We start from the raw sequence: 72,089 nt of genomic DNA on the forward strand, positions 1-72,089 counted from the left end.
AATACTCGATTCTTATTGGCTGGAAGTGTGCAGTAAAACAGTTTAATCCACAGATAGTTCCAGCCAGTTTAATCATCGTTCTATATTAATGTGCTACTTTCATTAAAACAGAGATAGATTTTATCTCTATCACATCAAATTTAATTACTAAAAGTCTATTTCAATAATTAAAATAAATGCTATAATTAATGTAAAAAAGTGTAAACCTCCATGTTGTACATTAAAATAGTTTTATGCAAAGCTTGATTATTTCTTATGTAATGTAACATGCATATTTATTGAATGAAAAGTTTCTTTGTTACCTGTGTATGCTCTGTAGAGTGTAGATTTGCATACACTTCTGGAAGACGTCCTTGGCTTTCTAACCACCAACTGAGCTGTAGTCTCTGCAGAAACCCCCTGAAACATTTATAAGTATATTTTTAATTAACTGTCAGTAATTTGCTAAACTAATGTATAGCTAGTTGTATTGTTACCTGTGTTCTTGGTCTATGCCATGTTTGCAGAGTATCTGTGCATGCCGTAGTTGGTGGTACTGTCTGCATCTGCATCATGCTGAAGTGCGCAGTTTGAAAAAGCATAGCAACCTGATGATTGCATAAAGCTTTGCCTGCAGTACATGTGCATGACGAGCTAGTGAACTCAACAGGCACTGTGTCAACATTCAATGTGATCTAAAGTAAAAGACAAAATCCAATATCAGTATATTTTAATATAGCAAGTTTAATACTAGACTATAGAACATTCATGAAAACATAATGAAAAAATTATTTTAGGACAAACCCCCTCAAAATAGAAAACTGCAACCGCAGTAAGAACATAAAAACTTCCCCTTTCACTGTAAGCTTTATAGCTTCAATACAGTACTGCATCACTTTTGAAAAGTGCAAGTACGGGTGATGTCATGTAAGGTGTAGAAATTCTGAACTTCTAGTGTAAGGGTTTAGTTTTTATCATAACAGGTTTCACAGACAAGACATTATAAAATGCACAGCCTCAGACTAAAATGCATGTTTGAGCTGTTTTAACTGAAAGCATATCTTAAAATAGGCCAGTATCATTGTTTTGTCTCAACATGCGCACCAGTTTTTCTTTCTAAGGCATATTTATTAAAGAAGAAAAGCTACTTAAACGTTCTAATTGAACTAAAGCCTAATCCTGGCTAAACACTGTCTGTGAAACCAAGCCTTCATTTCTTATCAAACCTGCAGAGAATGTGGCTCCTCACGCTTCCTCATCGACCTATAACACCTACACCTCACGATAATCTCCGTTTCTCACACTCGACACTTAATATTGCATGACAAAAAATGAACAATCACATTAAATGTTATTAAGACACATTTTCTGACTATTTTTTATCTGTTTAAAAATTGGCTTTATATCAGTTCTTGAATAAAGTTATTTTCCAGCTTAATTTGTAGTAGCCTAAAGTAGGCTACTACAAATTAAGCTGGAAAATAACTTTATTCAAGAACTGCTATAAAGCCAAAACAATCTGTTATTTTAAACTATCCTTGTATCTCTGTAAAGCCGCTTTGAAACAATCTGCATTGTTAAAAGCGCTAACGTTATATAAATATAGATGACCTGACAATGGTATAAAGGTAAGTTATGTGTAGAAATATCACGTTAGCAAAAGCATGCTAATGTATGTTTCGTTCCTTACCTTCGTAATTGAAGATGTAGTTTTCGTGGAAGAACTTGTACCCTTTGTTGAGTTTTGAGTGCGGAACGATTGAATTAAGTTCGACTAGCCGAAAAACATCCGCGGATGTCATTGACGGAATATTCTTCAGGGAAGTTGTGAAGAGCGCGCCTGTCTCCATTTCGACCGGAAGTCACTTAACACAACAAACGCTGAACCGGATGTGCGTTCTAACTTCCGTGAAAAAGGCCTATTACTCACACACGTGCTAATGGATTCCATCAATCAAATAAACCCAAAGAACTGGGGAGATCTTCCAAAGAACTTCAGCGATGTGATCAGACAAACATTTTTTTTTTACCTAGTGGAGGATGAAATAAAATAAAAAATAAAAACTCAGATATTGAGATATAGTTTCAAGACATCAGAATGTGCCATTGATTTCCCAAAAGAACTGATTTAAATGTTTTGAATCAACTGAACAAAATAAAATAGAATAAAATAAAAATACGAGACACTGAGATATTAAGACACTAGGACATCAGATGTGCCACTGATTTACTGAATGATCAGACTTTAATATTTTTAACCAAGTGAACGAAATCAATGTTGGCCTGCACCAGAACGCCCTCGTCCTCAAAGCCTCTCCACTCGCACGTGTCAGTGATTATGAATAGATTAAATGAAACAGGACAAATTTAATCTTGACAAACTATGTATCATTATAAAGATCTAAGCCTCAAGCATCGACGACAGATCGCTGTTTTTCAGTGGAAAGCTTATAAAGACTGTATTTGCTACATTTGTGTAAGCAGTACACATAAAAAAATAAGCAATGAAAACGCTGTACATACCAGATCCGTGGTAATAACGAGCCATAAACACATCCACAGCTGTAAATCCCGGTTTAGTTAGAAAGGTAAGGGTCCACTGAACGACATCTCATGGAGCACGTTTAGTCCAACGAAGCAATAACGTTGTAATATGGATCATAATTCCTTTGTTTACATTTCATTTCTTCAGTGACAGAACTGTTTGTGTCCGTTATGGAATAACTCACCGTCGAAAACTGCGTCTTGGTAGTAAAAACACGGCACGGTTTTGCAGCGTACAGTGTCACAAACAGAATGAGGCGATCCACCGGAAAAAAAGAATGAATGAAAAATAGGCGGAAGATAGTTTATTTGAATTTGGCGCTCTCTCCTGAGAGCTGGTGACGCGCTCTGACGCACCTGTCAGCTGATGGAGGCGGAACTTACAGCGATCGCAAAATCCTGTCTTTATTTTTATTTTAGAGAGTTTTTATATATGTGAGAGTGTGTTTTATATTGAATGTGAATGTATTTGCATGATTACCATCTGTTTGAGTGCAAATCAGCCCAAATCAGATCGCTATTACTGAATGGTCACGGCTATCAAAGTGAACGCGTCTATATGAATAGAGAGAGTGGATTATTTACTTCGGCACATTTGTGTTATTACCATCTGTATAAGTGGCCATCAGCACATATTTGCATCGTAATTCATTGTAAAATATGCATCTCTAGCAATCTCAGGATGTTCTATAATTGGCAAATAAAGTTAAATCTTTTTTTATTTTTCTTATAATTCTTATTTTTCTTACTCAAATTATTCTTATTGTATTTTTCTAGTGCATTCATTTATATGATGTCTAAGTTTCTGTCTAGTGTTTTATAATTGAAAAAACCTATGCAGTGGTATGTTTACTGACTAAATAGTTTGTAGAAGCCTTCAATACTATTGGGAAATATATTTTCTTATATTTGGGGGGTGGGGGGTGTAGACATAGTCTCATAAAAATATTTGCAGGAGTATAATTTTTCTTGATATTTTATTCAGATTTGAAATAGAAACTCATGAGACATGTGGCTTTCAACCCATTACTTTTCTAGATTGCTCCAGGACTTATTTCATGTATTTTTATATCAAATATAAAATATTTAAGAGTGGTAAAAAAATTTCAAGGCACTTCAGTGTCTATAACTTTTAATATTTTTGAGCATTATCAAATCTGGTTGATAAAAAGTGAAGCCCAATGGGTCTTCTTTCTAAAGACACCACAATTATGTTTGTAACACACTGAAGTAGGAAACTATTACAATTATAAGTTAGGTAGAGCACTTTCAGCTGTGAGTCCCATAATGGGGGGTGCTGGCTAACAGGTTAAATCATTCTAGACTTTGAGATATTAAAAGACCAGAATATCAGATGTGCCACTGATTTACTAAGTGATCAGACTTACTGTAAATATTTTGAATAAAACTGATCAAATACAATAAATAAATAAGTAGAATAAAATAAAATACCAGACTTCAAGACCTTAAGAGATCAGAATATCAGAGCCACTGAGTCACTAAGTGATCAGAATAGGATAAAACTGTCAAAACAATAATAATAATAAAAATTATAAAATATAAAATAAATTAAAATAACTTTATATCAAGAGACCAGAATACATATATATATTCTTTATTCTATATATATAAAGAGAAGGGTGGGGGGACTATTTTGCGTTAAACCAGAAACAAACCACATGCTGGCAACCACACAATCATTACATCTAGGGTGCATTTACAATGTCAAGGTGCATTGTGGGACATTGATAAGGAAACTGATACCCATTAAAGCTCCTTCTACATGTGCTTGAAGAGGAAAATGATGTCGTTTGTCACCTGACATCCTGCTCAAAGGAAACACTGTGATGTGTCATGACACTGTGATCACTGTGGTTCATAGAAAGTGAAAATGATTTCAAAGGTTGTGAGTGAGTTTGAATGTGATAAAGGACTCTGGACAGCATCACAATGAGCCGCTGCATGTGTGATGATGATACAGCAGTCTGGTGAAGAACAACAGGAGCTTCCTTACACCTTCAGATTCATGATGCAACTGATCAGAAACAGTGGCTTGACACTGAAGCCTTTATGAGTTCTGACAGACGTTTCTGGAAAGGCTTTGCAGTTGCTGGATGCACTGAATTATAGTTTATAACTCCACCGACAGTCATGCAACTGATTGTATTTGCTGCCCACAAACAAAAACAACATGGAAAATGTTATTTTCTGAAACATAAATTAAAGACGTAATCAAGCAGATGATGAACACTTTTAACAGCAATCATTATATGATGCAGTCACACTTGTAGCAATATTTGTTAGTTCTGTTGTTGATTCAGGGTTAGCATCATCTGAGGTCCTCTGAGGGTCAGCATCATCTCTTCTCAGGTGTTCTGGATCCAGACTGGAGCTTGTATAAATCCTAGCAGAGCAAAATACAGAAACAAATAGAGACATCATTAGCATAGCTGCTGTTCCAACAAAGTAAAATTAATTAGTTTAACCCAAGCTAAAGAATAATAATGTGCACTTGATCAGATATAACTGCTGTACAAGATTATGAGATGCATTATTCGAAAGCCTGGAGATGTGTTTTTAATCTAGATTTAAACAAAGAGTGTATGTCTGAACCCCGAACATTATCAGGAAGGCTATTCCAAAGTTTGGGAGCCAAATGTGAAAAAGCTCTACCTCCTTTAGTGGACTTTGCTATCCTAGGTAGTGGTACTACCAATATATATATATATATATAATATAAATGTATGCATTTAGCAGACACGTTTATCCGAAGCGATTTACAGTGCATTCAGGCTAACATTTTTTACCTAATGTGTTCCCCAGGAACCAAACCCAGAATCTTGCACTGTTAATGCAATGCTCTACCACTTGAGCCACAGGAACACTATGTGTGTGTGTTTGTGTGTGTGTGTGTGTGTGTGAGTGAAAGTATGTGAGTATGTATTTATTTATTTCACGTTTCTTGCAAGTAACTTTTTTTTATATTAATAACCATAGTTTACAGAAACACACTGATGGTAGCTCCATCTCTCTTGTTTTCTTCCTATTGTTCTTTCTCTTCTTAGTCCTTCAGGCTGATCTGATGGAGTCTGATTGTGAGTTCATAGGTGAATGAAGAACTGCCCACTGCTCCAAGACACACACACACACACACACACACACACACTTGCACGCACATATACTTATACATACACACAACGCAAACATCGAGCTCTGGGCAACTTCCACCATGCTTATATCCCTCCTCCCCGTTGTTTACTCCGCGCTCAAGTAAAACACCTCCACACAAAACTATCACTATTTTAAAATATAATTGATTTCTGTGATGTACAGCTGAATTTTCAGCATCATTCCTCCAGTCTTCAGTGTCACATGATCTTCAGAAATCATTCTGATATGCTGATTTGCTGCTCAAGAAACATTTCCTATTAGCAATTTTGGACAGCTTCATATTTTTGCAGACACAGCAATAAATTATATATATATATATTTCATAATTCTCTGATGAATAGAAATAATGGGCATTTACTTGAAAGATAAATCTTTTGTTACATTATAAATGACTTTATTGTCTCTATTGATTAATTTAATGCATCCTTGCTTAATGTCTGGAATGAAACCACACCCGGTGGAAGGCTTTGGTTGCCTCATGCGTCACAGGACGTGGGACCTTCTCGGTCATTGCTTAATGATAGTTTCTGCCAAAATAACAACATGATAGTCTGCAGCAACATGACAGACACAATGCATTCTGGGATTTTGTTGTAATGCTGCCACAGAATTTGGCCAATGGATAGTCAGGGCCATGTCTACAATGCCTTACAATGCTGTATAAATAGTAATCTCACTAGAGTTCGAGACAGAGCTTGTGTGTTTTTCCATGGGCTAAATCGTGTTTCACATTAACAGTGTGGCAGTCGTGATGAATGCGTTTCCTTGAGAGCTTTATTCTCATGGTGTAGGAATAAGGCCTTCAGCGAGGTTGAACAATTTAGGGTAACTGGGTCACTGTTGGGGTCTACACTGGGCTTTCTCACCTTCATAAGCACAGAAACAGCGGAAATACAAGAGTGACAATGCTCTTGAAAACACAAAACTCTGTTAAATACACACTGACGGAATTATACGGCTCATTTGAGGAAATATGGAAAAGCTGAATACAGGATTTATTAAATCATAACCAGAATCTGAGATCATGGCATTTCAGAACAACAACAATTACACATCCACTCTAAAAAGTATTAATGCAAATACTGTACAATACTGTCTTAAACATATCCTATAAGTTCAGAAATAATCTAAAATAAGAAAAATGCTAAATATTTCCAGCCAAAATGCAGACATTCAGTTTTAGAGGTCAACTCAAAAAAAAAGTCAACTCAAATTCAAAATGACTAAAAGTTTACACCAGCATGCAAACGTGAACCTATCAAACAGTAAGAGTTTTGTGCAGGTTTTTGCACTCCACTGCACTGCTTTCCCATGTTTTTTTCTATGTACACTTGATGGATGTGTTCGACAATAGTGCTCATGTCTTTTGCAGCATTGCACATATGAAATGGCGTTTTAAAAACAACAATAACCTCACATTTTTCCCATTTCATGCCCATATCTTGTGGGACTAGCAATATGTTCTAAATTATTATTGCAGTAAAAATATTACATGGATGTTAATGGTTCTTTATGGAACCGCCAATAAAAAAACTTTATTTTTACAGTTTTTCTCAGTCGCTTGGGTACATTTCTCGAATCAAACTCAAACAATTTGCAAAACAGTAAGTGCATTTCTCAAAATAACTCGTACAAATAGCAAAACACCATGGATTACCTGCAAAAGCCAGTCTCTTGCTCAAAATCCTTAGTTCATTGCTCAAAAATAAATATCTGTGTCAATGAACATGTCAGTGCCATCGAATGACAAGTCCTTGTGTCATAGTTTACGGATAAGACAGTCAAATCGCTTAGTCATGTTGTCAATATAACAGTGTACTCTAGATGGATGTTATGATGTAAACTATGGCAACATTTTGGATGACAGTTACTGTATTGAACAGTATGCAATATGCTTATGTATGCCATATAATCATTTCAAAAGTACAAATTTACACATTACTGTATGCGGGATATTGATTGAAAGAAACTGGATAGAATTCCCATCTACACCTTTACTATACTGTCTATACAGTATAAGCTTTCTAACTGAAGATTCATGAGATGAACCTCAGAGAAATGGTTTATCATTGGTTTATCATCTACGTTCTCTTCATTAGTCAAGATTCACTTGCACAATTCATGCCAGATTGACAAAAAGTCTAATAATAATGTGTAAAAAAAAAAAAAAAAAAAAGTGTGCTTGGCAGTTTATGACAACCAGATAAACCATTTTGCATTTAATGACTTATACGATGAACTAAAGACCCGATGTTTTGAGGGGTAAGACTATTCCACAGAATACTATATAATAAATTTTGAGCAACATGACATTAGCAACTGATAATGTAGGAAACAACAGAGAATTGTACATAATCATTTGCATGGATGTACCAAAGCATTTGCAATTTGTTCAAAGAAATGAGAAACTGCTTTTTTGATGTGCACAAGTGACACAATGATGTGAGAACTGAACAGGTAGTTTTGAGAATTTCAAATCTGATCTGAGAAATGTACGTGACTGAGAAAAACTGGAAGAGTGTGGAAACTTTTCATTGCAAAAAAGGCTGTATATTTTGGAAAAAAAGCTTTATTACAGTTTTTCTCAGTCACTTTGGTGCATTTCTCAAATCAGAAATGAAATTCTCAAAACTATACTTACAACCTCCACAACCTCCACATCATCTAGTCATTTATACACATCATAAAACCAGTTTCTTATCCTTTTGAACAAGTTGCTATGTGTTGCGCTTTCAATCAATCAAGTTTCTCTTTCGATCAATATCCCACATACAGTAATGTGTAAATGTACATTTGAAATGGATATATGGCTTACATTAAGCATATGGCATACTGTTCAAAACAGTAACTGTAATCCAAAATGTTGCCATAGTTTACATCAGAACATCCCTCCAGAGTACACTGTTATATTGACAACATGACTAAGCGATTTGACTGTCTTATCCGTAAACTATGACACAAGGACTTGTCATTCTGATGGCACTGACATGTTCATTGACACAGATATCTATTTTTGAGAGATGAACTAAGGATTTTGAGCGAGAGACTGACTTTTGCAGGTAATCCATGGTGTTTTGCTGTTTGTTCGAGTTGTTTTAAGAAATGTACTTACTGTTTTGCAAATGTCAAGGATGATTCGAGAAATGTACCCAAGCGACTGAGAAAAACAGTAACAATCAGAAAAGCATGGTGCTTCAGAATGGCATCACTGCAAAAAACCCTTTTTGGAAACTCTTTAAGAGTTTAAGAAATAGTTCTTCGGGGAACCAAATATGGTTTCAAATCTTCTACATGCTTTTTTTTCTTTTTACTAAATAAAGGACTAACAGGAAAAGGAAAATGAGGCACAGGTGTGAAAAGAAAATGAGAGCGGGAATCAAGCAGGTTAAGCAAGACAATAAAAGTGTCATGAACAAAATATATGAACACAGACAATAACAAATAATGAGTCGTGACGTTCTTCTAATGACCTTTATGACTAATGCATGTGAAACTGGTCCCTTGCTTCCATTCTAGGCATGGGCATAGATAGAAACAACAGCATTTAAGTAAGGGATATTTGCAGCGCAAGCATTGCAGCTACATGTAGTATACAATAATATTAAAGCCTGGGTTGCCTTCAGAGCTATTTTCTCCAAGGATTTGAAGCCTTCAAACAAACCAATCAGCTCTTAGATCAATCCTGCAAATAAAGAACCTTTATTTTTAAGAGTGCAGCTGTCAATCAACACCCACGGCTGCAGGGCGATACTGTGTAAAAATCAATTTAAAGCATCTCTTGTCCGCCTCCAGTGAAGTCCGGGCAGGTAAACATGATCAAAGAGGCACATAATCATCTCAAAGGTGGCTGAGCAGAGGGCGGGACATGCTGGGATTTTCTCGAATGCTCTGTTCGGACCTCAGAGGTGTCGCAGGCACGTCGCCTTGGCAACAGAATAACAGTGAGATTAAAAGGTCAGTGTTTGGAGGGGGTGTAGATCTATCATCAGAGTTGAGTTCAAGAAGTCCAGAAATCAATGCAACAGACAAAGAGCTTACGGCGTATGTCTTACTAAAAACACGAGCTCGCATGCACGTCCATGTGCAGATTTTAATAAAATTAATGTTGTTTGCCAAGTCAAGCATCTCTACAGCTATAAACAAAACTGATTACTGTGATGTTTCACAAGAAAATACTATTTCAGTCTTTCTAAATTTATGTTCAGTTCAACTAATGAATTAATAAAAGTTTTAATTAATGAAACTTCAAAATTATATAAGCTAACAAAGTGTGTTAAATATGTAAAAGATTGGATGACCAATAATTTTCTCCTATTAAATTCGGATAAGACAGATATTATTTACTGCAACCAGACAGATGTACTGTTACTTCCTCTACAGTCAGAAATCTGGGTGTTATATTAGACAGCAACTTGTCTTTTGAAAACCATATTTCCCATGTTATAAAAACAGTATTCTTCCCTCTAAGAAACATTGCCAAGCTACGAAACATGTTATCTGTTTCTGATGCAGCTAGAGTCCTTACCAGGTCAAGAAAATATGATCATATTACCCCAATTTTACAGTCTCTGCACTGGCTACCTATTAAGTTCCGTATCAGTTACAAATGATCATTACTTACCTATAAGGCCCTAAATGGTTTAGCTCCTGCGTACCTAACTAGTCTTCTACCACGCTACAACCCATCACGCTCCCTAAGATCACAAAACGCTGGACTTTTGGTAGTTCCTAGGATAGCAAAGTCCACTAAAGGAGGTAGAGCTTTCTCACATTTGGCTCCCAAACTCTGGAATAGCCTTCCTGATAATGTTCGGGGTTCAGACACACGCTCTCTGTTTAAATCCAGATTAAAAACACATCTCTTTCGCCAAGCATTCGAATAATGTATCTTAAATTGTGAGTGTAGTTGCATCTGATAAAATGCGCATTCTTATTCTTTAGCTTGGGTTAAACTAATTAATTTTACTTTGTTGGAACAGCAGCTATGCTAATGATGTCTCTATTTGTTTCTATGTTTTGCCACGATTTACACAAACTCCAGTCTGGATCCAGAACACCTGAGAAGAGATGATGCTGACCCCAGATGATCCTAACCCTGAATCAACAACAGAACTAACAAATATTGCTACAAGTGTGATTGCATCATAATAATTGCTGTTAATGGTGTTCATCGTCTGTTTGATACGTCTTTAATTGATTTTTCTGAAAATTCCTGTTATATGCACATAAACTGATCTCCACTGAAAAGCTACAACTAAATATTGTGGAAACTTAATTTTCTGTAAAGTTGCTTTGCAATGATTTGTATCGTAAAAAGCGCTATACAAATAAACTTGAATTGAAAATGCTTTTACAGCATCAACAAGCATTTATCATAATATTAATTCAAGTGACAGTCCTGCAAACTACAAAACTGTCTTTAAACTGTTAACCTTCTCACTATATGGCTGAAATACATTCCTCATGAAATGGTGACTTTTCCTCATCAAAATGAGCTTGTTTTTATGACTACACTTACAGTAAATGCCTCAAGCTTGCAGGATTCCGAAGGCAGATTTGGAGTCTGGGAAAGAAATGACTGACTAATAAAGCACATGCTCGTATAAGAGCCCAAAAACACCTTGGGGGAAGATGTGTGGAGCTGCATATTGTGCAGAAAGCAATCGCACACGGCTGTTACCTGCGAGACGTGGCATTTTCTCACAGCCAGCAGTATTTTTCCTGAAACAACTCTGTTTGGCTTTTAGAGGCATTCCTCAACAAAGCAGTGGGAGTGATTGTGCCGCTCTCGACGGATGAAACGATACAAGGAAAGGGATGATAACAGACAACAGACACGAGGGAGGATGTTGAGAATCACTCCTGCATCTCTTGCACAAGACTCAACCTGCTGTTATACCTGAATTATTATACAAAAATATGTTGAAACAAGCAAAACATTTAAATGCTAACAACATAAACTTAAAAATCTGCCAAAAGCATTTGCAAAAATGACCTGAAAAAATAAATCTAGCATAAATATCTTGCTGCTAAAATATTAAAGAATTTAAACTAGACATACATTTTAGCCAGAATTTGCAGAATCCAAACAAAAACCATTTAGTCTTACATCTAGACTTTTACCTTAAATCTTACATTTAATTCTCATACTTTACATGCAAACATTTCTGTAGCTCAAGTGACAGCAGACAATCATTTATAATTGAATTCTCAATACAATGGGTTTGACACTGGTTCTGTTTCCTTAATTCTTTTAGTACTTTTAGGAACGGAAACTAAGAGGTCAAGGGTTCGATTTCCATTAAATACTGTATGTTTACTGTAAATACGGCAAACTTTTACTTTCTTTTAAATACATTTTAAAACCACTATTAATCTTTATTTCTTTTGCTTATCTGTGATCACTTGTCTTGTTCAAGTCAAATGAATGAATGTAAAAGCAAGCTAATTGGCCTTAGAAGAAAGAAACATATTTACAAAATAGCTAGATTCTTTTGTTTACGTCTTACTTTTAAGAATTGCATATCAAAGTTATATTTCATTCTTTAAGATGCAAATACAATCTTGAATCTTAATTGGCAACTACAGACAAATGAATAAATGTTAATATTCACAAAAATTTCTTATAAAATATAATATAAAATTGCTTACAAAACTTACAAAATGTTTTGCCTAGTTTTAAGATGTATTAGTATTTTTGTGGCTACAGTACATATTTGTGCTAACCTAGTGATAAAATATTACAAAAGGTTTCAAATTACATCTAACTTTGTTCATCAAATGATCCTGAAAAAGGTTCACTTTTTCCACAGAAACATAAAGTAGCACAATTGTTTTCAACATTGAACAGAAATGTTTCTGGAGCAGCAAATCATCACATTAGAATGATTTCTGGAAGATCATGAGACACTGAAGATTGGAGTAATGATGCTGAAAATTCATTCATAATACTAATTCGTTAAAAATACTAAATGCAGTTTTGGTGAACATAAAATCATTTTACCGACCCCAAACTTTTAAGTGTTTCAAAATGTTGTAAAAATGTTTGCAGCTCCTAAAGCAAAGACTTACAGGTCACATACTTTCAAAGCTACATGCACCAGCCGATCAACTACTACCGAGATGACCAAGAACACAAACAGATAACACTTTCAGGTATAACGCTGCCCTGTCAGCTCTACATCAGCCTAACATCTGATCCCAGGCCTGCTTTTCCATCCCTCACTGAATTCTGCCAAGCAAACAAAACTGACCTGAGCGCTCAGTCATTCCTCAGAGCGCGTCCACTAAATCACCGACTGATCCTGAGTCAGCCCTCGGGAGGATATGGAAACAGATGATCTCGGGCCACCACGATGGAAGCTATCCTTTATTTTTCCCACAAGCCAATAGTTTGCCCCTCCCTTTCCATCTTGCTCCCCAGGCTGCAATTTATCCTCCAAAATTCATGGTGCACACAGGCGTTTATCTTGCCAGCGCATGTACATGACAAATAAACTGATCCCATAAACCCGCAGATGCATATGAAGAAGCAGCACACAGAAAGCCATTAAATTAGAGTCCGACACTAAAACGCTGCAAATAGGGGAAGAGAATAAATGAGCTGAAATGGAACGGATTTTACACCGTGAGATTAGGGATTGGTCTGGAAAGAAGTCAATGGGAATGGGACATGCAAAAAGAAAACCTCACTTATTAATTACGCATTAAAAGTCAGTTTGGACTCACTGTATTTTCATCTATTTCGTTAATCACAGAGACGTGATAATTTACATGCACCGTCCACTGACATTTAAAATATTTGAGGTGCCAGTATGTTCAATTTATTTCTTTTATTGCAGCGGAATGACTGCCAAGATATAGTGAGCTTTGCTGATTCAAGGCGAAAGTCAAGGCTGGAAGCGTCCGCGTGCACCTGAGCGTGCCAGAGACGCTTTTAACACATTGTAACAAACACTCTTACATCCTTAACACACACTCACACAGAAAGACGCAGGCCCGGACTAAGAATTCAGAGGGCCCTCCACACCCCACACAATCAAGTTCTTGAACTATATTTGTTGGAAACACTTTATACAGGATTTACACTGACAGGTTACAGCCTATCAACACCTGTAGATATTCTCCATCATACAGGATTTACACCACATGATTGCCACAATGCTTTCCTAGACCAGGAAGAAACAATATCAAGACATTTGCCTGCGTTGTGTAACTCACTGAGCATATTCTTCCTCACCTCTACCAAACCATTTCCATGACTCGGATTCTTCCATAATTCACACACAAACACACACCTGGTGCCCAAGTGCATATGGGCCCCTAGAAAGAAACAAACTAACAACACAACTTAGCATTCACAACACCCTAAGATCATGACAGCACATTATGCACAGGTAAGATTCCCTAACATTTTACTTTCTGCAATTCAGTGTGGTGCCATCAGTGGTCACTAGTTAAACCAGCAAAAAAACGCATAAACCAGCTCGTCTCTGTTCAGCAGGGCAGCACATGGAGAAGATCAGATCAGATCAGATCCAAATATTCAGGTGCATCTTTGAAATGGTAAAGAGGCTGTTTATAGATCAACATGTCTGAAAGATGCTGGCAGGAGAAAAGAGGAACACACGGGAGAAGAGAGACAGAACACGGATAAGGGAAGAACAGAAAAAGCACAAAAATATCACTTTAATATCTTTCTCCTATAAAGAATAAATAATTTTTATTTATATAGCGCCTTTCCAACACCCAAGATTGCTTTACAGAGACAAATTAGGAACATGATTGAATTGAGAAGTTTGGCTGAATACTGTGCTCAGGTTTGCCAAGACCATGTCAGAAATCTCAATATGAACATATGAGCTTCGATTCACACCTGCTTAAAGGAGTCATAACCTCGTATTACCTTGGATACCTACTGCTGTATTATAGTCTTTCAGGCCCTTCTAAAAAAGAAAAGTGGAAAAAAAATAAACACAGAGCTCCTCAGACCCTTATCTCTGTAGGCATTATTGTCTCGCGAGATCTGATGCGATATTTTGGCTGTCGTGGACGGTCATTATAATAATGCAAATGAGGGGCACGTTGATTGGTTGCAGGAAGGAGGGGGGTGACACCGCAGGTAATGCTTTAGCATATCATTACAAACTGACATCATGGCGCAAGTTGTGAATGAACGCGACCGGCTTCCCGGCCAGTGTATAAGTATGAGGCGTCGTTTAGGGCTTAAATCAAACTTCATTCACACACACATATGAAACACGCTTGCATATATACTAAGTACTAGTCACACATACATGTATATGAACTATCTACGCACATAAAGTTACTCATATGAGACATGAGCACAGCACACACACACAAATATAAGACGTGAGCACACACACACACAAACTAGACGGGGCCTCATGTAAGCGTTAGGCAATAAATAAACAATAACCGAATTCATGATGATCTTAGTCATTTGTTTTTTGCAAAGTACGTTAGCAGCCATTCCCCATACCTCGAAGCTAATACTCCCGCCAGTGTTGTGCCTGAACGCGTTCATTGAACGATAATTCATGAACTCGTTCATGTTTTGGACTGAACTGAACGTACCGCATTACTGCCTGATGAACGTTACTGTGAAGTCGTTCATTCTGGTGTCTGTGAACGCCACGCTCTCTCAGTTTAACTTCGTTCAGTAGGATGCCAGATTTCTATAAAGCCTTCCAGGCGAAACCCCACCTAAAACCGGCCTTAATATGTAGCGGAAAAAACACCCAATCTGGCAACGCCAGACTCTCTTGTTCAAAGTCGTTCATCAAAATGAACAAATCTTTTTTTGAGTCATTTCGTTCATTTAAGGGGCTTTAAATGTTACTATTAACTGGCAAATTCCCCGAACACATCAACCTACGCAATCTTGATCATATTCTGAATTAAGAAATCATTATAATGCAGTCAAAAGTCCGTTTTTGCAGTCCGTTTACAGGGAAAATAAATAATTACTTCACCTCCAGTCTTTCGTTTATTTGTCTAGTGACAGACGCAATAGCATACAATAGCCGCATTAGCAGTTATGCTGTTTGTTACACACAGTAGAGCAATAAAAACACAGTCTTACCGTTTCAATTGCAGGCAATTTTGTTGGAATGGCGCTTTTCCCGAGCTTCGATGCCAACTTCGCCTGATATTGCCCCAAATTTGTGAAGGATTTCGGCGTACAATGTTTAGCACAAACACGTAACGATAAACCAGTGGAAGGGTTGAAGGAACCGCGTCATTAAAAATGAATTTAATCCACTGGTCTCTGATAGCTAGGTCCGTTCTTGGTAGAGAAAACACATTTACATGTTGATTCTGGCAGTCAACCACAGAGCAACTCACGTGTGAACTACTCCAGCGTCTTTCGCGACTGAATATGAGGGGGAGAGGGGAAGGGCGAGCTTCCTGCTGCGGTGTCCATATATGGTATATCCTGCCTCGTCTTGACGTCAAGACGGGGAAGAAATCAAAATCTCGTATTTGAGTGCGCGTGGGCTATTTTACAAACCCTGAGGTAAACAAACGCTTCACTTTTAAATATCGGCTTCCCGGCCAGTGTATAATCGTTAGGCAATCATAACATACATTGATTCTCGTGGAAAAGTGAAAATTGTGGGTCATGACTCCTTTAAACTCTTACTATGTTGGCCATTGATTCATTCGTATCTGTTTGGGAATCAAGAAGTAGTTCTCATTCAGAATTAGGTGCCACAAAACAATACCAAGGACCATTTGCTTCTACTTTATTCAATTTTATTATATAACAAAATTGTTCTATTGCCATTTATTTTGCTGGTTATGAGCAACAACCAACATTCAGGACAATCAGTGTAGTCCGATTCATGAAACAACTACTCATAAGAGCCAGTTCTTTTACCGAATTGTTAAAAAAAAATTCACAAATTAATCTCAAACTTATAAATTAATGATTTTGAGTTGTTTAAACTTACAAATCTGCCTAAAAAAATCTACAAGTATCTGAATAAAAGTTTAATTTGAATTAAACACTTAAAGAAAAAAAAATTATAAAAATGACAAAAGCACACAACAAAATTACTAAAAAAAAATATACATTTTCAAATGGAAAAAGCTAATTTAAAGTATTAATAGAAATTATAATAGTAAATAAATTATATGAAATTACTATATTACATTAATCAAAATATTTAAATACTGTATACTAACAGCTCCTTTTTTTAAAGAACCAAAAAATTCCACAGTTTTTATTTCTGCTAAGCAAATTTGAGTTTAAACTTCTATAAAAACCTGCACTAAGTCTCCTGAGCCACAAGAGAGCAATATCTGAGCCATCAGATATTTCTCTGCATGGGGAAAACAAGCAAAAAGAGGATTGTGTTTCGACAGAGAGAGAGAGAGAGAGAGTGACGGAAGAGAGAGACAAGGGCATAAAACACAGGAAAGATGGATGAAGAAATACAGTCAAAAGGACAGAAAATACATAGATTATAACACCAGAAAGTCTTATTTCTTTCACCAGAGGAGATGAAGACAACTGAAAACACACTTCACACCGCAAATCTGTCTTGCTGTCATAATGCTAAAATAATATGAATAAATCATTCAAACATTTGCTGTGCCTCCTTCTCTGGTTACTTTCATTCTGGATGTTTTGGGTTTGTCCTGAAACTGAAGACACACGAAGAACATTAGCACAGCATGAACTGAAGCCACATCAGCAAACTGCATCTCACGCAGAGCCAACATTCTGGCACATGCACTAGAGAATATGTGCATACACTGCATTGACCATTGCACAAATATTAAGAGTAGCATGATGGTATGCCATTATAAAGAAAAAATCTGAAAGGTCTAGTGAACTTCATTATGCATATGTACATAAACACATACTTATGCACATCAACTTAACCCAAATCACACCTCTATAAAAGCTTTGTTACATAATCCAATCGAAGGAAACCCCAGTGACATTGTTTATTCATCCTAAATAGAAGTCCTGGACAGACCAGCCAAATATAAGCATGAAGTCAGTATCAGTTATTATTATAGATTTTATAGATTTAAAATATAAATATATAATAATAATAAAAAGCAATATCATATAATCATATATATCAGCTACCAATATTCCAGTAAATAATTATTTTTTTACTTAGTTTGGGTAACCTTGTAAATTAATTTATTAGTTTATATAAACAAGTAACAAGTGTTTTTAGACATAACATATACAAAAATGAATTTATACGATGACTGCAACTGCAATATGATAAAAGACACCAACATTTAATGCATTAACACAATTAATAACTAATGAGTGTAGAAACTGTCTACTATTTACTTTACTGTTGACATTTCTAAAATATTAAGCTGCATAACCATAGCTTAAAACCTAAAGGTTTACCTTTTTATAAAAATATTACATTTAAAGAATAATAATAAAAATAAAAACATTTATGTTAGTATATTAAACAATGTATATAATAATGCATAAATTAAAAAATGACATTTATTTGATAATCCAACTTGACTTTATTTGTACTATTGTTATTTTATTTACTTATTTTGCGGTGCGTTGCCAGTATAAATGCAGTTTTAGTCATGGCAATAAAAGCACACTATATTGAATTGAAATGGAGAGAGTGTGAAAAGGGGCAGAAAAAAGAAAAGTGTGTGTGTGTGTGTGTGTTGGTGTTTGTGTGTGTGTGTGAGAGAGAGAGAGAGAGAGAGAGAGAGAGAGAGAGAGAGAGAGAGAGCGCGCATTCAAGAAGGAGGTGAATTGCATCGTGATTTCTTCCAAGCGCAGCTGAGAGACAGGCTGGAATCCAAAGGGGCTTTTTCTATTTGCAAACGCTTGTTTCTGAGGCTTTCCCATCGCTATCATTCTCGTGCAGCGCTTCAGTGTTTTCTGTCTCACATGAGTTGGATTTGAATACAGTGAAGCCTGATGGAATCGGACGCCGGACGGGTTTGGTCTCCTGCTGGATTAAAAGCCTCGTTCAGTCAGATGAGCGGCACGGACAGAGACTGAGAGCTGAGGTGAGATGACCAAAGACACCACTCATCTGTGCATTCAACCTCTCAGCCTTCATTAATCACACCACGGGTCTATAACTAGTAGTTTGTGGTTGCCGTATCACTGAACTACAGTAACTAAAGTGGCTTTAAGCCGGTCTTGTTTCAGGACTCAGATTTTAGATTTACCAAAAAATGTTTGGTAATTTAAAATGTAACATTTTGCATTTTTGAATGAATATTCATGAACATGCATGCAAAAAAAGCATATTTTTGCATGCATTTTCTTAAAGAATAAAAATAATTAAACGTTTTTTTTAAAGTATTGAAAATGCATAATATATATATTTTTAAATAAACCTTAAAATGCATGTAAAAGTATTAAAATAGCATATAGAAAACAGATGAAAAGGGCATTAATTAAAAATGTTGTGCATGCACAAGTATAATTTACGAACAGAACCACAATACACAGACTGAGCCAGAAATGGTATTAGTGTTCACCATATTAATATTAAGTTTCAGATACATTTGCACCAAAATGTCAGATATAAATTGCTTTTGGAAAAACAAGAAATGCATTTTTTAAATGTCCTAACTATGCTTCATTTATATGGTAATGGTTTATATGGCCCATCAAATCAAACCTCAGACCAGCGACCCACCAGTTGCGATCCAGCGCTCTGAGACCTTTCCTGTGCTTTTCTTTGTGTTTTGTGGTGTGTGTGGTCATTGCTGTCTGTAGCCGCTGCGGTTGTTCATCGCTGCTGGCTTCTTAAGTTTATTACACACATACGCAGCAGCAGGGGCCCTGGAAGCCTCTCTGAGTACTTTATGATATTACACAGCCCAGCGTTTGATTTATGGATCCTCAGTGCTGTGGAAACCACTGAGCCGCTGCTTCTCTTGGGAATGACCCTGTTCACCAACCTGTCTTGTAAGTGGTACAAAGTTGCTTCAAATAGGATCTGTGATGGGTTTGCTTCTTCTGAGAAGTATGAGTCTGGGAAAACAAAGGGGAAAGACCTTCGCTAGTTTATTTCAGTGTGAGCATGTTGACAGGAGAGGTGTTTTCTTGTTTTCTCTTGGCAGGATCTCATCTACACACTATACAGCCAAAAGCATGTGGACTTCCGCTCTTTAATTAATGGGTTGGGCTACTGCAGTAATTCGAATATAATCGTACACCATTGCTACAACATACAGTGAAATTCTTGAGAGTTATTTGCGTCCAGCTTCATTGCAGTAGTTCTTTTTTATTTGGGATTCTGACTCTGATGGGGATGAGCTTGACTGGCATACACAAACCCAGACCTGAAGACTCACTGAATCGCACTGAAAAGCGAGCGAGCGCTCCCCAGATCTCACTGATGCTCTTGAGTTTTGTTGAACATTTAATATCAAAAGCATGAATCCCTCTCATTGCTGCTACAGTACAACAGCTTCATCTTTTCATGGATGCAGGAATTTGCTCCCATTCAGACATAAAAGCATCAGTATAATTTTTTTCTACTTGAGCAAAGGCCAGAAGAGCAAAAGCTCTTTTTATCTGATGGTATCAGACAGAAACCATCCCTATGCTGTTTTACAGCCTTGGACCAAAAATGGGTCACAACCCAACAGTCAAGGTGTGTGACCCATTTTTAGGCCGGACAGCAGGGAGAAAACTGTGCTAAATGAAAACTCAAACATAGTTAGAAATAAGTTAAATAAATAAACAAGCTTTAAAGGGGGAAATCGCTTCTCATATTTGTTGATGTTGATGATAGCAAAGGCTGTGAGTCCAATCAAACTTCAAATTACACAGATGTCAACAGGTGCTGATGTGTCTTCATAAAAAAAAAAGAGTCTAAAATACATTAAAAACTACTTTTTACAGCGTGGGAAATTATTTTATAAAGGGTTCCTATTTAGCATGTTTTATTAAATAAAATTAAGCAATTTTTAAATATAAAACTTAGGGCTGGACGATTAATCGAAAAGTAATCGAAACCGAGATTTAGAACCTCTAACCGACGTAATTTTCCCATGTCGGTTATTTCGGTTATTTCCTGTTAATACTTCCCCCTTAAAAGCAAAAGCGTGTGTAGCCACATGATTCTGCCAGTCAGTGGCATAAAAGCAAATCACGGAGGTGAACGCCGGTTCAACACATAGTGATGGCGCACGAGCGGTGAGCCTTGAGTCGTGACTAAACTTTGTCAGTTGTATTAATTGTTTTATGGTTTGGACATTCAAGCGATTAGACGATCGGATGTGTATTATTATTTCGAGCTCCCATGTTCGCGCAGCTGTATTGTGGCACGAACATTTATAAACAGCTGTGAAGATCGCGCGCACAGAGGAACGCAGTTGTTAGCGCTGTCCTGTGATTTATCACTAAAGTATCTTAGAATCTCAAAACTTATTAAAGCATATTTTTCTACTTTTGAAGGAACTAGGCTATTTACAACCCCCAGCTTCACAATAATATAGAGACGGTATGACTAATTCACCCACGCAATCACTCGTACTGGTACTGTTTACCTTTAATCGTTATTTATCTCTTACAACGAGCAATAATATGTAAGAAATGTTACGAACATAGATAAAATAACTGCTGATAGTGAGCTATGATCGCTCTTTCAATATGAAAAAATATCTCACCTTTAATAGTCGATCAAAAAGACGCTCAAGACAGTTGACAGAACGGTGCTGTGTGTCGATACGAAAGCGTATCATTTTCACATGTTATTAAGCATTGCCACTTGCAAATGTAACCATTCAAAAGACTTTAAAGCATTCAAACACAAGACGTGGAAAAGCTGAACTGAGTATCTGGTTACTCGTGCTTTGCTCGGTTCGCACGCGGTCGCGGAGAGAGAGAGCCGCGTCTCAGACAGAAACACTGAACCGAGCTCTCGTTTGCAAAGTTCTCCTTTAAGTTCCTCCTGCACCTCAACGAACAAAAACATTTGTCTGTATTTGCTCTTGTACCGACAAATACATAAAAAAATATGTGGAAAATACCCGTCTTGGATAGTATGTTCGAAAAAAACTGTCAGTTATGTCTTAAGTTAAAGTAAACAGTTGAGAAAAAAATCGTATGTGTATTCATTGTCTCTTAAAGTATCCGCGCCTAATAGGGCTTGGGCACCGCGTTGCATTCTGGGACGTGGCGGGCATGTTGATGAACAAATAAACAGAACGAACATACAAATTAAACACTTTCAAACAGGGCCCACTGGTACAACCTGAGCCGGGCCCCGCAAAACCCCAACTATGGCCCTGTTTACAGTACAAACCTTGTAAGTGAACTATGAGGGCAAAAAAACAAAACAGAAACAAAATAATCGTTCATTAATCGTAATCGAGGTAAAATGTTCAATTAATCGAGGTTTTGATTTTAGGCCATAATCGTCCAGCCCTAATAAAACTAATATATATATATATATATATATATATATATATATATATATATATATATATATAATGTATGTATGTATGTATGTATATATAAACTACAATGGAAATGCACTTTTTTTCACATTATGAGAGATTCTGATTCAAATCTAAGTTGGTTTAGCTGGTCTATCATATTGTTAATCCTCATGGACTGGAATGCCTTTTCTTACTGCCAAAAAAACACAATAAAATCAGCTGTAGAAAGATTAGACTGGTCCTTTCCTCATCTCTGGCTGGTACTGAAATAAAAAAATTCTAATGGAAGTGGAATAAACTGCAAGATCTTACAGAGGTCGCTTTGTTTCGGAAATATTAAAAATCATAATTTTATTTGGGATAATGTGATAATGAGACTGTTTTTGCACATAAAACAAAGCAATTTTCCCCCAAGGATGAATTGTGCCTTTTGTAGCTCCTCCAAATCGGAAATAAACTGGACAAATTGCTACATGAACGAAGCGCTTCCGAAACAGAATAGAGGATTTTCTTACTGCTCTGTTTAAATAGGTTTTGGCTGATTTTTCTGCGTAAGTGTTTCCACTATTTATAGAGTCTGACATGTGTGACAAATACTTTCTGAATCTCTTTTATCAACGTTATTGACACTGGCGAGTCCCACTGGTGGTTTATCTCGAGGCTGATAATTGAATGGCTCTATTATGTGTTTGTTTATGGGCTGCTCGCAGAGGAAAAGGCTTTTGTGTGTTTAGATATGACACCTGTGATAATACTGCTTGAATGGTAATGAATTCATCTCTAACATAAAAGGCTAAGAAATCCAAAACTGTTGTGGCACAATTATTAACAAATATTTAATGCAGATAAACACAGTTTAGACACTACAGTGCATGTATAGTGATGTTTTAATGGTTAAGTAAAACTCGAGTAATTAGAAGGCATGTCTAATTAATTGAAATCATGAAAAAAGCTGCTTAACTCTTACATTTTAATCATCTAATGTCAAATTAATTAAATGTATAAACAGCAACTTTATTTATGTATTTATTTTCCCCCAGAAATTCTGTGTTGTGTATTTTACTTTTCCTGGTAATCAAGTAAAGGTTTAAAATATTAATTTAATTGATATTTGAATCAAATTAAAATTAAACAAATCTTTTAAATTTTTTAGTAAACGAAGTGCTGCGCGACACAGGCTTGCTGTTAAAATTAAAACATTAAAGAAACATTGATTATTATAAAAACTTTATTTTCAAGGAATCATTTATTATTATTGTTATTTATTATTATAGAGACCTACTTTTGATTCTTTCATGCATGGATCCTGTGATCATGCTCATGTGTTCAGCATTGTGTAAATCATTTGCATGTGTCATGCTGCTAATGCAACAAACTCAAAAAGTCATATATTTTTTTCTGCTTGAGCAATAGCCCAAAGATACACGGAGACACAGAGGAGCTCATTTTATCTGATGGTATCAGACAGAAACCATCCCTATAGTACTGTTTTACATCAAAAATGAGTCACAACCCAGCAGTCACAGGGGGTTTGTGACCCATTTTAGTGGCAGACAGCAGGGAGAAAACTGTGCTAAATGAAAACGCATCCATAGTTAGAAATTAGTAAAACAAATAAATAAGTGTATCAAGTTTTAAAGGGAAGGAAAATGACTTCTCATATCTGTTGTGGTTGATGTCAAAGGCTGTGAGTCCAATCAAATTACAACAATGTCAACAGGTGCTGACGTGTATTCGTCATAAACAAAACCCAAAGAAAAAAAAGAACCAGACTTCATTTAACAATGATTTAACATGTCTGAGTCGACAAAAATGTTCCAAACCTGTTGTGTTTTTCAAAAGAAAGTAATGGGATGTGCACAAACCTTACCGAAACACACCAAAAAAAGCAAATGATAAATAATAAATAAATAAAATATAAAAAAATAGATAAAAATAAATACATAAAAATATATTTTTTAAATTAAAATAAAAAATGAATGAAAAATAAATAAAAATACAAAAAACTAAAATATTAAAAATAATAAAATGAAAAATACAAATATACAGTAAAATTAAAAATAATAAAATTAATGAAAAATAAAAGCTAATGAATGAAAACAAACAAACTAATCATACACACACACACACACACACAACATCACAATTTATGCATTTAGAAAGCTGGAGTTTGAATAATGTTAATTCACTGTAATAATTAAAATGTTATGTTTGATTTGGAGGTATTTTTTCCCTTTGAATGGTAAATACTCCCAAGTAGTACTATGTTGGGTTGTCACATGATGTGCAATGTAAAATGTGAGTCCTGAATCAAAAGCAGTGACTGCAGTGGAATCAGCTGCTGGCTAATGTGGAGACGTGCAGAATTGCTCATAATGGATTCCAATCTGGCATCATCCTCGTGTCTGTCACTGCCTGCGGCGAGTCCAGTGTGAGGCCGCTAATGCAACAACCTCTTGATGAGCTGCTCAAACAAGCTGGAAACGCTCTTCCTGTAAACCAGCAATGTGGAGAACCAGACTGAACATGAGTCTGTATTGACAGAACAGATCCATATTCTATATAGCGCAATGACTCCTCAAGGTCATGCATGCTTTTGCTTTCTCAAACAATGCAGATGTGTTTTCTCTTAATCGATCTGTCAAACGCACTAGAATATGTAGGGAAACACCAAGCTACATGTTAAAGCTTATCACGACATTCAGAGAAAAATCATCACAACATATCACTGCTCTACTGTAGTGTTCATTTCACTTTTGAAAACTATGATGAAAAATGTTCTTTGACCAGCTTTTTTCCAATGACTAAAATGAGACGATTACGAAACAACAATAACTGTGATTATATCAACAACATGGAATATCATTGACAATAAAAACAATACTAAAATGTATTTTCTTTTAATAAAAAAACTTTACCAAAATCTTTTTATTTTTGTAAAAAAAAAAAAGGAGACAATACTATGTGATCAATAATGTGTGCAGTTGCCAGATATCAAGACTTTAAACCCCTCCTGTTAAAAGGATACATTTTCTGCCAGGTGTTTTGCTTAATTTTTGTGATCTGGAAACCATGTGCACATGCTTTATGCAGAAGCGCCGATGATGATCTGGAAACACAGACAAACAAGTAAGCTAGAGTATAGAGATCTCCATGTGAGATCTCCGATAGCAATCACTAAGTTAAGTGGTATAAATGTATTTATATGTATTTATTTGGTCTGTGGAAGGCGTAGGACCAAAAAAACACCAAGGGTGATCCGTTTACCTGGTGAAAACACTGAGAAGCACAACTGTACAGTTTAGAATCTGTACATACAAATATCTGACCACAGAATGTCACGATTGGCCAATCAGAATCAAGCTTTTCAGAAAGCCATATGATAGGATGCCCTTCAGAAGAATATAAGAGTCTGTGAGTTTCAAGCTAAAGCAACAAGATGCTCTAATTCAGGTGAGAGTAGAGTTAGTGGAGCGTGCAGATCAGCGTTTCTTCCACGTGTGAATCCAGCACATCTGATCTGGAGCTCTTATGGGCAGCGGAGCACTGCATCTCTGCCAGCGTAGCAGGACGTCCTTCAGGGCTGCTGGCTCTTCTGCAGGCACAAATAAAGGAAACATAATGCAGAACCCTATAGTGATGATGACACCTGCTTTCAGAGAGTCCAAACAGAGTTCCAGTCTGTGAGAAGCTTCTTCAGCGAACCAAATCTGCTTCCGTGCGTTAAAAGATTAGAAGCAGCCATGCTGGCAGAGCATCCGTCACAGTGTCTGCCAATCCTGCACCTGCACTGAACCCAGCTCCACAGTTCCACGCATGAGCCATTTCGAGGTCAAGACAGCTGTATCCATTCATAACGACCTGCTCAATTACAGTGATTTTCCTTGTTTAAATACAATAGTAAAGAACTCTACTCCAATCTGGTTTTGTTACACGTCCTTTTGAATCGGTAGAAAGTGGTGTGATGTGGGTCTGAGATGGAAACTGAAAGGCAGTGGGTTCAAATCCCATAAGGAGTGAGCCATAGCTATTGGCTGTTGCATGACACTGCATTGACCCTTAGTTTAATTCAGAAGAACTGCACTTGTAACTTTACATACAAGTATTAACTAAATTACTATACTTATGCAACCACTCACAACACCTAAAATCTAACCACAACACCCTAAAAGCCCCATACAACGCCCTAAAAAACACTTATTCTTATAACCAACAACACTGCCCTAACCTAAAAAAGCTTAAGTGAGTGTGCATTATATTTTGTCTTCGTGATGAGGGGGGCGGGGCCGAGGGATGTGGGAACACGAGTGAGGCCGGTGGAGGGATTGGGTAATCAGCGACACCTGCGACCCACCACCGGTCTTGAGTCCCACAGAGGAGATGGAAGGATATAAAACTGGAGCGACGACAGTGAAGGACGAGAGAGGACCAGGCCTGGGCATTATTTTATGGTTGGTTTTTATTTTGTGTGCATCAGTCGTCTGTGAGGGGCTGGTGCGCTGTTTTGTGTTTATTTTGTAATTAAAGTTTCATTTGATTGTCCGCCGGTTCCCGCCTCCTTCTTCCCGACGATTATTAAGGTTTAATTATTACAGTCTTTACAAAGTACTTTTCTTTGTCTTGCACTTCTAAAAAGGGTGCATTTGCTTCATTGTATTATTTAAACTACCCTAAAAACCACAACACCCTAACAGCCCGTACCACCCACAATTTTCTATCTTAATAAACACCCACAACTCCTTATCATTCACAACACAGGATGATAAAAACACCCAAAATTCCATACTCTAACAGCCCACAACAGCTTAACACCCATCAACAATACTCCACCCTAAAAAAGCAACCACAACTCCCTAACACAATGCTCTAAAAACCACTCTCACTCAAAAAACCACCAACAAAGCTCTAAAAACTCACAACACTCTACACACCACCCACAACACCCTAAAACCACCCACAATGCTCTACACCACCCAAAACGCCCTAAAACCACCCACAACACCCTAACAACCACCCAAAACGCTCTAAAAACCACCCACAACACCCTAACAACCACCCACAATGTTCTAAAAACCACTCGCAAAACTCAACAACCACCCAAAACGCCCTAAAAACACTCACAACACCCTAACAACCACCCAAAACGCCCTAAAACCACTCACAACACCCTAACAACCACCCAAAACACCCTAAAACTACCCACAATGCTCTACACCACCCAAAACGCCCTAAAACCACTCACAACACCCTAACAACCACCCAAAATGCCCTAAAACCACTCACAAGACCCTAACAACCACCCAAAACACCCTAAAACCACCCACAATGCTCTAAACACCACCCAAACGCCCTAAAAGCCACCCACAACACCCTAGGAACAACCCACAATGCTCTAAACACCACCCAAAATGCTCTAAAACCCACTGACAACACCCTAACACCTCTGAAACCCCATAAAATTGCCTTAACAACCGCCCACAACACCCTACTCTAAAAACCTTTCACAATGCCCTACAAACCACCCACAATGCCCTGAAAACACTGAAAACACCCTGACAGCCACCCACAATGTAGATTGTTTCAAAGCAGCTTATCACCCCAAACAGTGGCCAATAAACACCCCAACAATAACATCCTTAAAATCACCCCAAAATGTTTACAAATCTGGTTATATAGAATACTTAGAACTGAATTTTAGGACACTGGAAAAGACGGCAGAAAACAAGAATAAACAGGTTGCATTAATTCAAGATATAGAAATAGAGCAGAATGAATTCACATCAGTCCTGCTGCTGGCCCTGAGATAATGCTACAGAGCAGCAGATCATCCTACCCACTGTACTGACCGGCTGCATGAAGAGCGATGGTCAGGTCAGCAGGAAAAATATCCCACTCCAATAAGGCTGTTTACTGTTTTCTGTGTGTGAGTGTGTGTGTGTGTGTGTGTGTGTGTGTGTGTGTGTGTGTTTGTGTGTGTGTGTGTGTGTGTGTGTGTGTGTGTGTGTGTGTGTGTGTGTGTGTGTGTGTGTGTGTGTGTGTGTGTGTTCTGAAAATCTCCACTGGCATTTCCTTTAGACTGTGTAAAAATCTTTCTGGAGTTCTGCCCATTTTTTCTTCCTTCAGCCTCTTTCACTCTCAAATGAACCCCAATCCCTACAGACATAATGGCTTATATTTCAATCAATATCAGACTGTGATCAATAGGAGGTGAAACATCCACCAGAGAGTCTCTGATGAGAAGCAAATGCACATGTATATATATATATATTTTTTTTTTTTTACTGTTTTCTAATACAGTTTTTAGCCATTTTTACATCAAGTTTAGTCCAAGTACATCAAGTTAAACTTAATAAAAATGAGAAAGGTTGCAACTAACTTTGTTAAAATGTATTTCAAGTAATTTTTCGTATGGTTTTTAGTTTCCGAAAAAGCAACTCATCTTTGTTCCTGTTGCTCAGTGGTAGAGCATTGTGTTAGCGGCGCAAAAGGTCATGGGTTCAATTCCCAGGGAACACACATACTGATAAAAAAAAAATTATAATAAATGTATAGTCTGAATACACTGTATATTGCTTCAGATAAAAGTGTCTGCTAAATGTCTCAATATTATTATAACTCAAATGTCTGAGCAGCAAGGTACTTATAATGCATAAATATTCATACGTGTAGCATACATATATATTGGTTATAAAGGTGCATTTTAATTTTCAGTTTATGTTTTGCAATGAAATCTATATATTTTGCAGTATTGTACTTTCTAGGAAAACTTTAAATAATACAGATTATACATACATTATTATAAAATTATGTGTGTTCTTATATATATATGGCAGGGTTTATTAAGGCAAGTAGCATTATTAATATTGTTCAAACTTTGGGGCGTTCAGTGATTGAAAGCAACCTCTGAACCCAAGCATTAAACTTTCAGAATCCCACAGACTTTCACTGCAGGAAAAAGCTGAGCCATTTCCAGAGAGCAGAATAACAGAGAGACTGCTGTGCATCTGTCCTGGTCTGCTGCTGCTCGTTTCTGCCTGTATTGAGTGTGTGTGTGTGAGTGTGTGTGTGGGTGCGCGTGCGTGCGTGCGTGTGTGTGCACATATCTTATCCTCAATTGTTATTGATTTTATCTTTCCAATTACTGAGTCCTCTGGCTGAACGAGAAACAGGAAAACAGTGGAGAGAGGTGAAGAGCATGAGCTTCTTTGTGCTGAATGAACACACACACACACACACACACACACACACACACACACAAACATTATGAGTTCAGCTGGCAGGAGAGATTTCACCAAGAATAACCCAAACCTGCTACAAGCTGTTCTGTTTCAATGCATTTTGTTGTTTTAGCACCTAATTTCAATTTGCACACAGAAATATTGACACTCCCTGTATTTGTGTATTTATTTTTACTTAAATTAGTATTATTTTAGCATATGCAGTTTTATTTTTTTATTATTACAAATAATAAATACTTAAATTATTTTAAAATATATATTGAAACAGTTTATTTTATACTGTAATATTATGTCACATTAAAAGTTTTTTTTATAAATGTCATGGTGAGCATAAGAGACTTCTCTCAAAAACATTAAAAAAAATACGTTAATCATCAAATTTGTGTTTACACCCACAAGAAAAGAGTCATTTGTAAATGACAGAAAACAGCATTCAGATAGTATATTAAACACATGCAAACATTTTCTGACAGTAAACCATTTCAGATGCCGAAATGCTTAAATATGCACAGTACAGCACTGCATCAGCACATGCAGTGTCTTGTTAAACTGGACTACGAGTGGTGAGGAAGTATTGCAATAATATACTACTGTAATTACTATTATGCAGGGTGAAGTTAAGGTTATTCTGTCTGCTGTCCTCTCTAACTTTAACACCACCAATACCTTGACATGCATGCGTTTGCAAATCCAGCAGATGAGGAAGTGATCAGATTTCCCTCTGGGAATGTTAATGGGCCATCCGTATCCAGATATCCTCTTTAAATAGATAAGAGTCTTTTATATCCATAGCGACATGTATGGATCTGTCCCTCTTATAATTCACTTCCTCTGAAAAGGTCAATTATATTCCCTGGGATTTATGAAAGCATTAAGCGAGTCTCTCACAAGAACGTTTGTTCGTGCTCAGGTCAGCTGATTTCCTGTATGAAACACTTTCACTGGTGCTTTAGTGAGTATCGTTTTGGCCATTCCTGTCATGATGTAAATGATCATCCTGTCAGCCTTGGCACTTGGGTCACTGTGATTGGTCAGAAACACATTCTCTCCTGCCATCGGCTTGATGAACGAAAGCTTTATAGTTGTATATTTAAGCAGAACGACATAAGAAGATTCGCTCTGATCATCTGTCCTCTATGCATGCATATGTTTCTATATATATATTCTATTTCAAATAAATGTTTTTCTATTGAACTTTCTGTTCATCATAGAATCATGAAAAAATAAAATGTACCACAATTTCGATGAAAATATGAAGCGGCACAACTGTTTAACATTGAGCAGCAAATCATCATATAAAAATGATTTCTGAAGATCATGTGACACTGAAGACTGGAGGAATGATGCTGAAAATTCAACTTTGCATCACAGGAATAAATTATATTTTAAAATGCATTCAAATAGAAAAGTGTTGTTTAAACTGTAATAATATTAATACAATTTTACTGTATTTTTTAATCAAATAAAAACAGGTTTGGGTGAGAAGAGACCCCAAACATCTGTGTTCCTGTGGGAAATGCATGTGAATTGACACCTGAACTCTAAATAATTTAAGGCAGCATGTGCTTCATATAAATGTGTGTGTAGTTTATGAAGGTAAGCGTGTGTTTTGCCAATTTTCCACATCCTCCAGACAGTAAATTCTTTCATTGTCCCCTGAATACTAACAAACATCAATACAGAAACTGTAGCAGCTCACAGCTCAATAATCAGATGTTTCTGAGTCTCAAAAACAGATGTTTTCTCAGTTTGAGGACTGTAACTGTTACAGTACATGCTGTGCAACCATATCTGAATTTGACAAAGGAAAATAAACACTCAGAATGCATCGCATTTTACTACAATCCCTGCAGTTTGCATAGTTTTTTTAGCGTCTCTAAATTCGTAAGCAGCACGCATGAATGTACAAGATAATTATGGCAGAAAAAACAGCAGGCTGTGGAGTCGAGATGTTGTTCATGTCTCAAAGACATCAAACCTTAGCTTTGTAATTTCATCAACACAACCAGAAGAGCTTCGGCAGTAAACAGACGCATTTGGGGTAATATCACAACATATTGGGGGGAATTAATTGTGCTGTTTATTTCCATGCACTATCTGTGTCACTTTAACACTCGAGTCACTGGAGGAACTAATGCAAATCAGGTAATGACACAAACACGCCCAGAAAATTAGTGCTAATCAGGTACGTCTGTAATACCTGGAGAGAGTGGGAATGGTGCATGACCCCGGAAATACACAACATGCACACTGACACCGTTACTCCACTCTGATCCAGTCATATAATACTATTACAGGCTGCAGAATGCTTCTAAAATTGCAATTCAATTCAGTTCAATAAAGTGTCATTATCTGGATGAAATGTCATGCTTTTCTGAATACTGCAAAAGAAATGTTAACAAAAAATGAATAAACACTACTTAGCAATAATAGAATTTTACTAAATTATACTAAAACAACATTGTACTTTATCCAACAATACTATGAAAATAAAAGCAATATGATCTTTGATTCCCAACAAAATTGAATTTTTACACAATAATGGGTTTTTTATGCTAAGCTTATTAGTTATAACTAATCAATAGTTATGAGTAAACTTATTTCATTTGAGGTCACTAAAAGAACATTTTAAAAATTTGTCTTGAGTTTTACAGTGTGTTTTATTTAAATTCCTGAACTGAATTTTAATTATGGTATCAAATTTGATTAGAACAGAAATTCAAATTTGAAATAGGAAGCAGACCTGAAATGGGACGCAATTTAAAGTAATACTGTTTCTAATTGTTTTTCACAAGAACAAGGAAAGTGTGACTAGATAAACTGAATGTTGAATTGACACTTAAATACAAATTTTACAGGTGTTACAGACATTTATATAGACAAAAGTAGTTGAAGAACGCTTCATTTCCCAGTGCTGCATTGCTAATCAGTATTTTCAACTTTCTGTGGTTTGTGGACAATTTGTTTCAAATTCACACTCGTCAACTGAAGGGACTCGGTTGTGAATCTTGCATAAGCCTGCTAATACAGCACATTCTATAATGAGCCTCATTTGCATAGAATTTAAATATGCATGAATCATTTGTGTCTGGGAAAGAGTGAATCTGGACGAACCGTTTCAATGCAGTTTCACATTTGTGCATCTCTCACAGGTTTAATTAGACAACCTGCTTATTCATCTGTGCGACTAATGAGATGAGATTAATAAACACATAAATGAATGCAATATTATGAGAAAATAATCAAAATATATCAAAGTACAAGAGCTACAAAAGAGCTCAAACATTCACCACTTATTTTAAAATAAAAACATTTAATCATGTGAGTAACTAAGAGATAATTTTTCAAAAACAATTAATCATCTTGCTAGCTGTCAGCGCAGATGGATGCATTTCTGGTTAGAAACGACTGAATTGGCATTACTCTGCTGGTAGTTTATCATGGTAAGGCTATAATCATTGACATTACGTTGAAGTCTGCTGTGTAATTTATTATGGTTTTCTGACTGAAATGACCCAATTTAATCATGGCGGCGGGTTCATGCATGCATGTATGTGCGTGCACATTTGTTTCTGAAATGCTCAAGTGAGACGGCTGCTGTGATGATGAATGATTTCTTGGTGTCAGTTCAGTTGTGTGTAATTGGCCAAGTCTGTGACGAATTTACGTTTCAGCTGATTGTTAGTGCATGTGATTTTCTGATCAAATTCATCTGCTAGATTGTAACCAGAATAACCACCATCGCTAGATTTATAGAAATAGTTTATCCAAAAATGCACATTTTCTGAAAATGTCCTCACCCTCAAGGATTTTCTTCATCAGATTTGGGGAAATGTAGCATTGCATCACTGTCTAACCAATGGGTGAATGGGTGCCGTCAGAATGGGAGTCCAAACAGCTGATAAAAAACATCACAACAATCCACAAGTAATTTACAACACTCCAGCCCATCAGTTAAAGTCTTGTGAAGTGAAGAGCTGTATGTTAAAATAATCCATCAAGACGTTTTAAACTTCAAACTGTCATGTCTGGACAAAATTTGAGTCTATAATCCATAATAAGGCTTCCTCCAGTGAAAAAGTCCATCTCCTGTTGTCTTTCACATCAAAATCCACCCATATATTTGTTTAGAACTATTTTGAACTGTTTTCGCCTGATCTGTGATATTTCTCTCCCGATTCAGATGAGGCGTCACTGTCTTATTATGGATTATGGACTCGTATTTTAGGTGGACGCAATGATTTGAAGTTAAAAGTGTTAAAATGATGGATTTATTTCTTACAAACATCCATATTTTCTTCACGAGATGTTAACTGATGGACTGGAGTGATGTGGATTATTTGTGGATTATTGTGATGTTTTTATCAGCTGTTTGGACTCTCATTCTGACGGCACCCATTCACTGCAGAGCATCCATTGGTGAGCAAATGATGCAATGCTACATTTCTACATTTCAGGCCTGAGGGTGAGTAATTGTTCAGCAAATGTTAATTTTTGGGTGAAATACTCCTTTAAATATGACAAGCTATTCCTTAAATTTGAGTATTTGTCTTGTCCTTTAATTTTTTTTTTTTAATGCATGCAACAGCCAGATTACCTACAGTACTTCTTGCAAAAATGTGGTGTATACAGTCAAAACACACTGTATCCTGCATTGTGATATAAAAGAAACAGAAGCAACAATTAGCCCAAATGAAATCAATTCAGAATTTAATTGAACAAAATGCAAAACAACTATTCATTTCCAAGATAATAACTGGACATCACTTACTAAATTAAACATGGAACATATTAAAATCTAATACTAGGAGACTAATGCAGCATATGCTTCTCAATATATAATTTCACTCTTAGTTATGGATATTGATCAAGTAACATTAAATGACATTATGTTTAATGCACTTGTACTTTGGTCCATTGTAAGTACAGCATGTGTGTGCATCCGTTCACACTGAGGTGTCTTTTGCTGAATAACTCTCATTAAATGTGCTGCTGTACAGCATTAAATATCATCAGCCTCACTGTACCATAATAACCAGCCCATGTTTTATCTACGGCTTTCAACAGGAGCAAATTATTATTATAAATGCACAAGGAAAAAGTATTAACAACCATAATGATCTAATGGCTCAGTTAGTCAGTTCCTGGGGTAATGTACATAATTTATGATTCGTGGAAAGACATTTTTAATCTCCAGATCCGTCAGTAGATTCAGAGATCAAAGCTCAAAGTGAGACAGAGAGAGGAAGAGTCTTCTTCCTGGAGATCTTCACTGGTTAATGTCTTCATTATAGGAATGATTTACTTTCTTAAAACGAGATGAAATAATTCACTCATCAAAATTTGCACACACGATGTGGAATATTTAAGTTACATGTAAGAACCCTTGAGCACAAAAGCAGTCTTAAGTCTCTGGGGTATATTTGTAGCAATAGAGGAAAAGGAAAGGAAAACTTCTCTCTATCTGTGTCTTTGGATATATGGTTTAATACAGAAAGACCCAACTGTGTCTCAGAGGATGAATCCGAAAGACACTCCATCTGTGATTGTACAAACACTCAAATCATCATCACAAACATTACAATCTGCTCCAGAAGCACATATCCTCAAGTGAATATGTTGATTTAAAAAAGACTAAGAAAAAAAAAAAACAATACACACACACACATACACACACACACTATCTCTCTTTTTGATATTATTAAATTAAAATTCAACATGGCACATTATTCCCAAAAATATTATCTTTGTCATAAACTGCCAAAATATCCATCTATATTAATTATAAATGTATATTAAACTCTTGAATTTACTGACTTATTAACTTTGCCCTTTTATGAACAAAATGTAATAAATATATTACTTTAATACTTACATTAAATGTAATATTAAATAATCTAGCAGGTAAATATATTTATTTATGTGTATTTATACATATAAATATTATTTAAAAATCACACACACAAATCTATAAAACTCTAATTAATTAGCTGATTTATTTCCCTGTTTGTTGAATAAAAATGTAAAAATATCACTTATATTATTTTAATAATGTATAATAACTTATATTACTTTAATATATGCATACTGTACACACACACAAATACACTTATAACATAATAAATTATTTTAATACATAATTATTAAAATCCATTTAATTGCCTCTTTTATGAATAAAAGTGAATAATTATATTCCTCTAATAATATATTCACCATTCAATTTAATATACATTTTAAAAAGTCTAGTTTTCACTATTCAATTCACTCTTGTTGGTAAAATTAAGTCCTGCTATCACATTTGCTCTCAGAATACAGTTTTACTAGTAAATACATCACATAACAATAACTCTACTTCATGTTGACATGTTGAAGGTGTCCGTCTATAAAATCATCTTTCAGTTCCATGCTGTTTTCTCCTCTCGTCTAAAGCTTTTCAGCAGCACTCATTCACCTCATTATGCCTTTGATTTCTGAAGAAAAGGAGAATCTGCATTCACTGAATGGCATGTCAGCTGTCACAGATTCAGCAGCACACGAAAGCTCGTGTCTTTTGACAGGCAGAGATGTGCGCTGATCAGGAAAGGGGCTTTGCACGCACAAATGCAAATGAGCGGGTAATTAATGACTGACGCCTTGGATAATTATCGAAAACAAAGGCGGCGTGTGAGCCATTTAATGAAGCAGCATAACGGTGACTGCATGAAAAAGAAGAGTCAAGTGATGGAACGTTAATAGAAAAATATCCACAATAGAAATTTTACACACACACACACACACACACACATATATATATGTATGTATAAAGATGATTCTCATAAAACCTGTCAAGACTGTGTCTGGGTCATATTTAACCCCAAAAAAATAAAAAAAATAAAAATAGAAAATAATATTTTACATTAAAAAATGAAGCTTACTTTAGGAACATTAATATGAAGACATTAATATTATAAACACATTTTATTATTATTATTATTATATAATGTATAGGTATATAAAAAATTATAAATAAATATAAATGAAATTATATAATTATATATTTTTATAATATTGTATGAATATTACACACACACACACAAACAATTTTTGAATTTACGTTTTTTTTAATGCACATAATTTTGTTGATAATAATAAAATTACAATAATACTTAATTAAAAATAGCATTATGGTCTAAAATGTTTTGTGTGTGTGTGATAATTTATTCCTTATCCATTTATTTTTATCAATATTTGTAAGTTTATTCATACAATAAAAAGTACAAATCTTCAGAGGTAGTTCCAGGTTATCCAGTCTTCTTCACTGTCACCAGTCACTCGTCAAAAATTCAAATAAATGCACATTTAATCTCCTACCCCTGTTCGTCCTTGAGTTCCTTCTAAAGCCACAGTAATTCCGGCTGAAGAGAGACAGCTGCGTCTCTGATTATCAGCGTCTGGGCCTCCTCCAGGCTCTGTGCTTCTCTTGTGATGAGACGGCTGTCCACCGTCTCAAACAAGATGATTTGTTTGTAGAGTTATATTATGACTATCACTAAAGCTTTAATGAATAGTTCACCCAATAATGAAAATTTGCTAAAAATGTACTCACCCTCCGGCCATCCAAGAAGTAGATGAGTTTGTTTCTTCATTGGGACAGATTTGGAGAAATGTAGCATTGCATCACCAGTGGATCCTCTGTAGTGAATGGGTGCCGTCAGAATGAGAGTCCCAACAGCTGATAAAAACATCACAATAATCCACAGCACTCCAGTCCATCAGTTAACATCTGGAGTAGTGAAAAGATGTGTGTTTGTTAGAAACAACTATACAATCATTTTAAACTTAAAACATTTTTTCCAGCTAAAATATGAATCCTCTATTCATAATATAGATTTTCTCAGTGAAAAAGTCATCTTGTCTGAATCAGGAGAAATATGCTCAGATCAAGCATCGTTTACAAGTGAAAACAGTCCAAAAATGTTTCGATGTGAAAGATAGCAGGAGATTTCACTGGAGGAAGTGTTATTATGGATTATGGACTGGTATTTTGACCAGAAGCGAAAATTTTTGTTTTAAGAAAACTTTATTGATGGATTTGTTTCTTACCGACTCACAGTTTATGGCTTCATCAGACATTAACTAATGGACTGGAGTGCTGTGAATTATTGTGATGTTTTTATCAGCTGTTTGGACTCTCATTCTGACGGCACCCATTCACTGCAGAGCATCCATTGCTGAGCATATGAGGCAATGCTACATTTCTCCAAAATTTCTCCGGCACATTTACATTTTTGGCTGAATAACTTTAATATTACTATAGAATCAAAGTCTTGAGTTGCCTAATGAACTTCTAAGTCTTAATTGCACTTTGCCTTTTCAGCTGTTGGCAGATCTTTTCACCAGGCTAGTTTCATCCAAAGACACTTCTGGCAAACTTTCCACAGCTTACACTGCCCTTCGTTTGACCCCTGTCCACAGTAGTAAAAGACGCAGATGCACACACACAGTAAGTGTCTATAATCAATTGACCAGGTCTTGATATGCAGACAGAATTGAGCTGATTGATTCTGAGCCAAATTCTGAGCCAGAAAAGCATCTAGTGCGAATTTTCATCTTAAATAGTTCTGGCAAGAACTGACAGCAAAACAAACATGTATTTAAAATCTCAAATTGTTTTCATTTGAGTGATTTTACCAGCAAACATTGATATGCAATTAAATAAATAATTTACAATGTCATGCGTTTAATTCAGTTCAAATATGTTTTCAGCAGATTTTCACTATAGCGTTCACTTGTAGTCACAAATGGTCACGTATTAATGTCAATTATATAGGATCAGCTTCTTTTCCAGCCTGAAGACATGATTCTACTTCAGTCTGTATTGGTTTAGATCAGCGATGACCTTGAAGCGTTGCATTCTGCTTCTAGTCGAAGTAATGACACGTTTGCTCATTTGATGTTAATAAATGTGTAAATCTGTGATTTGTAACGCTGCGGTGTGAGACTCGTTGCTGTCATCGGGACAGCGTGAGCCTCAGTGCGGATTAAACATTCAACTTTGATCTGATTCGATTAGCTGGAGCGGTTATGACGTCTGCAGAAAAGCTGCTCCTGTGTAACTCTAAAATACATTGACGTCTGCCGTTATTTCCAGAGGCATCCCTCATGCATAAAACTCTGAATAGCTGTCATCTTAAAAACACATGTGAATGAGTTACGAAAGCAAATGTGCGTCAGATTCTACGCCAGTTAGCAGCATTTTACACGCACCGCCTTCCCAAATACCATAAATGAGCCTTTTGCACAATTTGCATATGTACTATACATCACATGATTTTTTTTTCTCCACAAATTAATACTTTTATTCAGCAAGGATGCATTAAATTGATCAAAAGTGACAGTAGTGACATTTATAATGTTACAAAGGATTTCTATTTTAAATCGAAACAGTTATTTTGATGCCATGGAATAAAAAATTAATCAGACTTTTTTTTTTTTGCGTCTCACAATTGCTTTGTTTTTTTTTTTACCACAGAAAAATACAAATTAAATGGGTCATTGCAACTTTTATATATCACAATTCTGACTTTTCATTTGACAAATACTTTGAAAACATTTATAATATTACAAAACATTTCTATTTCTTCAAAAAAAATGTTGATAATAGATTTTCTTAGGCAGCAAATCAACATATAAGAATGATTTCTGAAGATCATGTGACACTGAAGACTGGAGTTATGATGCTGAAAATACAGCTGTGCATCACAGGAATATATTACAGTTTAAAATATATTCACATAGAAATCTGCTATTTTAAATTGAAATACTATTTTACAATATTACTGTTTTTTTATCAAATAAATGTAGGCTTGGTGAGCAAAAGAGATATATATTTAGCTGACCTCAAACATTTTAACAGTTAACATCCAAACAAGATCTAAAATAATCTCAACCGTTCAGGATCAATCCATTCCTCATAACACCTCCAGAGTTGGAGTTTCTAAACATGTACAACAGCCAGTGAAAAGGGTGTCCGAAAAACATCAGGTCCCAAATCTGACGGTTCTGTCAGGAATGGAATGCTTTGATATTGTCTCCAGCTTGGTTGAGTTAATCTGTGAGCGCTGAAGGTGGAAAGATTGGTATAATCACAATTCCATGCATTAATTGAGGCTCTGGAGAGCGAGAGAGAGTGATTATCTGAGCTGGATGTGTTTGGTGAATACAGAGCAGATACTTCCATCACTTTATTCAGCACAGAGATTAACCAGACTGATAGAAAGATCAAGGGGTTAGTCTTCTCTGCTCTGCTCTGATCTGAATTGCTTTAATCTGTCATTGTTTATTTTTGTTTACCAAGTCACTACTGCTCATAATAGAGTTATTGATCTGAACTAGTCTCAAACTATAATGAGAAACTCGTCTCACACTGTTTGAGCTACTATTTTCACTCTAGAAATTGCTAGCAAATTTCATAAATAATTATAAAAATATGGGATATGGGAGTTTGTTTCTGTTACAAGATAAAAAATATCATTGCATCAGAATTGCAACTTTATATCTCAATTCTGACTTTTTTTCTTGTAATTGTGATACATTTTGTGACAAAAATAGTCAGAATTGCAAGATTTAAAAATTATATATTGCAATTTTTCTCAGAAATGTGGGAAATAAAGTCTTTATAGTGAGATGAAAAGTTAAAAGTTTTTTAAAGTTGAATTTTTTTAAAATCTCATTTTATAAATGGGTTTCCATCTAATAATCTTCACACAATAATCTTCAAAATACTTTTTTTTTTTTAAGTACCGCTGATGGACAACAGAACGGGTGAAAAATATTCAGCAGACATACACTAAGGCACCTGAGTACATCTAGAGACTTACTGTAAATATTATGCACCATGAAACAAACTACTATTGAAACAAACAGAAAATCCAAAGAGAGGGAAGTATTCTGATGGGAGTCTGATGTTAAGGTCACAGGTTTCATTTTTAATTCTACAAGCTTTGTGCTGTTAAATAAATCACACAACACAAGCTCGCTCCAGAAGAAACTACTGTACAGAAGAGCAAATTATTGCATAATTGTCTAGACGAGAAGCATTAACTAAAATGCAAAGTAAACATATTAAACTGGCTGATTTTTATTAATTGAGCTGCTTAAAACAATGTTTATTCATTAGTGGTGTTTACTAAGGCTAGAATCACTGTTACTATTGAGCAACCATTTAGAAACATCCAGAACATCAATTAATCTAAATGTAGAAATACACTAATAACAAATCAGAGCAACAGAGCAAGTGCATAGTAACACACAGATAAACATGCCTTAGCATATTAGAATGAACTAAAACTGAAAATTAAAACCATTTATTAAAAAGATAAAAAAAAGCATTATCAGTGCTTGAGATGCATTACATGTTCACTGAAATTATATAAAAATGTTAAATATGTTAAATATCAGCTACAGCATTTCTTATTATTTCATAAAATAACTAAAAGTAAAATACAAATTAATAAAATTGATTTAAAAAATTGCCAAAGCAACATTTCACATTTTTATTTAGTCAAAATAACTAAAATAACTAATTAATAACAAAAAAGTAAAAACCTAAAAAAAAAAAGACAAAAACACAACTAAATATTAAAAGGATAATGGAAAATATAAAAACTGATGCAAAATATGAACAAAAACTATAACACTAAAATAAACACTGAGCATCGTAGTGACATATTTAAAAAAGTTATAAAAATATACATAAAAATATAAAAGTTACCATTAACAACAATAAATATCCAGGGTAAACTGAACTAAATACTAAGTACTCAAAGTGACATCTAAAAGTTAATGCATTGCATCACAATAAAATGTCCTATGAAAATTTCATCTCTTGAAAGTTTCAGATTTCCCAGTAGAGAAAAATTTGGCAGGTTCCTCTTGTTCTCTTTTATGACTAATGCATTTGCTCATTTCCTTTTTAAAGGATTTGTTATTTAGGCTTGACAACATATCCATAAAACCAAAATTCATCTTGTTTTTGAGCTATATCCAAACTCAGAACACACTTTGCATGCTTTATTTTTCTAACTGATCTGATTCATAATCTAACCTTAATATCAATCTCATCAAATATATTCAAAGCACATAAAGCCTATAAAAATTCAAACTTTAAGGCTAAGTTTTATTAAACTGTCAGACAATGTTAACAAACTCATGACGAACGATTCCAGTTATTGTTGCGTTGACTTGGCAGGCTGAGGTGTTTTCCGCAGATGAACAGACTATTATTTATGTCTTTTTATCTCTGGTTTGGCAACAGAGCCTCAGTGCTTATGAACAATATGTAGGTATAATATCCGAGAGGCAGATTTGAAAAAATAAATACAAATAAAATAAGAAGATTGTTCAAGCACAGCAAAACAGAAACCCACCTAAAGATAAAATGAATTACAGAAGGAGATAAAAAGCAGATATTGACATATAAGATTAAAGACTGTAGATGAGCGCTGGAAAACAACATTGACTGTCCTGAGGGTGAACAATGCTCATCATAAATGAACAACATCACGTGCCCTACAAATCAATGCGCTCACTGTGCTGCTGATATAAGAATTCATATTCAGTCATTTTTTTAATCAGTATATAGTTGTTTATTACGCTTCCTCTTCATCAAAATAACAAAAGTAATGTTTAGTACCATCACTCAGAGATCCAAAATGTACGCAAATATGCAGAAATACATAAAACCCACACACACATAATCAAATTATTTTCTCTCAGAGATCCAAAATGTACTCAAATACACACACACACACACACATATATATATATATATATATAGACCCAAAATATAATTAAATATACATACATATACCCTAGATATATATATATATATAAAATAACATATACAATTAAAAATAGCACATCAATTTCACTCAGAGACACAAAATATACTTATACATACATATATACATACATATATATATATATATATAAGTTATATTAATGCCTAACTTTTAGCTTATGACACTTTATAATGGAGAAGCAGAATAAAGTGGCTGTTCATTAATTAACTGCTAATCTAAGATATGTTTGTGAATGTTTGATGTTCTTCTGCCTGTAACTCTCTGAGCTCTCACACAACTTGTTTTTCTCAGTAGCTTTGATGACAGGAGGAAGCAATCACTCTTATTTTCTTCACTTTGAGGATGAATTATTCATACATACAAGCTTTGATCCCTTTTATCCTTCTTTGTGCATAAAGAACACATTCGGATTGACATTTTAAAAGAAATGATGTTTAGAACAAATAAAAGGGAGAATGACATTTCTGTGAAATTAAATCACACGAGATACGTGCTTCCTGAAAACGAAAGTTTCACATGAATGATTGACAGTACATTTATCAGACCTGAATCATGCAGTGAAATGTGATTGGTTGCTTCACATGCCAGTCACAGTCCCTTCCAGTATAAGTGGGCGGGGTTTGATCAGAAAGAGCTTCAAATTGAACTTTAATTTTATTAGCAAATGAAAAACTGTCATTTTGAACATAAATTGTCAAACTCTCTTGTATAAGTCATACAGCCTCTGCTTTAGTTTTTATTGTGGCGTGTCTCATGTTTCTGTCCCTCATTTGTAAATCATTTTGGATAAAAGCAGCTGCTAAATGAATAAATGTAAACGTTAATCCATTTAGCATTCTGATTTGGCTTCATGTTAATAAATATTTGATTAAGCACTCATATCTTTCTTTTGCCTGTAGTCATTTTTTTAAGTTAGTTTTTAAAAAAAGTATTTATGCTATTAATTATGCTAAAACCCCAAACTCTTCCATAATGGGCAAAGAGATGGAGTACAATTGCTTTAAAGGAAAAGTAAGTGGTGTTTGTTTATGGAAAAGCCATACCCAAGTTCCCTCAAAAGTAATTTCGATTACTTTATTGAACATAATGGAAATGCTTATTTACATAGTTTTAGTTGCAATAAAAAATGGTGGACATCCAGCTCAGCTTCCCAAATGAGTTTGTGGTAAAAACTGTCTTGCCCTCCCAGAACTCATTGAGACTAAATTGCTTTCCCTGTAGTTTGTGGGAAAAAAAGTCTATCCCTGCATCCCAATGTTCATGTTATCCATCCTAAATAGTATGTGAGATTAAAGTAAGTGTGTCCCAAAGGATTGCATGTTGAAAAGAGTATGCCATAATAATATTACCCACAATCCAATGCACTGTGACGAATGATTCAATTCAGAACTACAATCACGAATAAAAAAACATTAAAAAACTACAAACATGGCGGATGTGCATGACCAACAGTTAAGTAGAAAGGTTTAAATAAAGGGCTTTTGAGTTACTAATAATCAACAGTTAACCTGTTAAAAAAAAATATATATATATTTTTTATGTTATCTGTGTTAGGATATTTCACCTACAACAACAATGTGAACTTTTATAAATATCCATTTGGCTATTAATGTTTAAATGCATCATTATGCAAAAAATATGAGCAGAGTTCTCTGCATAAAGACCCACGGCTGGCAAATCAACGTGCTACTTAATTTCTCTCCAAAATGGTAGAAAGTTAAATGAAATTAAATTAAATGTGCAGGATGTTAACTGTGACAAGATGATTGACAGGCCAGTTTACAGAGACATGATGCGTGTAATTATCCAACAGAGCGGCCCGTTAAAGATGCAAGGACAAGTAGCCTAAGAATTTTTCATCCTTCATGAAATTTCGTCACGTTTTTCCATTTGAATATCAAATGTTTCGGGATGAGTTACATGCCAAAAGTGTGTTATACTGTAGGTTTAATCAAACCACCAATAATGAGCAATAGCGACAGTGATTATTGTCTTCACAACAACCCTCAACTACTCTAGGCAAATTATCTTGAAATGACTTCAGGTCACATGATTTTAAAAAGAGCTCAGTATGGATGACCAACATTCAATTTAATCGTCTACTTTCCTTATAGTGACAGAATAAGATTATAAGCCATGAATAATTACACAGAACTAAATGAGAGTGCCCTAGTGTGCCAACATTTTCATGACCTTGCTAATGCCTTTGAATTAATATACATTTAAAAGGAATAAAACATCCGGCCCTCGGGTCAACAGCTGGCACAGTTTGCTTAAGTTGCACATTTATCTGAGTGCCAAAAGACACCTAGCACTAAACGGAAAGCTTGGACCTCCTCATGGGCTACAGAGAATAGTTTTCCGATAAATATTTAACATTTCAGAAATGTCTTTTCACTTTATGCTGTTAAACTGTTCATATTAGTGTATTTGCTTTTCATAACGGCTTGTAAAACAGACATCAGCATGTCATGCAGACCGTGTTCAGTCAACATGAGAAAGATGTTACAATTATAAAGCCATGTCAGGAGACATCTGTTATGCCAACAGAAGTGCAAGCATGGCATCTGTAAGCCATGTTCACGTAATTCAGACAGCATAGTGTACTTCCTTGTCAAACCCTTTACATACTGTACACTGCTGAGACAGACGCTGTAGACTTCATTATTAGTGTTGTACTGTATATGGTGGCGGCGACTGCAGTGATGTCTAAACGTTGGCATCAATGTCAGATGATTCACTAAGCTGGATGTCCTTAAACTTCTCTGGCTGCTAGATGCCTGATTATGGATGTAAAGTAAAATCTGGTTCACATTGCAGTTTATTCTGGCCATAAATGGCCATTTATAAAGCAAAAACTGTCTACAGCTGTCTAAGACTACTACCGGTAAACACTCAAAGTGGACTATACAGTAATAGGTGATAGCTTTGAGCTTTTATAAACACTAATGCATACATAATAATATTTTTTGTTATAATTAAACAAGTGAACACAATAAAACCAAATCACATGAATGCTGAAATGCTAAATTGAGTTCTTAGGCATAGTTTTTTTATATGTTTTATTATGTAAAGCTATTAACTTTTCAATACAGATGTTGTTGAACATTACGGTTTCTTGTTATATATATATATATATATATATATATATATATATATATATATATATATATATATAAAAACTGAACAAAAACATGTTTTTTTTTCCAGTGTATGCCATACTGAATATATAAGTAAAATTTACTGCTGCAAGTTTTTGCACACATATTTTTTAAGTTAAATTTTATTATGGGATTAAGTAAAATCTATTAACTAAGTAATGTAAAATTAGCAAAGGAAATATGTAAATGTAATGTGGCCAGTTAGTTTGATGAGTAATTTGTATTATAAAGTGTGTTCCTGTGGCTCGGTGGTAGTGCATTGCGTTTGCAGTATAAAAGGTTACAGGTTTAATTCCCAGGCAACACACATACTGGTAAAAAGTGTAAAAATACTGGTAAAAAGTGAATGCACTGTAAGTTGCTTTGGATAAACGCATCTGCTAAATGCATAAATGTAATTTCTACTAATTATTTAAAATTTGACTATTGACATGCAGTGTGAGTTAGAAAGTAAAAATGTAGAAAATGTAAAATATATTAATTACTACAGACATTAAATCAAATTTACCAACCACGGCGCACTTTTGCGTGAAGTCATGAGAACTAGAGCTTGTAAACAAAAGGTGCTCTCTGAATTACTATTACAGATAATTCATACTACAAAAATACAATAAAAACTTTTGGAAAATATAAAATAGCAAGTCTTAGAAAAAAGTCAGATCTATCTATCAAGTGTGGAAACAAGCTTACATAAAAAATAGCATAAGTAGCCTACAAATTACAGCAGCAGTAATACAACAATACATCATTTATTCATAGCGCTGTACATTGCTAGGATCAGCGTATTATCACGGTTTCAAACAGCTGATTTGCTCAGAGATTCCCCACAGAGGCTTATGTGGCTCTTTCAGTCTTTTTATGCTCTTACTTTCAGTCTAAATTTTAGCATGACTTCTTTAAGAATGTGTAGCGAAGTCAATGGAATTTAATTGTGAACTACATAATTACACTGCTTATTTTTCATGTTTTCACTTAAAAAGCAATAAAACCATGAGAGTTTCTCTCACCAGAGTGTATTTTGCACCGGTGGGGTCCATGCATTTTCCTGAACTAACCCAGCGTTTCTGGTCAGCCCCGTTATCTCTAATATTCAGTTCTGCTCATGAATATCTTGTTTACTTGATACCAAGTGCCTCCAATAAAACTCCTGGATATCTTCCAAATGTCTGATGCTGTGAACCCTGCAAACTTTGGCAAATGCAGCTGGTTCTTCCTCAAAAGCTTGTACACTAGATTTACATTGTTTTTAGTAAAGTACTTTGGGAAAAAGCTTTCTGCTAAATGACTGTTCTTAGTTTCAATTTTGCATGATACATTTAAAAGGAATGATTACTGTCTAGTCCTACAAGATTTTATAAACAAGAAGAAATTTCTTTGAAATGTACTAATTAAGTTATATCAGGATACTTTTAGTCTCTGTGACCAACAGATTTGGCAGTTAATCAGATTTTTTTGTCATTTTGCAGGACTTGATAAAGAAAAGGACGACTGACAAAGTCTTTATGAATATCGTAGAACCTTTCATTATGCATTAGGATCTTAAAAGAGGAAGCATTTCATAACTCATTGTTTTAATTCAGGCAACGATAAAGACATGGGATTTTGTCACTGTCTGAGAACAGCTGTGCTCAGTACAATCTTGTCTTCACTGTGAGGGAAGCTACATTGAAGGGACATTAAGATTTCACATAGCAAAGTTTGAAATGTTGGAACATTTGTCTGCTTTGCTGTTGGTGGGTTTGTTTCGTTCACCTGCAAAGACTTTGGCATCAACTTTATCACAGATAAATTTACTGCACTGCTGTACCTGGGCTTGTGTGTATATTTGTGAATATTGAAGACCCCCTTGTAAACGAGATGATTCATCACAAGGGGCTTATCCTCTTAATAAATTTAAATTAGATGTTTCTCTTAAAATTCCATTGGTGAAATAAAAGTAAAAACAAATTTTTATAAAGTGAGTGTATAAAGATATAAAACGAATATGGATAGATGCATGTTTTTTGATGAGAAATGTGAAATGGGTTTATATTGAGATTTCTGACTTTTGATTGCAGGATTTGGTTTATCTGTTGCAACATCTTCAGCAATTTGAAATGTTGTATATTTCTCTCCAAAAAATTATATTTTTATTTTGCATGAACAAAATAAAGCCTATTTTAGCACCATTAAGGATTTTTTTCCAATTGTGATTAAGTGCATTAAATACATTAACCCTTGTGTAACAAAAGGTATAACAACTTTCAAAAAATATTGTGCATTTTGCCAAAATTATCCACAAATGATGCTTTTTTTCATTAAAAAATAAAACTGAGGTGCATATGTTCAGATCAACAAGGCCTACAATCAATCACTTCCAAAAAGAAATAACCAGTGTGAATGGAAAGAAAACTAGTTGATAAAAATATTGATTCTAAGATTTGGTGATAATATAGCACAATGACAGATTTACAAGCAATTTTTAAAATCTGGTCAGATTTTCAGCACAACACATAGGCTGAAGTACTTGTTCCTGTAATATAAAAATAACATGATTTAAATGTAAATTTGTAAATGAAGCATTTTACTGTAAAATTGTACTTTTATACATCAGTATTTGCTTCACTGACTGAGCAGTTATTGTATATGCATACACAGTATGCATACTAATGTCGCATGTAATTGATCAGGGAAAAATAGAGATCAAATTTACAGATAGAGAAAAAGTACAACACTTTCAATGTTTTCTTATTCCACTGGCATAATCGGAGAGTTGTATCTACAGACTCTGTGCATGTAGTAGGAACCCGTGATCGCAAATGCATTATTCTGCAGACTTTTACTCTGATTTAAATCTGCCCCCGTTCTGAGCTGACGAGCATAGAAATGAGATCTATGTCAGCTTTCTGTGTACTCTACCAAATGCTAATAAGATTGTGTTGGAGATGACAGAGAGCTTAACTCATCTTCTGATGGTCTGCATTATAAAACACTCAAATGACCTGATCTTAGTTCCAGTTAAAATTTGTTGTGTCTTCTATTTTTCAGAATGATAATTTTATTTGGGATGAGATTGAGCTGTTTTTGTATCAAGTTTTTATTATCTGTGCTTCATTTTTGTGAAATGTCAGTCCAGCGTGTTGATTGGCCCTCCTGCGACCTTGGCTATCAGACAAACGCCAGCGGCTCGGTGTATGAATATTAAACAGGTCGGTCTAAATGGATCTCCAAACACTGTTCCATAATCTCTCAGCTTGAATTATTAATGATGGAAGTTTATTGACCTGCATAAATCCATCAAACACATGATTAGAAATTATATAATTCTTGGCCAGACAGGCCATACTTACATTTGCTTTAATATTAGCCTTAAAAATGACATTATCTTAGAGTACATTTGTGTTAATTTGGTGTCTTGTGAATCACTTCAAGAGTGTGTCCCTTAGATATTTCTTTAAACAGTAATCAAATCTCTCTTTTTACCTTTTTACCAACTTTCAAGCTCAGTGATCCTGTAGAAAAGAAAATGTGATCCCCTAATAGCTCAATTGTTTCTTCTTTACAGAAATTAGATTAATTTGAGAGAAAATGTAAATTGAGAGTAATTTTTTCTTTTTTGCTGAAGTCTCCTGGTTCTCAGGAAAAATTACCCAAGTAATGTCCGCTAGACTAGTTTCAAACCATGTTCACTTTTGCCAAAATACTAGATCAGATCAGATCTCAATATGAACATTTCTCATCAAATTATTCCCAAATCAAATTATCTGAACTGCTCTCCATTTATGTTATGGCTTTATACAGTTACTGTATGTCAACTATTACATCTAGTTTCATTAGTATTAAGAAATTATATGAGAAACATCAAACACAAAGTCGATACTTAAAAGAAACAAAACCAAGAACCCAGTCATGTCTGGTGATGAAAAGGCAGTTTTAAGTCATAAAATATTCATCTGTATTTAAATAAATATCAAAGATCAAAGACATTTCATGGACATTTCTTTAAAAAATTACATGCACTTATGACATGTTCAATAAAAGTCCAAATTATAAAGTCTGTATCATTCTCACATCAAAAACTAAAAAAGATAGAAAGAAAAGACACATCTAAGTAGATCCTCAAAGGCCCCTCAAGCATTTTCTCTCTCAGTTCTCACACAATATATATATGATGAAGAAGAAACAAATTTTGGACTGCTTGGTCTCCACTCTCCTGCATGTGAAACTTAAATCAATGCTGGAAAAATTCCTTGGTTTATTGCACAGGATTGTACAGTTTTGTGAGCATCCCCTGTATTATTAAAAGGTGCAAATGAATGAGTGGCTTTGTAACAGTGTATTTTCCCAATGTTGTTATCACATGTCTTTAAATGATGCTGACACAATGGCAGGACAGGATATGCCGTTGGCTCCAAGCAGTGAGCTGTGATTTATTAACCACTCTGTGCTGACAGCTCCTTTTCTTGCCTCTCTTTCCAGGTTGTGTCAGAAGAGCAGGCGAGGATGAAACTGAAGCCCTGTAAAAGAGATTCCCCCTGGGGGAGCCATAGACAGATGGGGAGCCCCTGGAGCCACTGACCTTATGTCTAGATGATCTATGGATGGAGACCACCAGCCCTCAAAAACAATCTTCTACTGCTGAGCAATTCCACATTGGAAGATGCAAACAAATGTTGCTCTGTTATAGCTGAGTATATGCAGTCTGAATATTTGGTCCCTATACTCCATTTTCTCAAAGTTACCTTCCTCTTACAAGAAATAGGACCTACCATTACCGTACTTAGCCCAAAGAACTTTGAACCACTATCAAGCAAATGCATGCAAAGCTTCCGGGAAAACCCATGCATTCTCACATCACCTTCCAATTGTGTGACCATGAAAGAGGAAAGTTATGGCATCTCATGGAGAATGCTGAGGTCGGGCAGGCATGCCGTCTAACAGGATCAATACAAGCTCTGTGATTAATGGGCAGATTTCGCTTCCATTTAGTGCACTAGGGAAGAATCATCTGCCAAGACCAAGATTGTCTACAGTCTCTTCTGTCTTTAAGAGTTGCATTTCCATTGCAAAGTAATCCCTGCTATAGACCTTTTCTGGCTCTTTGTATCGTTTTACACTGTTTCTTGTGATTTACAATCAATACAACCCTTACAAAGCAGTAAGAATTAAACTGTCAATTGAAAGCAATTGTCATTTTGGTAGGATAAGTTATTTTTACTTCTGGGTCAAGTTTACAAAATACTGAAAATGCAAATGCCTTTAAAATTCACAGAACTGGGTTGAAAGGACAGCCCCTTCAACCAGTAAAGCTTGACCCTGCTGATCATTAGGCAGATTTCTCATCCATTTAGTGCACTGGGGAACAATCATTTGCCGAGGCCAAGACTGTGAAACAGGTCTGTTTGGCATTCAAGAGTTGCATGTCCATTGAAAAGCAATCCTGCCCTGGACTGTTTTTGACACTTTTTTTATCATTTACTGCTATATATTCACATTTACAATCAGTTCATCCCTTATTAAGCAGTGAATCAAACTGTGATCCCCTTTTTTACTGTAAAATAATACATTTTTACTTTGTTCCTGGGTCAAGTTAACAAAATATTGGAAATGCAAATGCCTTCAAAGTTAGCAGAACTTGGTTGAAAAGGCAATTGCTCCAATCAGCGCAGTAAAGCTTTTGACTTGTAATGGATTCATGGGCGGATTTCTTTTCCATTTAGTGTGCCAGGGAAGAATTATCTGCCAAGACCAAGACTGTGAAACAAGTTTCTTCGGTTTTCAAGTGTGCCATTTCTATTAAAAAAAAAAAAAAAATTGATCCTGCTCTGGACCTTTTTTTTTGGAGTTTGAATCATTTAGCACTGCTTCTTCAGACTTCCAATCAATTTGGAGAAGAATCATTTGCCGACACCAAGATTGCGAAACTAGGTCTCTTTGGTCTTTAAGAGTTGCATTTCCATTGCAAAGTAATGCTGCTCTGGAGCATTTTTGCCACTTTTTATAATGTAACACCGTTTCTCCAGATGTCAAATCAATATGACCCTTGCAAAGCAGTGAATTAAACTGTCAGTTGGGAGCAATAGGCTTTTTGTAGAAAATTTTCTTTTCACTTTATTCAAGTTTACATAATATTAGTAATGCAAATGCCTTCAAAATTCACTGAACTGGGATGTAAAAACAACTGCTCCAACCAGCCCAGTAAGGCTTGACCAGCTACTTCGAGAGCCCTTCAAACCCAAGTGCAAAGGAGCGGACAACATTGCTGTGAGTGAGTGTATGCGGTGGTGGCCCTCAGCATGGTGTTGCCACCACCGGACAAGCGGCATGTGTGTCTTACCACCTTTGTCATCATGACCAGCATGGCATTCATGGACGCCTACCTGGTGGAGCAGAATCAGGGGCCACGAAAGATCGGAGTCTGCATCATTGTCCTTGTTGGGGACATCTGCTTTCTTATCGTCCTTCGCTATGTGGCGGTTTGGGTTGGAGCAGAAGTGCGGACAGCTCGACGAGGATATGCCATGATCCTTTGGTTCCTCTATATCTTCGTGTTGGAGATCAAGCTTTACTTTGTCTTCCAGAACTGTAAGGCTGATCGCAAGAGTCTGGAGACTGTTGCCCGTAAGGCTTTGACTTTATTGTTGTCCATTTGTGTGCCAGGCCTCTACCTGGTTCTGGTGGCTCTGGACAGCATGGAATACGTCCGTACCTTTCGGAGGAACGAGGACATGAGGGGCCGGCTCTTCTGGGTGGCTTTGGACTTGCTGGATCTGCTGGATATGCAGGCAAACCTTTGGGAGCCACAGCGGACAGGTTTGCCCATTTGGGCAGAAGGTTTGATGTTCTTCTACTGCTACATTTTGCTTCTGATTCTTCCCTGCGTGTCCCTGAGCGAGATCAGCGTGCAGGGCGACCATGTGTCTCCCCAGAAGATGATGCTCTATCCTCTTCTCAGTCTGGTCACTATCAATATCGTCACCATCCTCATACGTGGTGTCAACATGGTGCTGTTTCAGGACAGCCGGGTTTCCACAATCTTTGTCGGCAAGAATGTGGTGGCTATTGCGACCAAAGTATGCACCTTTCTCGAGTATCGGAAACAGTCGCGAGAATTCCCAAATCGAGAGAACGCAACTGGAATTCCTATGGAAGTCCAGCAGAACTCGGTTGGACACGGACAAGCTCTGCCGAATGTCACGAACCTCCCACATGAACCTACTCCAGCACGGGAGATTATGGATACATGACCAAGGAACCAAAATAGAGGATTCTGAGCCAACAAGGAGCATTCGAACCACCAGATATGAACTGATGAACTGTTTTGAGGTACTTAGGTCCAGCGTTATGTGGTTTTCCGTCCTCTTCTGTACTGAGGTAAATCAGCCAAATATGAGCTGTGTTGTTTAAAGAAAAACATTCAGTGTTTTATAATTCGTTCACCACAGTTTCCAAGTGCTGTTTTCTTATGACTGTGGTGCAAAATACTTTTCCTGTTTGAGAGACCAAACTCTTGTTTCCACATCCATTTTTTGGGGTCTGAATTCATGTTGTCAAGATGCATCAGATATTTTCCTCTATTACAAGTATTGAATGGGAGAATGGAAAAAGAATGCAATGAATTTATTATTGAGGGAACTAGTTAGGTCAGGTTGATGTTTATGACCTAATGCTGGGGAGTAGTCCTACATGCTTGCAGTACGTGTTTGCAATTGTGTTTTACTATGTGTTGACATTTGAAAAAAATGAAAATGAGAGGAAAAAGTAAGAAATTTGTGTCCAATGACCTTCATGGAATTATTTAGCAAAAGGTTAGTGAATGCACTACCACTTGGTTGATATATGGATTATTATTGTTATCATTGTTATTATTATATAATAATAATTATTATTATATGTATACCACATGTGTGCTTGCTTTTTTACATTTTCTTTGAGATTTCAGTTGTATTTAATAAAAAAATATAGGATTTTTTTTTTTTTTTTTTGCTATTTGCAAAGTGTTTTTATGCTAACAGAACTGCTAGCCCAGGGTTGCCAAGTCTGCGGTTTTCTGTTAGAATTGTGCTACTTTTAAACTGTTACCACAGGACAGGTTGATTTCCCCCCATGGGATAATAGTTTGACATACTGCATAAATTATATTTGACTGAAATGCATTAATTGAAATAGTTTATATTCTACCAATGATAAAACTGAGGTAGATGTAAACAAAATTTGAGGGAGGGCCATTGGTACTGTGTGGAGCCTTCGAGTTGTGTTTATGATCACTACAGTATAGTGGTTTTCAATTTGCATAACAGTGACTGTAAAATATTTATATAAATTGTTGGGATTGCATATTTTGATATATGGAATATTGGCATTTTTGGGCTAGTTTTGTTAAGCAGACCTGGCAACCCCTGTGCCGGCCACCGCACACTTTTTTCCACATGAACAGAGGGTCACAGCATTTCCATTTCGGCCTTTGGTTAAATCAGTTCCTCTAATGTTTGAGTAAGCACAACGATTCTACGGAAGCGGATGGAAGGGTAAATGGCATCTGGGAAAATGAAATAAATTACGTGTGGCCCCCATCAGCAGGGACTCACCTTTCTAAAGCCACACAGCATGAAACTGATTCCAAAAACACTGAGGCCTGGACACTGTGGAATTAAACAGCCTTTCATGTGCAGGCGGTGCGAATGTAAAACACCATTTATCATCCACGTCTGATTTATGCAACATATGTAGCTACCTGATGTATTCCATTTCAGCACCATTAATTTTTTGCCACCTACATATGGTGGGAGGTCTCCGGTGCTTTTGACTCACTCCGCTGCGTATTGTGCTTTTTGAAAATTTCTCTACTTTAGTGTCCACCCACCATATGACAGCATGAATATCCCTCTACGGTACAGTGTTTCATATGGTAACATACCATTTTCTTTAACACTATTTAGAAAAACACAACACTGATTGCATGTTTTTCTTTATCGTACCTGAGAGGGATATTCATCAACAGAAGACACATGCATCAAAACTGCACTATTCTGAAAGTCATTCTGCATTTACACAAGTTAAAATGACTGTAAATATTGTTTCAAGGGGGTCAAGATGTGCAACACAGAAAACTTAAAGGTGAAATGGTATAAATACTGTAATACACATTTGTGCCACGCTTAAATTTTTTTGTTTGCTGCATCTTTGAAGTTAAACAGAAACATAGTTTAAAGGGTTAGTTCACCCAATAATCAAAATTATGTCATTAATAACTGACCCTCATGTCGTTCCAAACCCGTGAGACATTTATCTTCGGAACACAGTTTAAGATATTTTAGATTTAGTCCGAGAGCTCTCAGTCCCTCCAATGAAACTGTGTGCACGGTATACTGTCCATGTCCAGAAAGGTAAGAACCATTTCTGTTGGACGCGTCCGATTCGAGAACCGAGGAGCTGATGATACTGCGCATGTGTTATTCAGCGTGAAGCAGACCGACACATAGAGCGTCTGAACCGAACTGATTCTTTTGGTGATTGATTCTGAACTGATTCTGTGCTCATGTTATGAGCGTGGGTAAACCGAAGGCTTGAACCAAGGGCAATCATCGCCAATGACGCCATTACATCGAGCGCAAAAGAACCGGTGAACCGTTTTCTTCAACCGGTTTATTGAATCGAACTGTCCGAAAGAACCAGTTTGCGGAAAAGAACCGAACTTCCCATCACTACTGGTGATCCGAAACCGGTTCTTGACTCGAGACCGAGTCAATCGTCCGTTTCATTATCTGGCTCGGCTTGGTGTTCATCTTCAGTTCTCTCTTCACAGCAGTTCAGTCAGTGTACTGTTTGAGTAAATGAATTACTCCGGGATATTGGTTTGTTTTAACTCAGAGGGAGTGTCAGCCACATTAAAAAAGTTAACAGCTTAAGTCATTTGTGGATTAATGCTTATTAGAGACACGAACCGTTTCAAACGATTCAGTTCGATTTGGTGAACTGGTTCAAGAAGATCCAGTTACATCGAGTGATTCGTTCGCGAACCGGATATCACAAACTGCTTTGTTTTGAACTCTCTCACACAACAGACACGAAAGAGAAGACAATGCTGAATAAAGTCATAGTTTTTGCTATTTTTTGACCAAAAATTCTAACTGACCCTCTGATGTCACATGGACTACTTTGATGATGTTTTTATTACCTTTCTGGACATGGACAGTAGACCGTACACACAGCTTCAATGCAGGGACTGAGAGCTCTCGGACTAAATCTAAAATATCTTAAACTGTGTTCCGCTTTGTGCACTTTATTATAGCCGACACTTTACCTCCATTTAATGTTTTCTATGTATGTAAAATCACTTTTGTAAATTAAATTTGATGCAGACACCAAAGTTGAAATAATTACAAAGAAACGGTAACACTGAATTAAACATAACATTTCATTGTGTTTTCATGCAAAATGTATGGCAGTAATCTTCTACAAACCTTTTATTTATTCATTTTCAATTATTTATTTGTTTTTGAAGTGGATGCGGTGGCTACACCTAAGTACAAATAATAATGTGCAAACATTTTGGGGGGATAAATATTAAAAAATCTGTCTTAACCTTCAGCCCAAAACGTTAGTACATAATATGTAAAAAGTAAAATGATGTTGAATTGATTTCTGTGCACAATGCTGAGTCTTATCATTCACAGTGAAGAGCAAAGAGATGGAGGAGGAACATCATCTTTCACTCAAAATGCATCAATAAACCTCGTTCAGATGTCAGCAGCCCCTCAGGCATTCTTACATTTGCTTTCCAACATTAAAGATTCAGCCTCGCTCAGAAGCCAGTCAAAGGGTCGCAAGCCTTCTAATGTGTGTTTAGTGCTCAAAAAATGACAAAGAGAGAAGATGATAACACTTGACCTGAGGCCTGTATATATAATGCATTATAAAAAGTATTCTCAATGCATGATAAGTATATTCACACTGCATTTCATCATCTTTTCATTGCAAATGTAACCAAACTTGTGGCCTATTTACTGTATGGTTGCACTTTCAAAAGATCCTAATGCATTACAGCGTAAGATGAAAGAAATTATGTTGGGTGTCAATCATGTGTTTCAATAGATTACGCTATAAATTTTAGTACTATATTTCATTGATTACTTTTGGCAAAGGAGACCTGAAAATATCAAAACATTTTAAAATTAAGATCTGTATTTAATTAAATCATTTGAATACACAGTATGCATCAGTTATTTTAGTGCACTTTGACATAATTGTTAATAATTATTTTCAATTCATTTTTTTATATATATATATATATATTTTCCATTTTCATCTTAAATTTTGTTAAAGTCTTAATTTTGTAGTTTTTAGTCATTTCTGTTAGCTTTTATTTTAAATAAGGGTTTAATCATTTTTTTATTTCAATTTTAGTTATTGTAGTACATGAAGCCAAACTAAAATATTTGTAATTGTATTTTTTTTAAGTTAAGTTTTTAATTTTAAGTGGTAGTTTTAATTAGTTTGAACGAAGTATAATTAAAATGTACATTTCAATAGTAAATATACTTAAAAAAACTGAATAACTAGAAAAAAATCACAGACATTCATTTTTTAAATTGTTCTTTCAAAGACATGTAGTTAATTAAATGAATATGTATAATTTTAGCTTCATCATATACTATTATAGTTTTTGTACATATTTTAATTTTTTTATATTTCATTAAAATTTTTTGCTGTTTTTGTCATTTTTATTAATTTTTTTAATGTCTATATAGTTCGTATTTTTTTTAATTAGTTTCAGTTTTAGTTATTTCAGTACTTAAAGTTCAACTAAAAATACTTTGTTTATATTTTAATTTGTAGTTTTAATTCATTATAACCCTGATATTCATAAAATCATTTTAAAATCATGATTTAAAGGTCCCGTTTTTCGCGCTTTTTTGAAGCTTTGATTGTGTTTACAGTGTGCAATATACATGTGTTTAGGGCTGCAACTAACGATTATTTTGATAATCGATTAATCTGTCGATTATTTTTACGATTAATCGATTAATCTTTATGTACTTATATTTTAGTTTTGCCCATTTTTTCCAATTAAATTATTAACAAAGGGTTTTTATCATTCAACATAGACGTTTTAGAGATTTTAACCATTTAACCATAATCCTTTGTCAAACTCTTCTGCAATCAAAACACTGACCCATACTCTAGCAAATTTCACAAGGAGATTTCAAATAATGTTTTCACCATGGCAGTCCTTAGAGCTCCTAAAGTACATTCGTGGCTAAAAGTTTTGAGAATTACATAAATATTGTAAATTGGAAAAGTTGCTGCTTAAGTTTTTATAATAGCAATTTGCCTATACTCCAGAATGTTATGAAGAGTGATCAGATGAATTGCATAGTCCTTCTTTGCCATGAAAATTAACTTAATCCCAAAAAAAGCTTTCCTTTGCATTTCATTGCTGTCATTAAAAGACCTGCTTTGATCATTTCAGTAATCGTCTTGTTAACTCAGGTGAGAATGTTGACGAGCACAAGGCTGGAGATCATGTCAGGCTGATTGGGTTAGAATGGCAGACTGTTAAAAGGAGGGTGATGCTTGAAATCATTGTTCTTCCATTGTTAACCATGGTGACCTGCAAAGAAACGCGTGCAGCCATCATTGCGTTGCATAAAAATGGCTTCACAGGCAAGGATATTGTGGCTACTAAGATTGCACCTAAATCAACAATTTATAGGATCATCAAGAACTTCAAGGAAAGAGGTTCAATTCTTGTAAAGAAGGATTCAGGGCATCCAAGAAAGTCCAGCAAGCGCCAGGATCGTCTCCTAAAGTGGATTCAGCTGCGGGATCGGAGTGCCACCAGTGCAGAGCTTGCTCAGGAATGGCAGCAGGCAGGTGTGAGCGCATCTGCACGCACAGTGAGGCCAAGACTTTTGAAAGATGGCCTGGTGTCAAGAAGGGCAGCAAAGAAGCCACTTCTCCCAAAAAAAAAATCAGGGACAGATTGATCTTCTGCAGAAAGTATAGTGAATGGACTGCTGAGGACTGGGGCAAAGTCATATTCTCCGATGAAGCCCCTTTCCGATTGTTTGGGGCATCTGGGAAAAGGCTTGTCCGGAGAAGAAAAGGTGAGCGCTACCATCAGTCCTGTGTCATGCCAACAGTAAAGCATCCTGACACCATTCATGTGTGGGGTGGCTTCTCATCCAAGGGAGTGGGCTCATTCACAATTCTGCCCAAAAACACAGCCATGAATAAAGAATGGTACCAAAACACCCTCCAACAGCAACTTCTTCCAACAATCCAACAACAGTTTGGTGAAGAACAATGCATTTTCCAGCACGATGGAGCACCGTGCCATAAGGCAAAAGTGATAACTAAGTGGCTCTGGGACCAGAATGTTGAAATTTTGGGTCCATGGCCTGGAAACTCCCCAGTTCTTAATCCCATTGAGAACTTGTGGTCAATCCTCAAGAGGCGGGTGGACAAACAAAAACCCACTAATTCTGACAAACTCCAAGAAGTGATTATGAAAGAATGGGTTGCTATCAGTCAGGATTTGGCCCAGAAGTTAATTGAGAGCATGCCCAGTCAAATTGCAGAGGTCCTGAAAAAGAAGGGCCAACTCTGCAAATACTGACCAGCCACGCATAATATATTTTTTCTCAAAAACACAATCATGTACATACATGCATTTTACATATTATTATAGCCCAGTTTGTGCTGTTTACAGTGAGATTAGACTTTACCCATTCAGATATTGATAAGAAACTGAAAAAAGCACAAATGTCAGGGCATGACAAAACTTCTCCAGGTCCCAAAAATACCCTTAGACTCCAGAGGGTTAATGACGTTTTTGCTGCCGATCCATAAGCAATGCACCCGTAATCTAATACTGATCTTATCAATGCTATATACACATTTTTACTAGCAGGCCTACTTGCCCTCCATTCTGACCCTGTTAAGCATCTCATCACATTTAGTATCTTTTTACACTTGGTATTTACCCTTCTGACATGTTCATTCCATGTTAACTTATCATCAAACCACATACCCAAAAACCTAAAAACTTTTACTTGCTCTATTTCTTGCCCATACATCTTTACCTGAGCTTCAACCCCTCTCTTTCTAGTGAAAAATACTGTCTTGGTTTTCCCAATTGCAAACTTAAATCCCCATACCTGCATGCAATTGACCATCTCTCCACCACATTAATTGCCTCTTGTATATTACCTTTAATATGATTAATGTTCCTTCCCCTTTTCCATAAGGCTCCATCATCAGCAAACAGTGACTGTCCGATATCCCCCTGTACTTGTGAAAAAACATCATTAATCATTATGGATTAATGATTAATTGGGAGTTAAAAGCAGATCGTAAGTGTATTTATTTCTTGTCTCATTAGTATTTAGCGCAGTTGTCGTTGCTAGGAGACACTTGTTTGTTTACTGTGTTGAGACATGCTGCGTTTGGTCTCGTACTCTATCGCATACGTTGTCAGTGTCATTCAAAGCTTAATCTCATGGCCCTAACAGAGACCTGGATCAAACCAGAGGACACTGCTACACCTGCAGCACTCTCCAATAATTTCTCATTTTCCCACTCCCCCCGTTTGACTGGAAGAGGTGGAGGTACTGGTCTGCTCATCTCTAATGATTGGAAATTTAATTCTTTACCATCTTTGGGTATCAACAGCTCCTTTGAATCTCATTCAGTTACTGTTACCTACCCTTTTAAAATACATTTTGTAGTTGTCTATCGACCCCCAGGACCACTGGGTAACTTTTTGGATGAATAAGATGTGTTGCTCTCAACCTTTTCTGAGGATGGTACTCCCCTAGTTATGCTTGGAGATTTCAACATCCATCTAGATAAACCTCTGTTTGCTGATTTCCACACTCTGCTTGCCTCTTTTGATCTCAACCGAGTGTCAACTACTGCTACTCACAAATCAGGCAACCAACTGGACCTCATTTATACACGACACTGCTCTACTGATCATGTTCTGGTTACTCCACTGCACACGTCGGATCACTTCCTCCTCACTCTTAACCTCAACATGGTCCCTGCCACACCACTTACCCCTCCACATGTCATCTTTCGACATAACCTACGCACACTTTCACCCTCCCGGCTATCTGCAATGGTTTCATCTTCACTTCCTTCCCCTAAACTGTTTGCATCTTTGGATGCAAACAGTTTCTAAGCCGTTCTAAGCTTAGAGCTGCTGAAAGGGTGTGGCGCAAATCCAAAAATACTACTGACCTTAATGTGTATCAGTCACTCCTATCTTCCTTCTCTGCTAATGTCTCCACTGCTAAAATGACATACTACCATAACAAAATTAACAATTCGTCTAACTCTTGCATGCTTTTTAAAACATTTCCTCACTTCTTTGTCCTCCTCCTCCCCCTCCTGCTTCATCTCTAATAGCTGACTACTTTGCAACGTTTTTCATTAATAAAATTAAACACATTAGTGCACAATTTTCCACACCACAATCAGTCAAGCTCATATCACCAGCAAACATACATTCATTTACATCCTTCTCTTCACTCTCTGAGGCCCATCTCATCTCCTTCAAGCCATTTCTCCTGCAGTTGTACCTGCACTCACTCACATCATCAACACATCCCTCCACACTGGTGTTTTTCCTTCATCATTTAGACAGGTATAACTCCACTACTTAAGAAACCCAACCTCAACCCATCTCTTTTAGAGAACTACAGACCAGTTTCCCTTCTTCCTTTCATTGCAAAATCACTTGAACGAGCTGTGTTCAACCAAGTCTCTACATTTCTCACAAACAACAACTTCCTTGACAGCAACCAATCTTGTTTCAGAAGTGGACATTCAACTGAGACGGCCTTGCTCTCAGTTGTTGAAGCTCTAAGACTGGCAAGAATCCAAATCTTCAGTACTTATCCTGCTTGATCTGTCCGCTGCTTTTGACACGGTTAACCAGCAGATCCTCCTATCAACCCTACTGGCAAAAGGCATCTCAGGAACCACACTTCAATGGTTTCTTACCTATCAGATAGGTCCTTCAAAGTATCAAAAAGTACTCAAAAAAGCTCAAAAGGCAGAAAATGACCTTTAAAAATTGTGCAGTTCTCACCTGTTCTCACTGCTAGGAGTGAAACTAGGGCTCATTTGCATCTCATTAAGATAAGCCATACCCCCTGTAAAGCTCCCCCCTAAAGCTGCATGGTTGCATAGCAACGACAGACGCAACGGGAAAAATCGGACCACATACTATTAATAATAAAGGAGAATGCTAACAGGCAGGTTTACGTGGGCTAAGTCATTCACACCAGTCAATTCAAGCAATTGAAGCATTATTCAAATTAATAGCAGATGCTAACATTACCATCTAAAAGGCCATTATAGTAATGGCGGTTTTTGGCAAGTGATACGATGCTAACGATTACAATTAAAACGACAGTCCTGAGCTAGCTAATAACAATAGGTAGATATGGGAAGGTCTAAACATGGACTAAACATGAGATAACGTGTACATGTTCTTAGAATGAACACAAAACGACAAACTTTGATGTTTATGGAAACTCACCCCATAAGAAACAGAAAAGTATTCTTGCAGATCTCGATGCCTCCAATGAAATAAGTCGTTCGGGCACACTTTCTCTTTGTCGGGGTCTTCTTTGTGGATGTAACCATCTCCGAAGTTTGCACTGTGCGTCTGTTTGCCTCTAAATGTACAATAATTTGCATGTCCTGCCACTCTTTTTCCGCAGCTAAAGAATCCAGCCGTATGTTGTACATAATGTCTGGAGAAAGCTTCTGGCTACAGGACTGTCTCCCATGCAGAGAGCTCTCTTTTCTCCTCGTGTAGCATTTACAGTCAAAGTTACGGATTTTCCCCATTTCTCTGTCTTTATCCCCTTCAAATGTTACTATCGATATAGCCTCTGATATCTTACGGTCCAACTCGTCTGACACCAGTCCAATACATTCTTCCTCGTCTTCATCTTTGCTCAGTTGTAGATTAGGGATATTATACAGTCTTATTATGCCGCTTTCATCGTCGCTCAGATCGTCTTCAGAATCAGTTAGCGCTTGTTCATAAGCATCCGGCTTGTCGAAGAAGTACTTCAAAACATTTTCGGTGTAACGGCCACGGTTCAGCTCGTCTGCGATCATCTTTGCGGCATCCATCTTCATTGAATTTTGATATCAGCTAGAGCCGGCCAGAGCGCTGCATAATAAGTAGCCACGCTTCCCTCGGAGGGCGGGGGCAATAACAAAAGAAACAAAAGCCGGCTTATCCAGTATGGAAATACACACAGACAATGACACGCCCCTACTGCGTGCTAGAATCTCCCAAAAACAAGCCGATTTTAACCTCAAAATGTACGCTTTTAAATATACCAACACTGCTATCTCAAACACGGAGAGGCTTCTTCGTGATCTCAACTAACAGATTCTGCAATAAAACGAAAATAACCAATTTTGAAAAAAAACGCTTCTTTCTCATTTTGCTCGAAAGTTGTGCTGCCGACTTGTGTCACTGGTTTCCGTGACGGGTCACATTTTCTTCCTGGATGATGGACCATCACCTTCAACTCAACCTTGCCAAGAAAGAACTGCTTGTGATTCCAGCAAACCCATCGTTTCATCACAAATTCACCATCAAGTTAAGCACATCAACCATAACTCCTTCAAAAACAGCTAGAAGCCTTGGAGTTATGATTGATGATCAGCTGACTTTCTCAGACCACATTGCTAAAACTGTCCGATCCTGCAGATTTGCTTTATTCAACATCAAGAAGATCAAGCCCTTTCTTTCAAAACATGCTGCACAACTCCTTGTTCTGTCCAGGCTGGACTATTGCAATGACCTCTTGGCAGGTCTTCCAGCCAATTCTATCAAACCTTTACAATTAATTCAGAACGCGGCAGCAAGTTCTGCAAGTGAACGTTGCTTGATTGTGCCATCCCAAAGAAGAACAAAGTCACTTTTACGGACTTAGCCATCTTCAAGAATCGGCTTAAAACACATCTCTTCCACGTTTATTTGACCCTCTAACTTTAACACTCACTATTCTAATTCTATTCTTTAAAAAAGTCTAACTACCTTTCTAATCTTTTTGTATTCTATTTTCTTTTCATTTATTATGCCATTATATGTATATATATATATTTTTTTTTTTTCTTAAATCCCATGCTACGTGTACTGTGTTAACCTAACTGAGACTTGTTATAGCACTTATATATCATTGCTCTTTTTGTTGTTTTTGATTGCTTCCACTGTCCTCATCTGTAAGTCGCTTTGGATAAAAGCGTCTGCTAAATGAATAAATGTAAATGTATGGAAAAGAGTATAGGGCTAATAACACTGCCCTGAAGAGTACCATTCTCTACCATGTATCTTCTTGAAACAGCTGTCCCAATTCTTACTTGTATACTTCTCTCATCCAAGAATCCCTTAATCCAATTATATGTCCTACCTCCTATTCCTATCATTTTTAATTTTATCATTACTCCCTCCTTCCAAACCATATCGTAGTCTTTTTCTACATCAAAGAACACTGCCATTACAGATTCTTTATTAACTTGAGCTTTCCTTATCTCTGTTTCCAAACACATGACAGGATCCATCGTTCCTCTATTCCTAAGCCGTTCTAAGCTTAGAGCTGCTGAAAGGGTGTGGCGCAAATCCAAAAATACTACTGACCTTAATGTGTATCAGTCACTCCTATCTTCCTTCTCTGCTAATGTCTCCACTGCTAAAATGACATACTACCACAATAGGTAGATATGGGAAGGTCTAAACATGGACTAAACATGAGATAACGTGTACATGTTCTTAGAATGAACACAAAACGACAAACTTTGATGTTTATGGAAACTCACCCCATAAGAAACAGAAAAGTATTCTTGCAGATCTCGATGCCTCCAATGAAATAAGTCGTTCGGGCACACTTTCTCTTTGTCGGGGTCTTCTTTGTGGATGTAACCATCTCCGAAGTTTGCACTGTGCGTCTGTTTGCCTCTAAATGTACAATAATTTGCATGTCCTGCCACTCTTTTTCCGCAGCTAAAGAATCCAGCCGTATGTTGTACATAATGTCTGGAGAAAGCTTCTGGCTACAGGACTGTCTCCCATGCAGAGAGCTCTCTTTTCTCCTCGTGTAGCATTTACAGTCAAAGTTACGGATTTTCCCCATTTCTCTGTCTTTATCCCCTTCAAATGTTACTATCGATATAGCCTCTGATATCTTACGGTCCAACTCGTCTGACACCAGTCCAATACATTCTTCCTCGTCTTCATCTTTGCTCAGTTGTAGATTAGGGATATTATACAGTCTTATTATGCCGCTTTCATCGTCGCTCAGATCGTCTTCAGAATCAGTTAGCGCTTGTTCATAAGCATCCGGCTTGTCGAAGAAGTACTTCAAAACATTTTCGGTGTAACGGCCACGGTTCAGCTCGTCTGCGATCATCTTTGCGGCATCCATCTTCATTGAATTTTGATATCAGCTAGAGCCGGCCAGAGCGCTGCATAATAAGTAGCCACGCTTCCCTCGGAGGGCGGGGGCAATAACAAAAGAAACAAAAGCCGGCTTATCCAGTATGGAAATACACACAGACAATGACACGCCCCTACTGCGTGCTAGAATCTCCCAAAAACAAGCCGATTTTAACCTCAAAATGTACGCTTTTAAATATACCAACACTGCTATCTCAAACACGGAGAGGCTTCTTCGTGATCTCAACTAACAGATTCTGCAATAAAACGAAAATAACCAATTTTGAAAAAAAACGCTTCTTTCTCATTTTGCTCGAAAGTTGTGCTGCCGACTTGTGTCACTGGTTTCCGTGACGGGTCACATTTTCTTCCTGGATGATGGACCATCACCTTCAACTCAACCTTGCCAAGAAAGAACTGCTTGTGATTCCAGCAAACCCATCGTTTCATCACAAATTCACCATCAAGTTAAGCACATCAACCATAACTCCTTCAAAAACAGCTAGAAGCCTTGGAGTTATGATTGATGATCAGCTGACTTTCTCAGACCACATTGCTAAAACTGTCCGATCCTGCAGATTTGCTTTATTCAACATCAAGAAGATCAAGCCCTTTCTTTCAAAACATGCTGCACAACTCCTTGTTCTGTCCAGGCTGGACTATTGCAATGACCTCTTGGCAGGTCTTCCAGCCAATTCTATCAAACCTTTACAATTAATTCAGAACGCGGCAGCAAGTTCTGCAAGTGAACGTTGCTTGATTGTGCCATCCCAAAGAAGAACAAAGTCACTTTTACGGACTTAGCCATCTTCAAGAATCGGCTTAAAACACATCTCTTCCACGTTTATTTGACCCTCTAACTTTAACACTCACTATTCTAATTCTATTCTTTAAAAAAGTCTAACTACCTTTCTAATCTTTTTGTATTCTATTTTCTTTTCATTTATTATGCCATTATATGTATATATATATATATTTTTTTTTTCTTAAATCCCATGCTACGTGTACTGTGTTAACCTAACTGAGACTTGTTATAGCACTTATATATCATTGCTCTTTTTGTTGTTTTTGATTGCTTCCACTGTCCTCATCTGTAAGTCGCTTTGGATAAAAGCGTCTGCTAAATGAATAAATGTAAATGTATGGAAAAGAGTATAGGGCTAATAACACTGCCCTGAAGAGTACCATTCTCTACCATGTATCTTCTTGAAACAGCTGTCCCAATTCTTACTTGTATACTTCTCTCATCCAAGAATCCCTTAATCCAATTATATGTCCTACCTCCTATTCCTATCATTTTTAATTTTATCATTACTCCCTCCTTCCAAACCATATCGTAGTCTTTTTCTACATCAAAGAACACTGCCATTACAGATTCTTTATTAACTTGAGCTTTCCTTATCTCTGTTTCCAAACACATGACAGGATCCATCGTTCCTCTACCCCTCCTAAATCCACTCTGATGAGGTGATAAAATTCCTCTACTTTTCATATAAAAAGATAATCTATCTGTAATGATCCTTTCCATTATCTTTCCTACATGTGATGTAAGTGCTATTGGTCTATAATTCATTGGGCTTGACAAATCTTTCCCTGGTTTCCTGATAGGAATAATTACTGTTTCTTTCCACCCAGCTGGCAATTTCCCTAAATCCCATACTTTATTATAAAACCCCAGCAACTTTGTAGATGCTAAAACACCTAAATGTTCTATCATTACATAGCAGATATCATCTTTACCCGGAGGTGCTAATCCAGATCTTTTTATTGCCCTTTTAATTTCTTCCATTGTAATTGGTGCATCCATTAAGCCTGGTTTATACTCGACACGTCCACAGGAGCGCGAAGGTGCGCGCGGCAAAAATGATGTCATTGCGGTGTGGGCGGTCCTGCGCGTTGGGTTCGCAAGACCCAATTTCGCCTGGCGGTGTGCGCGACATTTTTTGTAACAACGCGCGCGGCGCCGCATCCGAAGATGAACGACTTCGAAGCGACTTTGTCCGAGCTGGTTCGTCTGTACCAGCATATTTATGATCCCTCCATGCTGCATTAATAAACTTCTTTTATATTACTTTCAGCAATTAATAATACAAACTCAGTTACTGTGAACTAATATTAACAAACTATAAAAATTGTATTTTCATTAACATTGCCAAAGAATAAAAGGTAACGCATGTCTACAGTGGTCAACATTTGAAGTGGATCTGAAGTTTATCAAAGTTGTCCAAAGACAACAACAGGTATTGGTCATAATTCATGTATAACTTTGATGAAAGGTTTTGCTCCACTTCAAATGTTGCCTACTGTACACTAAATGACATTACATTTACGAGATGCTAAATATCAAAAGAGTTCTATGTATATCTTCTCAACATCATATTTTGTTCTCATTTCAAATCAGTGATTGGTCTATGAGCATATTGATACTGTTTATATAACAAGAATGAAAACACACCTTCTGCGTTACATTTTTTTGTTTTATTACAAACGTTGTAATAACATGTACATGTAAATAGAAAATAGGTATTGTGAAACACAAAACAAACACAAGACAACATCAACACTGTTCAATTACTTTGTTGCTAGTTTGCAACTTCACTGTAGACAGCCCCTTCTGACGACAGAGTCCTGCCAAGGTACAAGTCCCTGTTCTGTGTTAAAAAATGACTTCAGGTCATTTCTCACTGCAACTGCAGCCCGGGATGCTCGTGCAGATGACATTCTTCCAGCTGCAATCAAGCCGTTGTCCCCAGACACAAACCTTCTCCATTCTCCTGCCATCTGTTCCCCCGTTGCTGTGGTACCATCTGCAAAATTGGGTGGAATGTACTTGGATGCAGTAGATGTTGCAGCATCAGTGAGGGTTAACATACTGTGAAGAGCCACACAAGCCTTCACAACATCCACAGCTTTCTCAGGATGAAATTCCATTGGCTGTCCAAGAATCCTCCAGCGAGCAGCAAGGATACCAAAAGTGTTCTCGATGACTCGCCTGGCCCGTGAGTGTCTGTAATTGTAAACTTTACGAGCATCATCCAAGTTAACACCTGTAAAACAAACAAGAGCACAGATTAAAGATAATGTTCTTTCTTGCATTTTTCATATCAAATACATGTTATATTAATTTATGGCACAACTTGATTTTGTTTTTACCTGGATATGGGCGCACCAGGTTCACATGGAGTGGAAACGCAGCATCTCCCAGGAACACATGTGGCAGTTTGATGTTGGTGCCCGGCAGGTTTTCAGGCTGTGGGAGTTCAAGAGTGCTGTTAAGAAGTCTGGAACCAAAAATACTGTCCTTGAAAATTCCACCATCACTTTCACGTCTATACGAGCCAATGTCCACCATGGTGAAACGATACTTGGCATCACAGACTGCCATTAGAACAATGGAGTGGGTTCCTTTATAGTTGGAAAAGTCACTTCCAGCATTTGGGGGTGCCTTGATTAGGACGTGTTTCCCATCCACACACCCCAAACAGTTGGGAAAGTTCCACACTCTCCAAAATTCATTCTTGATGTCAAGCCACTCGTTGCCTTTTGGTAGCGAGACAAAATCACCTTTTAAAGCAGTCCAGATTGCTTGGCAGACCTCACTCACTATCACTGAGACTGTGGTCGATCCCAATTTGTAGCTGGAGGCAACACATTTTTGGGAACTTCCAGATGAAAGTATGCGAAGCGTGACAGCCAGTCTCTCTTGCATACTTACTGGGCTACTGTGGGTTCTTTTATGGTCCAAATAAGGTTTGATACAGTGTAGCAAATCGTCGAACCGCTGAGCAGACATTCGAAAGCAGCCAAAGTGCATTTGCTCGTCCACTGCACGTATTTCTTCTCCCCCTTTGTCTTTTAGTTAACAACAACAAACACAACAACTCCTCTTCAGTATTCAGCACGTCCAGAGCCAGAGGGGCCATGTTCTCAGTGTTGTTGTTCCGGCAAACTACTTCTTCGCCGCCGATTCCAGGTGGTTTAGAGGAGAATTACTCTGAGTTGCCCCCTGTCGGTTAAAAAAATAGTACAACGGCGAGCGCGTCAAGTATAAACGCCTCGTCCGTTTGCGGAGGTGCGCGCGCAGTCTGCGGAGACTCACGCTGCGGAGCCAGGCGAAAGTATAAACAAGGCTTTATACTGTTACTATCCTCCCTTCTTTCAAGGAAATCTCCATATGCTAATCTTGTCATTGTCCTTCCTCTCTTGCCCTCCTCCGTTAAGTTATCGGAACTATGAATAAGAGTAAATGCCTTCGCTATCATCTCTGCCTTCTCCTGGTCAGACACTGCTGCTTCGAATTCCTCGCATACTCTTAATCATGTTCCACACATCTCCAACAGGTGTTGCTCTACCAATTTTGTTACAGAAAGTCTGCCAGCTTTGCTTTTTTGCTTTTCGTATAATTTTCCTAACCTTTATTTGTGTTTCTTTATATTTAATCAAATTATGAAAATTATGTGTTTTTCTTAACAATCTGAGTGCTTTATTCCTTTCTTTCACTATTTTCCCACACTCCTCTGTCCACCAGGGAACTGCCTTTCTTTTCATTTTCCCTTTGCTTTTAGATATCGATTCTTTAGCAACTTGTAGTATTGTTGTTCTAATATTTTTATCAATCTCCTCTATTTCCTCATTTAGATCTATTTTGTCCATTTCTATCTCACACATATTTAAATCTTTCCCATTTTGCACTACTAAATATCCATTTCCCCACTAATTCCTTTTGATCCTTATTTATTTCCAATAAAACACTACAACATACTGGAAAATGATCACTACCTACCAATGATTCTTCAGATAGATCCCACTCACATATTCCCGCTAAATTCCTAGAAATTAAAGTTAAATCTAATGCTCAGCTGTTCCCTGTATGTACATCTTCTATTCTAGTCCTTCTCCCATCATTTAAACACACCATGTTTCTCTCTTCTAACAATTCTTCTATAACCTCAGCATTTACATGTTTTTACTCCTGCCCATAACGTACTATGTGCATTAAAGTCACCACATACCACCACCTTATTACCATCCAACCCTACTATTTGTGTTATCTGCCCCAACTCTAATTTCCTACGTGGATTATAATAATTTATAATTACACAATCTCCCTCATTTGTCCATATCACTACACTAACATATTCTTTTTTTCCCCCCTACACTCACTTCTCTGAATGAAATATAATTTCCAATAAATGTAGCACATCCTCCCCCTACTCCATCCCCCCTATCACACCTTACAGAGGCATATCCATCTAACCTGAATTCTAAATTTGGTCTCAACCAAGTTTCCTGTACACAAATAATGTCTGGTTTATTGGGAAGATCATCAATGTACTTTTTAAATTCCTGTCCGTTGGCCATCAAGCTCCTAGCATTCCATTGTAGCAAGAGAACCATTATTAATACTATCCAGTCCCTACTTGCTCCTGGCTTGCTTGACTGTTTAGCTCATTCCTCACCTCCTCCCATGTCAGCTCCCTGATATCTAGGTGATGAACTGCTGCTTTTACAATTATTTGTATTCTCTCCATTTTAGATTTAACCTCCATAGTTGCATTTATCACCCCTGCTATGAAAGTGACTGACTTCTTTAGATCAACCGTTACTATCTCTCCCTTATCCTGGTCTGGTACTTTTGTATTTTGTCTTTCCTCTCTGTTTCTTTCATCACTCTTACTAACCATTTTCACAGCTTCTGCATATAAGATCTTATTTTGAATTTTAGCTCATTGTACTTCCATTTCCCTTCTCATCACCTCACATCCACCGTAAGCCACACTATGACTACCCCCACAATTACAACACTTTGGTTGCTCGTGATTACAATGATCATACTCATGATCATCTCCACATCTTGCCTTGCACACCTTTTTCTGCCTTTACATGTTATTGCTGTATGTCCAAACCTTTGACAGTTATAACACCTCATTGGCTTTGGAACATACTCTCTTACACTATAACTCAAAAAACCTAGTGTTACATTCTTTGGGAGCACTTCCTCCTCATCCTTCGGACACTTTTTAGATATCCTCCTTTAAGATTTGATTTGATTTCATTCATTGTAACCCCGACTGGTACCCCCCCCCCCCCCCCCCATATCACTCCCTTACTCCACATGTTTCCTTTTTCAATTTGACTTGTACTTATTACTTTAAACCTCCCAATTTTTTTAATCCTTCCAGCCCGCTCTCTCTGTTCTTCATTTTTACAACCGATCATTAGATTACCATCTCTCAACACCTTGGCTACTATAATATCCCCGATCTGGTTTCTCAATACAGTTGTTAATTTCACCGGACTTATTGACGAAATTCCCCTCTCCTCACCAAATCTCAATATGATTTTAAACTCTAGTCCTTCCATACCGTTATCTTTTATTACTTTTCCATAATCCTCATTACTCCTTGCCCTCTTTGTACTGATCCCAGCAAAAAGTATTTTCTCTTTTGTCCCTCTTTTTTTTTTTTTACCTTCGTGACTTATATCCATACCCCCTCACTATCACCCATATCAGTGTCCTTCCACTCTGACCCATTCTCAACATAGTTGTGCCTACCCGCTGCCTTGTCCCTCTTCTCCAAGAGACGCTGTTCAGGAAGCACGTGACATAAAACGAGGCCAGCTATTGGCTATTCGCTAATTCTCCTGCTGTACTGGCTGAGTAAAACCTGCGGTGGCTAATTACTGTCACACTTTGGTCACCGCAGATTTAAAATATGAACAAAATGAGCCGCTTACGGTAAATAAAAGTTGTTTAGCAACTAATCGACGACTAATTTACTTGACAACTATTTTAATAATCGATTTTAATCGATTAAATCGATTAGTTGTTTCAGCTCTACATGTGTTCATGTTTTGCGTGTAAAAAAACACAGTATTTTTCACACAATTCACCTATCTGTATACCGCTGTTTTCACTGTCATAAAAACGCAAGAGGGTCTGGCTGCAGACTTGCACTTGCACTCTCAGACTTGCACTCTCAGACACTTGCACTTCCGCTAGTGACATCACTTGCAGTTTATTTTTTTTTATTTTGTTAAATTTTTTGATTACTTTTTGTTTGAATTTCCCAACATTTTATAACAGTAGCCAGGTGGCGAAGACAAGAAAAAAGAAACTAAATTACAATGTCAATTGCAATCGCTACTTGCACTCTCCGCTACCTGTGACGTCACTTGCAATCAACACAAATCGTGCGTTTTGCAAATGGAGACAAGACGCTGTGGTGGTGATTAAACAATTAAACCTAATTTAGTACTATAACGT

At 36.6% G+C, this 72,089-nt stretch overlaps 1 protein-coding gene and 1 long non-coding RNA gene across 2 annotated transcripts; one reads left to right on the forward strand and one right to left on the reverse strand.

Moving 5' to 3' along the window:
• Window positions 1-18,597: 18,597 nt before the first annotated feature.
• On the forward strand, window positions 18,598-53,219 carry LOC132092096 (transmembrane protein 121-like). Its single transcript, XM_059498173.1, has 2 exons — window positions 18,598-18,735; window positions 49,831-53,219. The coding sequence occupies exon 2, from the start codon at window positions 51,648-51,650 to the stop codon at window positions 52,596-52,598; it is 951 nt and encodes a 316-aa protein (XP_059354156.1). The 5' UTR covers window positions 18,598-18,735; window positions 49,831-51,647; the 3' UTR covers window positions 52,599-53,219.
• LOC132091766 (uncharacterized) lies at window positions 34,810-37,130 on the reverse strand. Its single transcript, XR_009422122.1, has 3 exons — window positions 36,955-37,130; window positions 36,720-36,842; window positions 34,810-34,909 (listed from the first exon to the last, which is right to left on the reverse strand). It is a non-coding gene; the product is annotated as an uncharacterized LOC132091766 (long non-coding RNA).
• Window positions 53,220-72,089: the final 18,870 nt, after the last annotated feature.

Source organism: Carassius carassius, chromosome 18, assembly GCF_963082965.1.
Source record: "Carassius carassius chromosome 18, fCarCar2.1, whole genome shotgun sequence".
Taxonomy (NCBI): domain Eukaryota; kingdom Metazoa; phylum Chordata; class Actinopteri; order Cypriniformes; family Cyprinidae; genus Carassius; species Carassius carassius.

Coding starts and splice junctions, on each gene's coding strand:
- LOC132092096 (XM_059498173.1), top strand. CDS start 51,648: ATGGTGTTGCCACCACCGGACAAGCGGCATGTGTGTCTTACCACCTTT.